The sequence below is a fragment of the Pseudophryne corroboree genome, chromosome 1, assembly GCF_028390025.1.
Source record: "Pseudophryne corroboree isolate aPseCor3 chromosome 1, aPseCor3.hap2, whole genome shotgun sequence".
NCBI classification, from domain to species: domain Eukaryota; kingdom Metazoa; phylum Chordata; class Amphibia; order Anura; family Myobatrachidae; genus Pseudophryne; species Pseudophryne corroboree.
The window spans coordinates 910,222,972-910,295,060 of NC_086444.1; positions in this window are offsets into that span (position 1 = coordinate 910,222,972).

The following is a 72,089-nucleotide window of genomic DNA, read 5'->3' on the forward strand; positions in this document are numbered from 1 at the left end:
CCAGATTATAGTTAATACCTGGTAGCCCAATTCATAGCCCTCTATGCACGGGGACAGGCTGCTAACGGTGATAGCAGTGGAGAAGTAGTTTTGCCTCGTATTTGGATATGGCACTCTGAACATTTACATATTGAATGTGATACCATTAGTACAGGGAGACTGAGTGGTATACACACATGCATTACTGGAAGTCATATCAGGAGTAAGAGGACTAAGTCATTTATGAGCTGCAGCCTAAATATACAGATGTTAATAAGTTATTGAGTACTCAGAGTAGAAAGAGAGCATTACTCCCTCTCGACTGTTCACAGGTCGATAGGAAAAGGGAGTATGATGGACATTAATGCTCAGTGTCAGTGAAACCAACCCCTCAGGGTACAAGGATCTCCTCTCCCCCTGCCAGAAATTGTATGGATGGACAAGGGGTGTGCCACTTTAGCAAAACCACTCTCCGAGCCGCGTGAGGTAGAAACACAACGCACCTATATTGATACCCCCTTCTAGCAAATAGATGCCACTGTACCCCTGACCCACCAAGTAGTCATTGGACTAAGACAATTTGAACTATGTGACCTTGGAAGCCCAGTGGTGAAGTACTCCCTGAAAGAGTGTCCTTAATTGGCCTTAGCGACAAAGTAATCACTTACATCATCAGTCTGCTGACTACAAGAGGTGATCGTTTTGCTTCTTATACCCCTTTTCCACTAGCTCAAAAAACACGGGTAAATGCACGGGGGCGCGCATTTACCCGTGTTTTTGGCAAGTGGAAAAGGGTAAACCCGGATCAAGTGACCCGTGAATCCTACCCGGCTATTTACCTGGGTAGGACACGGGAATGATCCGGGTAGGGTGTAGTGTAAACGGGAGCCGTGTCGATGCGACACGGCTCCCGTTTACACTGTATGGATGGGCGGCGCTGGGAGATCATGTGATCTCCCTGCGCCGCCCCTGCCGTGTAGCTAGAAGCGTCACCAACCCGGCATATGCCGGGTTGTGACTGCTAATGGGAAAGGGACCGAGCACGGGTCGCAGCAGGGGGCAGCTCCCGTGTCAGGCTCCCGGCTGCGACCCGTGCTCGTAGGTGTAAAAGGGGTACTAGTGTACCGCAGAGGAAATATCACAGCTATACTACTGGAGATCGGTAAGTTAAGCAGAAGACTGATGGATAATACAAATAAACCGAGACTACCAGGTAAACCAGAACACTGTTAGAGTGTGAACTAATTTACCAGGGCCCCAACAGTGCACTAAATAACTCTGAGTAACCGGGTCACTCATATATATGGTATTATTATTATTATTTTGTTTTTTTTGTATTGCATGCAAATCTGTTTGTATAGGCCCATAGAGAGGGATTAGCGGGGAAAACCCTACTGCATGTTATTGAGTGTTTCATAAGAGTTATTGGTCATATGCTATTCATTTGCAACATAATAAAACCTGTTATACTTACCATCACTGAGCCGAAGTGAAAGAAGGATCCAAAGAACCTAGAGGGAAAAGGAGAGAAAGGTATAAGGTATGCTAGTGTATATAAATAGCACAACATACTGATCATACATACATACATACTCTAGCTAACGGCAGGGCTTACCCAAACAAGCCCGGGTTTACAAATTGGTTTGGGTGGAGGCACAAGATATTCATAGTTATTTTCACTTAACGGTAACCCCCAGATAACTATCAGCTTAGAGAGAAGGGGTTACATGAATTTGCTATTTTATTTTGTAAACTAATTTTTTAACTAATAAGCAAGCACGGGATATTATACTTATCTAGCTAGCAGTGCAATTGATTGAGATATTGCAAACTTTTCACTGTAACTACAGTAATTTAAATGTTTAATTTTTTTTCAATTATGACTTTAGATTTTTTTTGCTAAAGCAGGATTCTTTACATTACAAGATGTTATTGTTTTATATGGTTTTACATGCCTCTACTATTTTAGTTTACATCTTTGCCTATTTGCATGTACTCCATGCAGCGATACATGAAGATACTGTACACTCTGTGTTGACTACTTCACAAATACTTGGAATGTTCTAGTTTTTTAGTTATACCAGGCTGTTAATACGTGATAACAGTTTAATGTTTCCTGTACAAAACATCAAATCTTATCACCTGTGTATGGCAAACATTTATATCAATATATCAACATTTTGTGTTATACTCAACATCCACCTGCTTGATTTACCATTTCTTTATAACACCTTTATAAGGATGTCTAAAGTGAGGTTAAATAGGGTCCTTTAACATAAATGTTAACTTGTGAAATTTATGCTGTAGATGGAATTAAATTTTTATGCTGTAGATGTAATTCCATCTGTCTTAGTCTACACAACACAGTTAACTTTATAGCAGAGAAAAAGATGAGCCGATTTTTAACACAATAACATACAAATAAAAACAGGATGTGGTCAGGATCCCAGCAGTTGGAATCCTGACAGTCAGAATACTTACAGTGGAATCCCGACGGATCCTGGCGTTAAGGACTGGTTAGGATTAGGCACTAGGGGAGAGTTAGGATTTGGCTGCAGGGGTAGGGGAGGTTAGGGTTAGGCTCCTGGAGTGGACAGTTAGGGTTATGCCGTGGGTGGGAACAATTAGGATTGTTAGGGTTAGGCTGCGGGAGAGGTGGGTTAGGGTTAGGGCTAGGGGTCAGTGTAAGTTAAATACTTACTGGGATCCTTCAGGATTTTGATGCCACTGTTGGCATCCTGACCCTAGGGATTGTGAGTGCCAGGATTTCAATACCCAACTCATAAAAACATATGCAACTTTTCACAATACAAATGTATTTTCCATACCCGAGACATGGCAAATTAAAACTACACATGGATTTGAAATTGTTCAAGAAGCTTTAACACATCATTGGCATACAGTGTGTTTAAACAAGATGTTTTGCATATGCAGGGCCGTCTTAACAGCAGTGTAGGCCCCTGGGCACAACAATGCACTGTGGCCCCTACCCATCCTCCAGCACTAGGGGTGGGGGGTGCTATCAGCGGCAGCTTTGATGACCCGTGGGCGGTAGTGGGTGTTCTATCTTCCACTCAGCATGTAGGACCTGGAGCAGTAATTTCTTCTAATTACTCCTTTACTGCACAGATCGTGGGAGATGCGGTGAGAGGGAGAACACTAAACTGTAGAAGGGGGCATTGCACTGAATGAAAGGGCCCCAGTACTTGACTTCCAGAGCGGTAGGGGGTGTTTAATACGCAGGGGAGGGGTAGATAGCGGAGTGGGCTAAATATTCATCATTTTCTGGTGAGAGGGCAGCTTGCTTGATTGCAGATATCTCAAATTGCTGGAAATAGATTTCTTAGCTTTCAATGGGATATAGAAGTAGAGAGTCCCACCTTTCAGGAAGTACTGGGGACTTGGGGATCAGAGATCAGGAGCCAGAGCAATCCACCAACGAAATTATAAAACTGCATACCAGGCATGTGGAGCTGGAGCAGGGACCAGCTGCTGGAAGGATGATATCTCTGGTTCTGGGCATAGTAGAGACAAGCTGCCAGTGTCCAGTGAAAGAGGAGAGACTCAGCTTTTGGAATATACCTTCAGAACTACTCTAAGTCAGACCCTGAGATATCTGGGGGGAAGAGCAATTAACAGGCTCGGATGGGGACCACTGCTTTGAAGTTGGATATCTCTGGTTCCCCAGGGCTGATTTCCAAAAATCCAGTACCCATGAAAAGAGTGGACCCCCAGCTATCAGCATAGGGCCCTTATACTACTGGGGCCCTTGGGCAAGTGCCCATTGAGCCCATACAAAAAGACGGCCCTGTGCATATGCTTTAAACAAAGTTACCTGTTTATTTGGTATACAGCAGACACAATATATATAAAGCAGACACAAATTTGTTTTTGCACTGTCCACATAGGTCTGAACTTTTCTCATATTTAAAAATTTTGAGAAACAAATCCATAAATGAAATAAATTAAATAGTGGCATCATTTATTGAACAAGAATATATTTTTGTAGTCATTTATACAGACAAAACTGAAAAGTGTTTGAGTCACATTTATAAAAGAACATACAGTATTTGGTTGATTTCACTTGATTTATTTGCTTGGTGGCGCAGTGGTCAATATTACTGCTTCACAGAGATACTGTATCCTGATCTAAATTAAACTGAATACACTAGGTGTGTCTATCTATCTATCTATCTATCTATCTATCTATCTATCTATCTATCTATCTATCTATCTATCTATCTATCTATCTTTTCATCACCTGTAATGGTAGGTGGAACTAGTTCCACCTCCTCCATGGCCCCGCACAGTGATTCCAGCAGAAAAGCCCACCCCACAACCCACGTCAATAGATGATGCAGGTGGCGCTAGTGTCACTGACGAGCTGCAGCCACCTCCCCCTGTCTCAGGTCCTGGACACTTCATGTCCTCCTCCACTTGCAGCCTGCCCCTCCTGATACTCCCACACTGTATATCAGATGGTGTCTGTCCCCACCTCAAGTCCCACTGGTTTCCTTTTCCAGCACTGGGGGTAATTCCAAGTTGATCGCAGCAGGAAATTTTTTAGCAGTTGGGCAAAACCATGTGCACTGCAGGGGAGGCAGATTTAACATGTGCAGAGAGAGTTAGATTTGGGTGGGTTATTTTGTTTCTGTGCAGGGTAAATACTGGCTGTTTTATTTTTACACTGCAATTTAGATTGCAGATTGAACACACCACACCCAAATCTAACTCTCTCTGCACATGTTAAATCGGCCTCCCCTGCAGTGCACATGGTTTTGCCCAACTGCTAAAAAATTTCCTGCTGCGATCAACTTGGAATTACCCCCACTGTGTATGTGATGTCATACTGTCACTGCTGCTGAAGTTAAGAGCCACGAAGAGGAGTAGGCTCTGAGCATGCATGAAGAAGTTGAGAGGGGGCTGGAGGGACACAAAGAGGTGGGGAAGCTAGAGGGACAACGGGCATGAAGTTGCCGGAGGGACATGGGCGGTGAGCTGCTGGAGTGACAGAGGCAGAGATGTATATAACAGGAATTACTGTGGGCTTTATGTGTACTAGGGGCACTACTACTGTGTGCATTATGTGTATAAGGGGCACTTCTGTGGGCATTGTATATAAGAGGCACTACTATGTGCACAACATGTATAAGAGGTACCACTGTGTAGCATAACGTGAACAAGGGGCATTACTGAGTGACGTAACGTGAATAAGGGACACTACTGAGCAATGTAGCATGAATAAGGGGCACTACTGTGTGGCATAACATGTATTTGGGGTACCACTGTGTATCATAACTGGAATAAGCGGCACTACTATGTGGCATAACATGTATTTGGGGTACCACTGTGTAGCATAAGGGGATTAAGCGGCAGTACTATGTGTTGTAATATGAATCAGGGGCACTATAATGTGAATACATTGTGCTACTGTGTGGCGTAATTTAAATTGGTAGTACTATTGAGTGTCCACACCACTTCCAGTGAGATCACTGTGTGACACTCTGAACTGGACCCCCTTAATTTGTACTACAAAGGGTATGCATTGCAGGCAACTGTCGAACTGGATAAGACATGAGTAAGGTCCCCTTCGATTACTACCCATCCTGTTAATGCTGAAGAGGTTGAAACTCCCTTTTGCTGTTGCCTGGGAGACGCCAGCAGGACCAGTGAGCAGATCGGCACTAGGACCCTTGGACTTACCTATAATGGAGGAGTGAGTGAGAAGGCTGACGGAGTTTAGATTGGCTGTGGCAGAGTGGGAAAAGAGGAGGCGGGGTTCACACCTGTGTGTGTGAGAGGAGACACGCTTTAGAGAGTGGAGCCGCCACTGAGGAGACCACTGTGAGGAGACATGCTGTGGAGAGTGGAGCCGCTGCTGAGGAGACCACTGTGAGAGCCACCGCCCGCTGCAGTGCCAGAAGCCAGGGCTTGAACACCGCTGCCAGCCCATGTTACGCTGAGAGAAGGCACTGGGAGAACAGAGCTGCTGCTGCCATGCGCTGAGGGGAGAGCATCCCAATTACCCACCAGGACAGCCAGCGGGAGTTTGCAGATGTACATGAGAGACTGCAAGACGAGCTCTTAAGCTGGGGACCCGCTGATTACAGCAGTTATCAGGTACTGGCCACCCATCATTTACCTCACATCTACAAGGAATCACTCAGCAGTCCCAGGGAAAGCAAAACTTGTTCAAGCTTAGTTCCCTGTTACTAGATAGTAAGCCATATCAGAGACTGTCAGAGTCCCAGTGGGAAATAAAGACACTTAGTGGGTAAGGAAGGCCCTTGTTTGGCTAACTGAGTGTGAAGTCTCTAAGACTGTGTGCAATGTTAACGAGTAGCTGAGGGAGAGACATTACCCTGCTGTCTTGATTGAAAACTGAACTAGGAGCTAAATGCTAGTTTCTATTCTTTTACCCCCGCTGCATGAACTTTGCTTTGCCATTCTGTCCGCCTAAAACTATTTCTCCTGCATTTGACTGGAACTCTATTGCATGTATGTATATTGACCTTGGTTAGGATTGTCAGCTTTAGCATGCTATTTTTATTGACGGAACTGTGAGAAAACCTTGCATGCTATCATTCGCTCTCACTGAACTGCTTTCCTTACAATTGTACAGCTGCTGCAGACACCCTGCTTTTATGAACTGTGCTAAATTCTGCTATTGACTTTCAATACTAGCTGCAATGGCTACCCCTGAGACTGCAATGTGTAAAGCGTGCATATCATAAAGAGACTAGAGGGACTCCTTAGCTACTTAGAGTAGCCAGAAACTGAGAACTTGCTTAGAGTTTACGTAGATTAATAAAAATAGCAGAGACTAGACTGACATTGTGTGCTCAAGTTTGGGTATAACAAGTGACCAGTGCAACTTGCAAAGTATAAGGAAGTGATCTACCAGTATATCGTAATGTTACATTTATGATTTCCCATTTTATGTTTTATCATTGATAGTACTACTTTTTTTTTTTTTTTTTTACAAATGTGACACTGTATTTGCCTTTTAATTCATAAATTCCATAGTGGTGACCTGTTGTTCCCGAATAATAAATCCTTCTGTCACCATCCTAACGTGTGGTGACTTATGTGTTGGGTCCTCTGGGGTTAGGGTTTCTCACCTTTCCGCCTAGGGTTCTGAGAGTGAGATCCGCTTGAAGAGGTGATTCTGGGCTGAAAAACCCAGGTACGTCCACTGACACCTGCACTGACATTCCCACCTATACTTACCTGTTACAACTGTACCTTTCTAAAGTATGGGAGGTAGGGCACAATTATACAGTTAGCAGGGGGGTGCCGAAAACCCTAGCACTGGCTCTGCCTAATGAGGGGGGGATGATTGGTGGTGGGGGAAATGAGTTCCACCACCTCTCCAGGACCACTTTAAGCCCTGGCACCAATCATTTACAAGGCAAACCAACCTTGTAACTAACATTTATCCCCTTATATGTGAGTAAGGCAGATTTGTACTTCAGTGGTAGATAGTGGAGCAAGAAGTAGAACAATCAGGAATGTAGCCAGTTGCCAGAAAACACATTATTAGTAGGACAGTGCCGAGGGATTAGAGCCAAAGGAAAAATCACAGAAAGCCAAAGTTAGATACTAAAGTCAACAGCTGACAATGTAATGTTGGTTTAAGACACAAAACTCAATAAACTGGTTACTTGATGGTGACTGAGTGTTGGTTACTTCCACTTCACATATGCAGAAAGCTGGCTTATTGCACGTGTGCATAAAGAACTTTCTTCATGCACACCAGTCTTGGCTTGGATTCATCCTGTTGCACATGCTGCAGCTGGTTACAGGAAGCCTCCAGGTTATGTCCCCACCGGGTCTTCAATCTACAGTTGCTTCTGTGGGGTGAAGTACTGATCACCTCTGCCAACAACTACCCAACATGTGTTTACGGGATCTGGGATTTATTTATCTAAATGTATATATCTTTACCTTAAGGACAGCATAGTGCACAGTACAGCGCTGTAGTAGGTCACTGATGCTCCCTTAGCCAGCCTCCCAGACATATGTCTTGACAGCACTGGGTCTGCTCTCTAGGCTGCAGGATGCCATTCAAGGTACCATGCAAGCCAAATACATGTACCATTGGGGCAACAACTATGCCTCGCTGCACCCTTGTGTGTTGGGCGGTGACACACATAGTTATACCCTGCACCAGTGGTTAGCATTGTTACCTCATAGCAATGGGGTGTTGGATTCAACCATAGTGCTCTGTGCAGAATATGAACATTCTTCCCGCTATTGCATGCATTTCATCCTGGTGCTCTTGTTTTCGCCCACATTCCAAAAACATAGTAGTAGGTTAATTGGCTTTTGACTAAATTAACTCTAACATGTTTGGGGGGTATTCAATTGTTTTAAAAGTCAGTTGGGTGTCTATTTTTTCCTATCTAATAGACAGGAAAAAACAGATACCCAACCAACTTTTCAAACAATTGAATTCCACCCTTTGTGTCCATGTGGAAAGGAATATAGATTTTATGTTCCACTGGGGCAAGGACTGATGTGAATGATGAAATATTCTCTGTGTAGTGCTTCGGAATATGTAGGAACAATACAAATACATTTCTACTATTTTTCTTGTGCACAATGTTCCCATTGGCTCCAAGATCTCTCAGACTCTGTGCTTAATGCATAGGAAAAATCATGGCCATAAGGAGCCCTTACTTGGGATCCATGATGTAATGTATGCTGGTCAGTTTGTTGTCATCCGGGAGGAACAAGCGGTGCCCTGCAATCTGTAATGCACTCTTCTCATTCCAGATGGCTTGGGGGCATTGGCGTATCTATAATGGGTGCAGTGTGTGCGAGGCACACGGGCCCCGGAGTCCATGGGGCCCCACCCCACACACACTGCACCCAGTTGTTTAATACTACTTACCTATCTGGAGTCCCCCGTTGGAGCCATCCCTTCTGAACACTAGGGGGAACAAACTCTATTGTGCCTGCTGAAAACTCAACAAACATGGCACGGTGGCCATTTTTCCTGAATTTTGCACATGCGCATTAGAAAAACCTTTGGGGAAAATGGCTGCTGCTCAGACTCTATTGCCACTGTGGAGAAGGATGGCACCGCCGGGGGACTCCGGAGAGGTAAATATTAAAACCTTATGCCTCGGTCAGAAAGGAGGGGGGCCCTGATGCAGAAGGCTGCACACGGGCCTCCTCCTCTCTTAAAATGCCCCTGCTTGGGGGTATATGTACTAAAAATCGCAGAAGTGCTGCAGTTTTTCTCTTTGTACACCTAAGTATGGATATTTTTTTTACATGATTATCCTAGCTATGTACTAACATGCAGGGACAGTAATAGTGATAACTGCTGTCCCTACGAGTTATATCCTGGGAGTATCAGATGAGTCTTTGACATTTTAATTTACAGTGTTCATGTACACAGTGTTTCTGGAGGCTGTGGGAGAGAATTGTAAGATCCATCTCCTTCAAATATGCCTTCATATACATAAAGCAGGTACATGGGTGTGGACCATAATCCCCCTAGGTGAAGCAGTAGGAGGGTGGTATTCATGTGACTGGCGGTCGGGAGACCGACAGTCACATGAACTCCTCCAGCATCCCGACCCCTCACTATCCCGATGGTCGGCATGCCGACCAACAGGGACTATTTCCACTCCTGGGTGTCCACGACACCCATAGAGCCCGTAAGGGGCTTGCTGCACTCACCCCTCCCCGCCGGGATCCCGGGGTCGGTATGCTGACCGGCGGTCTCCTGACCGCCGGTCAGCCATACTACACCCCAGTAGGAAGCCTTTTGCAGGAGATTTCTGTAAAATTTCCTGCATTAGACTGATGATACATAGTCATGGGCAGTACGGAGGGCGTAATGGTTAGCATTACTGCCTCACAGCACTGAGGGCATGGGTTCAATTCCCACCATAGCCTTTTGTGGAGTTTGTATATTTCCCTGTGCTTGCGTGGGTTTACTCACACAATCCAAAAATATACTGGTAGGTTAATTGGCTCCCTGCAAAATTAACCCTAGCGTGAATGTGTGTGCGTGTACATAGATTGCAAGCTCCACTGGGGCAGAGACTGATGTGAATGGCCGAATATTCTCTGTAAAACACTGCAGAATATGTGTGCGCTATATAAATAACTGGTAATAAATAAAAAAATAAAATAATAGTTAAGATGATGCATAAAAATATGCAGAAACTGTAGTTTCTGAATAATTTTATGAAAAACTGGCTTGTCTTTTTCCAAACAGGCAAATTATTTACCACACACGTTGGAAAATCAATCAGATTGTGTGAACTTTGGACCTCAGGTCTTCCTGATGATTTGCCAACCAAAACTTACATTTAAATTCTGTGAGAACAATCTAAAATATTCTTATCCTAAATCTATGCTCATGAATTTTGACAGTAGTTCTGCATCTACCCTTCCATTAAATTTTGTTAAACAGCTTGTGATTACCGATTTGCTATTTCAGGAGAGCTCTATGAACCAACCCTCAGTTGCTTTTCAAACAAGCTGTGTAGAGAAAATGACATTTATGTACATGTAAGGATTCTTCCTCTATCCTTTAACCCTCGATGTGATAGTCTCTTAGACGTCCGTGAGTGTAAACCTTTTGCTACAAGTAACATGCAAAACACAAGCAGTAAAGATTCACACTGTTTATTGTTTGTTTAACAAAAGTATATAAAAGAAAGGATTTAGGGCGTGTATGTCCCAAGTCAATAACTAATTGGACAGAACACAAAAGGGGGTCAACATAACATGATTGGCTAGAAACTGCCGCAGCGGAAGGATATACATATATGGGCAAATTTGTACTCAAATAGAAAAGTTATTCACACGGTATAAAAAGATAACAGACAAAGACAGTAGCAAAAAATGTGCTGGAACAAACAGTTCTGTAACACAAACAATTCTATGACATGTGAAGCAGAGACGAGCTTTAACCCTTTCATTCCCCTCTTAGAATCATTAATCTATATAATATGATTCTCATTTAATTGTTTCCTTCTAGACCTCCATCTTCTCCTTGTTGGAGGTCAGGGCTGTCTGCCCCCATTAGTACCTCGCGGGAATCACTTGCTTCTTCTTCAAGGTCTGGTCTGGGAACTTTCTTTACTCGGGATGCATGAATCCAAGTGGGCCCCTCGTCAGTCAGGACTGCTGTTCTGGTCACTGCTACGACTTCTGTCTCGGGACCATAGGTGAAGTCTCCTGGGCTCTTGTTCCTGGGGAGCACCTTTACCACGACTCTGTCTCCAACCTTGAAAGGGTGTGTTGGTTCCTGTGGATTCAGAGGGTTTTTACAAGCGACATCATGTTCAATCTCATCAAGTTTGGTTATGAGGGCCCTGACATACTCTTCCCTTATAAGTTCTAGATCTCCTTCCTGTATTATCAACGGTTTCTTAGCCCAGGGTGTGGGGAAGGGTCTACCCATTAGTATTTCAAAGGGTGAGTATCCTAGAGTTTTCTGTGGGGTCATTCTGATTTCTGCTAGGATAATGGGAAGGACCTGCTTCCATTTGTGGAAGGTACCTCCTGTGGCCTTCCTTAGTTTGTCTTTGAGGGTCCTATTCATTCTTTCTACGACCCCTAAGCTATGCAGGTGGTAGAGCTTTTACTAAGGCCTGTGTGATTTTGGCTGTAAAGGCTGAGCCTTTATCACTATTTATTTGCAGGGGGCACCCCCATCTAGGGATGATTTTCTGTGTTAGGATTCTTGCTACTGTCTTGGCATCCTCTGACTTAGTTAGGAATACTTCTGGCCAGCGAGAGAACATATCTACAATGACCAGGGCATATTCTTGTTTACCTGTACCAGGGATATGGGTAAAATCAATTTGTAAGTGTGTAAAAGGGGTAGTGGGGTATTCAAGATGCTGGTGTTTCGCTTTATTAGGGTTGTTAGGGTTGTTCCTGAGGCAGGTGATGCATCTGCTAACATATTGGTCCACAAGTGTTTTGGCCTCAGTAACATAAAAATCCTTGGTTAGTAGGAGGAGTGTTGTGGCTTTACTATGGTGACCAACACCATGGTAATGGGCAATGAGCAAAGGGGCACTGGACTGGGGTATACAGGGTTTCCCCTCTTTGCAGATTAATCCTGATTTAGGATTTTTCTGCAGAATTGGGTAAGTCCAATCGGAGAGATCAGTATTAGTCGCAGCAGCTTGAAGTTGAGTGAGCAGATGGACGTTGTCAAGGGAGGGAGGGGCCATGACTGCCATGTGAGAATGGGCAGTAGGCTGTAGGGCCGCTTGTTTAGCAGTAGTGTCTGCAAGGGCGTTGCCAAGGGAGATATTATCCTTGCCGCCAGTATGTGCCTTGCAGTGGATAATGGCAATGTCAGAAGGGAGGGTAATGGCATGTAACAGATCAGAGATGAGCTGCGCATGCGAGATACCCTTACCATCTGCCCCGAGAAAGCCACGGCGTTGCCAAATGACCCCATGGTCATGAACAACGCCGTGGGCGTATCTGGAGTCAGTGTAGATGGTAACAGGCTTGTTCTGGTAGAGCTGACATGCTCTAGTGAGTGCAATGAGTTCTGCAGCTTGCGCGGACTGATAAGGTATTGGTAGGGCTTCCAACACAGTGTCAGGGAGGGTGACAATGGCATAGCCAGCTTGGTATGTATTGTCATTGGGCCTACTACAGGAGCCGTCAACAAAAACTATGTCTGCGCCTGGTATGGGAACGGGAGACATGTCAAGTCTGGGAGAAGTTTCAGCTTCAATGGAAGCAGCACAGTCATGTAGGTCGGGTGGTTCATCCTCGGGACCTTTCAAGCCTAAAAGGGCATTGAGAATGGGTGCTGGGCCAGAAGAACTAGCAGTGTACTTGATGGTAAGGGTAGGGTTACTCAAAAGGAGTACTTCATATCCACTAAGGCGTTGAGCAGACATGTGCTGTGTGTGTAAGCCTTTAAGTATTGCCAGGACATCATGTGTGGTGTGGAGTACTGTGGTGTGGCCTAAAGTGAGGGTAGTGGCCATTTCTGCAACCATTGCACAGGCTGCCAAAGCCCTGAGGCAGGCAGGCATACCTTGCACAGACACTGGCATGACTTTGGAAAAAAATGCCACGGGGCGCAACTTCCCTCCATGAAACTGTGTGAGCACCCCCGCCATGGTTTTACAATTGTCCCTTGCATATAGATGGAAAGGTAGTACATAATTGGGGAGGCCAAGTGCCGGACTTTTCATCAACATACATTTTAAACTTTCATATGCAGTTAACATTTCTTGTGACCATTGTACAGTTTTAGGTTTGTCCTTCAGTGTGGCTTGTCTCAAAATGTTATCATAATAGGAGCAATCAGATATCCACTGTCTGCAGTAATTTACCATACCCAGGAAGGACAGTAGTTCCTTCTGGGTAGTTGGGGTGACCAGGCCCAATACAGACTGTATGCGTTGTGGACTGATTTTCCTCTCTCCCTGAGTGAGCACAAAACCTAAGTAATCAACATGCTTTTTACACCATTGCATTTTTGTTTTGGACACCTTGTGTCCACATTCACAAAGCCAGTTTAGTAATGAAACACCATCCTCTCGGCAGGCCTCCTCAGTTTGACTACAGAGCAGCAGATCATCTGCATACTGTAGCAGGACTGAACCATGGTGAGGTTGCCAGGGCCTCAATGTGGCCTGGAGTACAATGCTATAGACAACGGGTGAGTCAATATAGCCCATAGGTAATCTGCACCAGGTAAGTTGTTTACCCTCAAAAGAAAAGGCAAAAAGTAATTGTGTCTGTGAATCTACAGGTATGCTGAAAAAGGCATTCTTCAAATCAATTACAGAGAAGAACGCAGCATCTGCAGGGATTGCAGAAATGAGTGAGTTTACGTCTGGGACAATTGGTGCAATTGGGACAATTAGCTGATTGATCGCTCTGAGATCCTGTACAAATCTTATGCTGCCATCAGCCTTGGCAACAGGGTTCACAGGAGTACAGTATGGTGATACAATATGTCTGAGAATACCCTGTTGTAAGAATTGCTGTATCATGGGGCGGAGACCTTCTATCTTTTCTGGTGAGAGGGGATACTGCTTTTGATAAACAGGTTGTGAGTCGGGTTTGAGATTGGCCTTATATGGTGTGCATGAGATTAGGCCAGTGTCATATGGACCTTCTGACCAAAGAGCGGGGTTTACTTGGGCGAGGTCAGGCATGTTGGTAGTCATTTCCCAAATTGGAAAAAGAGGGGATTCAATATCCAACCCAGTACCAGTAGGTGAGGGCAGGATAGAGATGGAAAGTTTGCTAAGCAGGTCCCTACCTAGTAGGTTAATGGGGCACTCAGGTATGACTGTGAACCTATGTTTGCCCATGCGCAACCCCTTTGTTGTGGAGACAGAGAGGGCCTTGGTTAGGTAGGCATCGGTGGGTATCCCATTGATTCCCATTGAAGGAGCAGTCTTTTCCAAATCACCATCATATAGGTCAGAACACAAAACACTGGTTGTTGCACCGCTGTCCACTAAAAAGGGAATTTTACTTCCATTTATAATAAGTGGCAGCAGAGGTGAATCTTTCCAATGACGGGTGAGTTGAATAAAGGCTGGGATACCCTCCTCCGGGCCCCGTCAGTGCGCGGGGTCTTGCCAGTCAACTCTGAAACGTACATGATCAGAGAGAGGGTTGTCATGGCGTGGGCGGGGGTGTTGTTGGGGGGCAGGATTCAGAGCAGGCTGTCGAGGTGTCTGAGGGGGCTGGGGGCAATCTCTTGCCCAGTGACCATCCTGGCCACAGTTGTAACAGGAGGTGTGCCGTTTGCCGGCCATGTCTCCTGTAGGTGATTTATGTTGGGGTCTTTGGAATCTTCCCTGACTGCGGGGTTGGTTCTGTCTGTCAAAGCGTCTGGAGTTCTGATAGTTATGAGTGGGTGCAGGTTTCTTTACATCAAAACACCCTGCAGCCTCTTTCTCATATAAATGTTTTTCAAAATCTTTCGTACTATCAGAAGTCCAGGAAGAGACGCTTTGCTTAACAGAAACTATGACAGAAGGTAGAAGGTTGTTAATGAAGGTGGAAATGAGTAAGCTTTCTGAGTTAAGCAAAGGTAAGCCAGCGTCATCTGTCCAGCAGTCCTTAAACCTTTTCCAAAACTCAGTAACAGACTCTGAAGGCTTCTGTTTACAAGCTACAGCGACAGGCAAAGAAGCACGGGTTTTAAAGACTTCCTTCATATGTGTATCAATTTCCTTCCACATATCCTCGATACCTGTCAGTGTGTTGAGGGGGTAAGCAGCGGCACTATTTTGTGCAGCGGGTGTGTGGATGGTAGGGACCTTTGTCCAATCCCATCCATTATAGTGGTCGGTTACACCATCTATAATCAGCCTCATGTCTTCTTGTGTATAGCTGCGTCCTTTGCAAGCTTTGCGCAAATAAGATATACAGCCAGCGGGGGTAACGGTAGGCTTGGGACAGTGTTTTACTATCCTGTCTAAATCTTCTATTTCAATGGGTTTTATTAACATTTGGTCTCCCACTGTCATAAAGGGTAAGTGGAGGGCAACGGTGGTGGAAGAAGCTTCACCGCCGTCAGAGAATTCAGTTCCTCTTCGAGTGACATGGGGGGAGAAGGAGCCCTCAGCAGCGATAGTGGAATCGGCTGTGCGGCGGGTGGCTGATTGTTTAAGGGATGTGGGCTGGGAGGTTATTACACTATTATCTAAACTCTGGGTTACTGGTGCGTTAGGGATAGAGCTAGTGGACGCATTTTCTAGCAGTGGAGTTGGAGGCGATCCCATCTGCTGTGAAAGGGTTACTGCTGCTAAGAGATCTGTGTCTTTAAGAGCAGGATATACTGGAATGTAAGGGGGAGGCGAGAGGGTTTTCAAAGATTTACAGGTTCTCACTTCCTCCCTTCTGTGCTGTTGGGAACTGATATTTTTAATCCTCCTTTGTTTCTTATTGATGGATTTATCATACCAATAGGGCGCTATGGTCAGCCACTGCTCACCCCCGGCCCGCATATATGTCATATCCCATTGTGGATCGTGATCATACCACGGCCAGGCTTCCCTGTCCCCTAAACAAAGACCTTTAACCATATCCATATAGAAAGGGTAATTACTGCCTTCCCGTGGGAATGGGTCCTATCCTGCTTTCTCTGTCCACCCTGCTAAATTATCCACCCAGGGATCAATCAAATAATAATCAGAGGTAGAACTACGGGCCACGTATTCTTTACATGTCTCCTCGGGTAGGGGAGGGGGGTATACAGTTTTCTTACTCTGACCAGAGCCCATAGTAAAAACACAATTTCCAACAACTTTCTATGCATGCATCAGCTAACCAGTTAATTAGTTATTGACAATATCACAATATCATCTGCATAGTATTTTAACAAAACAATTGATAGTAATAATCTGTACGTTTACTCACCACTCGTACAGGGACTTGGAAATGCAGCGTATTGTGATAGGAAGCAAGAAAGTTATAAGGGTATTCAACAGACGTGCACTTACCACCCGTCAAGCTGAATACATGAAACTTATACTCTAATATCTGTTATGGCCATAACATAATAAGTAGACAATCAAATCGAGGTAAAATCTACGTTATGTATAGACTCCCAGGTCTATTTTAAGTATCCCAGATACTAACGTCTTTGGAGAATTGCGCTTGGACCCCTGGTCACTTCTCAGACGTATCTTTAAGTCCCAGACATTAAAGATGTTTGGTCACGTGTTCCCAGAACACTGACACGGATTCAGCTTCAGTGTATGACCGCAATCCCGTATGGCAAAGACAGACAATAAATTCTCTATCTTACCGTCCGGGGACGATCAACTGAATTCCGGCAAGAGCCCCCACTTGTAAGGATTCTTCCTCTATCCTTTAACCCTCGATGTGATAGTCTCTTAGACGTCCGTGAGTGTAAACCTTTTGCTACAAGTAACATGCAAAACACAAGCAGTAAAGATTCACACTGTTTATTGTTTGTTTAACAAAAGTATATAAAAGAAAGGATTTAGGGCGTGTATGTCCCAAGTCAATAACTAATTGGACAGAACACAAAAGGGGGTCAACATAACATGATTGGCTAGAAACTGCCGCAGCGGAAGGATATACATATATGGGCAAATTTGTACTCAAATAGAAAAGTTATTCACACGGTATAAAAAGATAACAGACAAAGACAGTAGCAAAAAATGTGCTGGAACAAACAGTTCTGTAACACAAACAATTCTATGACATGTGAAGCAGAGACGAGCTTTAACCCTTTCAGTACACATGGTTATTTTATGTGGTTTATTCCTTTAAAGTTCAGAGAATTAAGCTACATATAAGTCAGTAATGTAAAATCAATACAATATTGTTTCCTATTGTGTTCTTCTATGTGTTGATATATTCTCCAGATAAATGACTTCCCTTTTCTAGGTTATCTTATGTAATGCACACTTGCTGGAAGTTGCTGCTCAAATAAGGGAGGTTCCTTGGAAATAACTGAGCACATATTTATGGTAATGGACCTTGACCATTTCTGTTATTTATTCAACTGTTTAAGAATAATATAAATCCCCATCAACAGCTCATTAAGAGTACATTTTATTTAGATCCATGAACTTTATTAATTATGTATATAATGCTAGTTTGGCATAATTTCCTTTTCTTTTCTTTTTTTTACATTACAGTGCAGAAAGATCCTGATTCATATTTGCAAGTAAAGCAAAAAAAAAAAAAAAAAAAAAAAAAAAAAAGGAAGTAACTTGTTATCTGCGACAAACCATGTTGCCATGCAAGGGGAAATCAAATCTATTTATATTTTTTCTGTGCAGGGTAAATTCGGGCTGTTTTTGCATATAGCCCACAAATGTTAGACGGGTTTATTTTTACACTGCAATTTAGATTTCAGGTTGAACACACCCCACCCAATTCTAAATCTCTCTGCACATGTTATATCTGCCCCACTTGCAGCGCAACATGGTTTTGCCCAGTTGCTTGCTTTTTTGCTTTACTTACGAACATGAATCAGACCAAATATTCAGTTTTTTCCATGTATTTTGTTATATTTTATATTGTAAAGACTTTTTGGAAATATCTTAAAGTAGTGGTCCTCAAGTCACCCTAAAAGTACAGATTAAAAGATATCCATGGTTCAGCACAGATAGTTGAATCAAATTAACTGAGGAACTAATTAAGTCACCTGTGGCCAAGCATGGATATACTTAAAACCTGCACTGTTAGGGTGCCTTTAGGACCCAGTTTGGGGAAACTCTGTTTTAAAGTGTTTACATAAAATTCACTATTTTGGCATACAAGTAATAATAAAAAAATAATTAAATTAATATATATATATATTTTTAGGAAAAACCACTCAGGAAGTGTTTGTTCAGAACACTATGGATTACATAATTGAAGTAAATAGACTGTTATTGGACACCACATTTTATTGTAGATTTCTTCGTGACCCTAAGAACAATTTTCATAAAGAATTGGATTTATGCCTTAGATCTGCCTTAGCTAACCCCAACTTATCACTTTCCTAAAATAAAAAAAACCCACTTCACTATCCACTGGGGGGCATCCAATTAATTCTGGTATTAGGTCTCTTTCTGCCCACCTCCCTCATTATGTGGATCAATTTCTCCAACCTTGAGCTGCAGCCTTGAGGTCCCATATTAAGGATACCACACATTTTCTACAGATAAATGCAGATATTATTATTCTTGACATGCAATGTTTTCGAGCTATAATCAAATATTCCACAAATTATTGGCATTAAAGCAGTTGAGAAATCGTTATTGAGAGGTCCTGGGAATAGCAGCATGCATCTATACTATCTATTATTAAATTTATCCTCATTCACAGTTAGTTTTTATTTAATCCAATTTTCTATCTTCAAAATGTTGTTACTGCAGTGGGTTCCACATTTGCCCCCAGTAATGTCAACATATGTTAGCTGGAACAACAGCTCATCTGATCTGGGATGATGGCTATGGTGCAAACCTGGTCCTTTGGACAATATACTGACGACATATATTTTATTTTGAAAGGGGACTGACTGCTTTAAGTTTTGTTGATCACCTAAATAACAATAGTTTCAATCTTTCATTCACGAGCACATTTCACACTAGAAAAATATTTTTTCTTGGACATAACACTTGAGGTAATTGACTAATTTTACTTACACTTATCGAAATGATATTGATTGTTATAATCATTTGCAATTCAATAGTAATCACTACAGAAAATGGTTACAAAATATAACCAAGGGACAGTTGTACAGGGTTAGACACGGATTACGGTCATTAGGTCGACAGCACTCAGGTCAACAGTCATTAGGTTGACCACTATTGGTCAACATGCATTAGGTCGACATGGTCAATAGGTTGATGTGTACTAGGTCAACATGGAAAAATGTCGACATGAGTTTAAAAAAAAAAAAAATGGCACTAATTGACACAGGGTATTCAATTTTGGGCATTTTCGTCTGTTTTTTAATCCATTTTCCCCGAATCGGCATGTGTGAAAATAGCGTCAAAAACATGCACAAACGCCTGCAAATTTGACAAAACACGCATATAGGCTGCGAATTCGCCGATAAACGTGGTTTTTGCCATTGCCAGATTTTTCAACCTGTCAAAGAAACGGCACCGGCATTGAATAGGTCAAATGTGAATTCAACCTAAAAATGGTCAAAAAGTGCAGTTTTTTTCGACTGGTCGAAACAAAAAACATGACACTAATTGAATACCCCCCTAATACTCTGTTAGATTCTTACAAAGAAATTTACTACCCCACCTCATATAGGATAAATAACTTTTAGAAACTCTAAAACTGGATAGGGGCCTGGTTACTTCGTCAACATAAAAACAAAAACAAAATGATTACAAATAATTAAAAAAATTGATGGTTCTTTAGCTTTTGTATCAAGGTATAGCAATGTTTATGTGAAAATAAGGAATATTCTAAAAAAGATAAACCCATAGTTATTTCCAAAGAGGCCAACAATCTTCAGAGTAAATTTGCTACCAGTTTTATTGATCCAAAGGATGTACAGACTACCAAACGCCTCTAACAAAATACCTGGTTGCCCAAAACTGGACACTTGTTAGAGATGCAACCACAGTAAATACACTACTGGCAATTATATTCTGAATCATATCGCACATTTGCACTTATCAATTTTGGATACAATACCAAATAAAAAGTTTTGTCAATTGTGAAACTGATTTTATAATTTATGTATTGTCTTGTCCATGTAACAGACAATATGTAGGGCGAAACCACCTGCAAATTTGACAAAACACGCATATAGGCTGCGAATTCGCCGATAAACGGTGGTTCTCAAATGTTTTTGAATCATGGCGTTTTAGAATCATGGCGCCGATAAACGGTGGTTCTCAAATGTTCTCAAATGTTTTTTAATCATGGCGCCCTAGAGTATCAGAATTTTTTTCGCGGCACCCCTAGGCCAAATATTTGTTATTGAGAAATTTAGCAAGAAATATTAAATAAAGAAAATTGTGTTTATATGTTATCCAGAGGTTCAATTGTGTGGTGGGGCACACAATTTGCTTCTGTTTGTTCACATATTTTATGATTGGCAGCCACCAGCACTGGTTTTTCCTATTACATTGACCATAAATAATTTGAATTGGTCCTGGACCACCAACCCAGGGCACCCCTGCAATTGCCCCAAGGCACCCCAGGGTGCCACGGCACACAGTTTGAGAACCACTGCACTAGACAATTTAGATTGAGGTTTCTGGAACATCAGAGAAATAGCCTAAAAAAAGTCACAACACATAGCCTCTCACCACATTTTCTTTAAGAACATTCCAGTGATCCTGAGCTGCTTAGGGCAGTTGTAATTGAACATATACAACCAATTCAGTGAGGTGTGGATAAGTTTCACAGGCTCAGTATCAGAGAGGCCTTTTTGATACATGGCCTAAAAACCTTATATCCAGAGGGCCATAATGAAACCACTGAGCTTGATTTTTAAGGTGTCAATTTTTTGATATCATATACAGTACAGGGGGAATTCAAGTACCACGGGAAAGTACTGTGGGTGAAAAATGGAGGTAGCCTTGAGCTTTAACACCCATGGCTATTCTATTGCACTTCCTTTTTCGCCTGAGGCCCTGTTTAACGCCCTTTAAACCCCTAGTTATCCCTTGTTCAGACGCAAAAAAAAGGTGCTGCAGACTAATTGAATAATACCGGGGGATCACTTAGCCCAAGGTAAATTACTGCGGCTAACTGAATTCCCTGAATAAACTTTTCCTTTTTTTAGTAATATTTTTTTGAGCATTATATACTACATAATAACAACAACAATAATAATAATAATAATAATAATAATAATAATAATATGCTGATTCTGATAACTTGATTTCATTTTTATAATCCTTTACTATCTATAATTAGTAAATAAGTATGTGTAATTTCTATTAGTGGGATTAAGCCCTTTGTAAATGTTTTCACTTGTTCCAAGTCTTTATTCCACCTCATTTTCCGGCAAAAGGATTGCTACATTTTTACTTGCTATACCTTTGGTTAAAAATTTGCCTATAATTGTTTGCGGGTAAAAACAGCTAACTATGGGATATATAAGTAATTAAATAACATACACCAAAAAAATACTGGGCGCAAGAATTATAAGTCTGAATGATAAATATATAATTAACTAAAATATAAATATAAAAGAACAGTTAATAATTGTTGATTGATAATAACTGTACAATTATAGTTATTGTTTGAAATTTTAATTATGGTAGGAGTCAGTATCCAATTGATTGCATTTTTACAATTGGTTTATGACTAAAATCAGTTGGAACTCAGAATACAATACACACCGCAAAAATTCGACTCCCACTTGTCTTCTGATGAAACCAAGAGAAATACACAAGACCTTGTGGATCTCTGGTAAACAAAGTTTCATATTTGAAGCAAACAAAATTGTCATCCCAGAACTTAAACTCTGACCATTGCTCTTCAGTGCCCTACTGAGGATTATCTGTGCTCCTGGACAAAAAATCTTAGGTTTCCAGTGGAGCCATCTGCCACTGACGGTGCATTCCTTCATGAATCAAGTACAACTGGAAGGTAAATAACAGGGGTTATTCACAAGCCAAGGCTCCTAGCACTGTTCTCTAGCCACCTGTTGAAACTGCTCATTTGGTAACTTGGTCATTATTCTACGGGTTGCGGCTCAGTTACTAATCATGACTGTTCATTGCCGGGTCCAGGAACGTTCCTCTAGAGCGCACACTTAATGGGTGTCGCTATTTATTGCCACCATATTGGAGCCAGGTCCCTGATACAGCTGTGTGTCCTGCCTCTTAGCAGTGCCTGTGACGACGATGGGGAAGTGTTGAGGGTAGGCCAAGGCTAGATTATGTGTGCACAGTGTGGCACCTGGGAGTGACAGGACATACACATAGCCGGGTGTGACTGGACACACTGGTGGGGGTGCGGGACACGTGTTGGGGCAGATGGTGGGGGGAGAGCTGCCCTCCTGCTGCGCCATTATCCCAGAGTCTGGCCCCCAATGTACTGTTACTAGCTCCTATTTCCCTGTCATCCTTATCACTGTTATAGATAGGGCTGATAATAATCCTGGCCAGCTAATATGTCATAATTTCTGATTTTCTATTACAGTACACGTTTATTGAAGATCTCAATCCCATTACCTTGTAAGCAGTCTGCTGGCGGTATAATGTGTATCTGGCACCTCTGGGGGCATTATGTGTATTTGGCACTGCTGGGGGTATAGTGCATATCTGGCACCTCTGGGTGCCAGATACATGTGTATCTGGCACTGCTGGGGGGTATAATGTGTATCTTGCATTACGTGTAACTGGCACCTCTGGGGATATTATGTGTATCTGGCACTACTGGGGGCATTACATGTATCTGGCACTGCTGAAGGTATAATGTGTATCTTGAATTACATGTAACTGACACCTCTAGGGGTATTATGTATATCTGGCACTGCTGGGGGCATTATGGTTTTTACTCAAGCCTCATTTCTGAGGGCAGTATGTGTAAGCAGCTATCACTGTGGACATTATGTGTAAGGCTGCCAATTATGTGCTATATATATATATATATATATATATACATACAAACAAAGAACCCATCACTCACCAAAGTAAACTCACTTATCCTCAACAATTCAATAAATAAATGATGGGGGTTTAGTTAGTGAATTGGCCAATGCACGGAAGCCTGCATACCGATTTTCAAGGTACCTCACCTTCATGCAGGTCCTACACTATCACAGAGTCTTAAAACCTGACTACTTCACTGCTGTTACACACATCATCTGCCTGCTAGATTTAATGTGTACCTGCCACACCTTTATGGCTTTTAAAGGTACACTAGTCACCTTTTGCACTGGCTCAAAGGTGATTGCTAAGGAACAGCTGAGACAGATTCAGGATAATAAAGTCCACAAAGGGGTGCGTGAGAAAGCTAGTGGCCACGGTTAATAAGAGCTAACCATAGATTAACCCCATCGTATACACACAGAAAAAAACCACAGCACTCACCACACCAGAAGCGGGGCACAGCTATGCACTTACCACTCACAGGGTGGCATGTAACACAGCACTCTCCACCACAAAAGCGGGGTACACAGCTGTACTTACCACTCACAGGGCGGGATGCATGTAGCTTATGACCACATATATATGTTTGATAACGTTTACTTTCTGTTTGATAGTTGTGAGGTGCGTGAGTTTGAGGAGGGGGGGGGGGTTGGCACTTCAAAAATTCTCACTCACCAAGGTATTTCATTCTACAACGGCAAGTAACGTTGGAGCTCAGGTAGAAGTCTACTGTTCCATAGTATGTCACTGGGGAATTGGCACACAACTGAAAGGGGGTAATCCTGGATGATATCAAAGTCTAATGTTCACAGTTCTATGCAAAGAGGATGTAACTAGCGAAGGGATGATAGTGTCTCTTCAACAGATATTTAATTAGCAAATGAAGGTATCTCCAATGCAGCAAATGCTGGGCCTAGTTCAAGGTTAAACGCAAATGTATTAGCAAAAGCAAAGTTGTAAACATTTGCAAAGTAAATGCAAATCTGCACACAAAAAAAACATGCCCACAGTGCAGAGGTGTCACTTACTTTTAAAACACCCGATGCAGTCGCGGGTGAAAAGGGGGCGTGGCTTCACGGAAGGGGCGTGGCTTCACGGAAGGGGCGTGGCTTCGCGTCCCGACCCCGTTTTCGGCACATTGTGGGTCCGGGGAATGCGGGATGCGGGCTTCACCCGGAGACTGCTGAATCTGCGGTACTGGCTTCTGCACTGTGACAGGAGCCGGGTTGCAGCATCCAGCTCCTGCCACTGAGCAGGAGCCGGCAGTTTGGTGTCACCCCTCAGAGGGGAATATCCGGGTGCGGGCCGCACCTCCCACATCCACGTTGTGACGCCACTGCCACAGTGCAAACTAACAAAAAAACAACAACACAATAGAGGAGTCACCCTGAATGCTGCACTTACCAACATAAGCTAAACAAAGGAATAAACCTAAAATTCAGAATGGGTGTACCTGGGTCCTGGGCGGTGCATATGCATATCTGGAGATAGCCAAGTAAAAAGTAAAGAAAAATAAGATTTTACTTACCGATAAATCTATTTCTCATAGTCCGTAGTGGATGCTGGGGACTCCGTCAGGACCATGGGGAATAGCGGCTCCGCAGAAGACAGGGCACAAAAGCAAGCTTTTAGGATCACATGGTGTGTACTGGCTCCTCCCCCTATGACCCTCCTCCAAGCCTCAGTTAGGTACTGTGCCCGGACGAGCGTACACAATAAGGAAGGATCTTGAATCCCGGGTAAGACTCATACCAGCCACACCAATCACACCGTACAACTTGTGATTTGAACCCAGTTAACAGTATGATAACAATGAAGTAGCCTCTAAAAAAGATGGCTCACAACAATAATAACCCGATTTTTTTGTAACAATAACTATGTACAAGTAATGCAGACAATCCGCACTTGGGATGGGCGCCCAGCATCCACTACGGACTATGAGAAATAGATTTATCGGTAAGTAAAATCTTATTTTCTCTAACGTCCTAGTGGATGCTGGGGACTCCGTCAGGACCATGGGGATTATACCAAAGCTCCCAAACGGGCGGGAGAGTGCGGATGACTCTGCAGCACCGAATGAGAGAACTCCAGGTCCTCCTCAGCCAGGGTATCAAATTTGTAGAATTTAGCAAACGTGTTTGCCCCTGACCCAGTAGCTGCTCGGCACAGTTGTAAAGCCGAGACCCCTCGGGCAGCCGCCCAAGATGAGCCCACCTTCCTTGTGGAATGGGCATTTACAGATTTTGGCTGTGGCAGGCCTGCCACAGAATGTGCAAGCTGAATTGTACTACAAATCCAACGAGCAATAGTCTGCTTAGAAGCAGGAGCACCCAGCTTTTTGGGTGCCTACAATATAAACAGCAAGTCAGACTTTCTGACTCCAGCCGTCCTGGAATTATATACATATATATATTTTCAGGGCCCTGACAACGTCTAGCAACTTGGAGTCCTCCAAGTCCCTAGTAGCCGCAGGCACCACAATAGGTTGTTTCAGGTGAAACGCTGACACCACCTTAGGAAGAAACTGGGGACGAGTCCGCAGTTCTGCCCTGTCCGAATGGAAAATCAAATATGGGCTTTTGTAAGACAAAGCCGCCAATTTTGACAATCGCCTGGCCGAGGCCAGGGCCAACAGCATGGTCACTTTCCATGTGAGATATTTCAAATCCACAGATTTGAGTGGTTCAAACCAATATGATTTGAGGAATCCCAACACTACGTTGAGATCCCACGGTGCCACTGGAGGCACACAAGGGCTGTATATGCAATACTCCCTTGACAAACGTCTGGACTTCAGGAACTGAAGCCAATTCTTTCTGGAAGAAAATCTATAGGGCCGAAACTTGAACCTTAATGGACCCCAATTTGAGGCTCATAGACACTCCTGTTTGCAGGAAGTGCAGAAATCGACCTAGTTGAAATTTTTTCGTGGGGCCTTCCTGGCCTCACCCACGCAACATATTTTTACCACATGTGGTGATAACGTTGTGCGGTCACCTCCTTCCTGGCTTTGACCAGGGTAGGTAGGTATGACCTCTTCCGGAATGCCTTTTCCCTTAGGATCTGGCTTTCAAACCGCCATGCCGTCAAACGCAGTCGCGGTAAGTCTTGGAACAGACAAGGTCCCTGCTGGAGCAGGTCCTTTCTTAAAGGCCAATGCCACGGTTCCTCTTGGAACAGACATGGTACTTGCTGAAAGCAAATCCCTTCTTAGCTCCCGAGGCCATTAGTCCTCTGTGAGCATCTCTTGAAGTTCCGGTTACCAAGTCCCTCTTGGCCAATCCGGAGCCACGAGTATAGTTCTTACTCCTCTATGTCTTATAATTCTCAATACCTTGGTTATGAGAAGCAGAGAAGGGAACACATACACCGACTGTTACACCCATGGTGTTACCAGGACGTCCACAGCTATCGCCTGAAGGTCTCGTGACCTGGCGCAATACCTGTCCCATTTTTTTGTTCGGGCGGGACGCCATCATGTCCACCTTTGGTCTTTCCCAACGGTTCACAATCATGCGGAAAACTTCCCGATGAAGTTCCCACTCTCCCGGGTGGAGGTCGTGCCTGCTGAGGAAGTCTGCTTCCCAGTCGTCCACTCCCGGAATGAACACTGCTGACAGTGCTATCACATGATTTTCCGCCTAGCGAAAAATCCTTGCAGTTTTGCCACTGCCCTCCTGCTTCTTGTGCCGCCCTTTCTGTTTACGTGGGCGACTGCCGTGATGTTATCCCACTGGATCAATACCGGCTGACCTTGAAGCAGAGGTCTTGCTAAGCTTAGAGCATTATAAATTTGCTCTTAGCTCCAGTATATTTATGTGGAGAGAATTCTCCAGACTTGATCACACTCCTTGTGTGACTGCTCCCCAGCCTCTCAGGCTGGCCTCCGTGGTCACGAGCATCCAATCCTGAATGCCGAATCTGCGGCCCTCTAGAAGATGAGCACTCTGTAATCACCACAGGAGAGACACCCTTGTCCTTGGATATAGGGTTATCCGCTGATGCATCTGAAGATGCGATCCGGACCATTTGTCCAGCAGATCCCACTGAAGAGTTCTTGCGTGAAATCTGCCGAATGGAAGCGCTTCGTAATAAGCCACCATTTTTACCAGGACTCTTGTGCAATGATGCACTGACACTTTTCCTGGTTTTAGGAGGATCCCGATTAGCTCGGATAACTCCCTGGCTTTCTCCTCTGGGAGAAACACCTTTTTCTGGACTGTGTCCAGAATCATCCCTAGGACCAGCAGACGTGTCGTCGGAACAACTGCGGTTTTGGAATATTTAGAATCCACCCGTGCTGTCGTAGAACTACTTGAGATAGTGCTACTCCGACCTCCAACTGTTCTCTGGACCTTGTTCTTATCAGGAGGTCGTCCATTTTCTTTGAAGACGAATCCTCCTTTCGGTCATTACCTTGGTAAGGACCCGGGGTGCCTTGGACAATCCAACGGCATCGTCTTGAAACTGATAGTGACAGTTCTGTACCACGAACCTGAGGTACCCTTGGTGAGAAAAGGCAAATTTTGGGACATGGAGGTAAGCATCCCTGATGTCCCGGGACATATAGTCCCCTTGTTCTTTGCTATCACTGCTCTGAGTGACTCCATCTGGATTTGAACCCTTGTAAGTGTTCAAATTTTTCAGATTTAGAATAGGTCTCACCTAGCCTTCAGTACCACCATATAGTGTGGAGTAATACCCCTTTCCTTGTTGTCGGAGGGGTAAATTTATTATCACCTGCTGGGAATACAGCTTGTGAATTGTTTTCAATACTGCCTCCCTGTCGGAGGGAGACATTGGTACAGCAGACTACAGGAACCTGCGAGGGGGGAAACCTCTCGACATTCCAATCTGTACCCCTTGGATACTACTTGTAGGATCCAGGGGTCCTGTACGGTCCCAGCGTCATGCTGAGAACTTGGTAGAAGCGGTGGAGGGCTTCTGTTCCTGGGAATGGGCTGCCTGCTGCAGTCTTCTTCCCTTTCCTCTATCCCTGGGCAGATATGACTCTTATAGGGACGAAAGGACTGAGGCTGAAAAGACGGTGTCTTTTTCTGCAGAGATGTGACTTAGGGTAAAAAACGGTGGATTTTCCAGCAGTTGCCCTGGCCACCAGGTCCCATGGACCGACCCCAAATAACTCCTCCCCTTTATACGGCAATACATCTTTGTGCCGTTTGGAATCTGCATCACCTGACCACTGTCGTGTCCATAAACATCTTCTTGCAGATATGGACATCGCATTTACTCTTGATGCCAGAGTGCAAATATCCCTCTGCGCATCTCGCATATATAGAAATGCATCCTTTAAATGCTCTATAGTCAATAAAATACTGTCCCTGTCAAAGGTATCAATATTTCTCTGACGTCCTAGTGGATGCTGGGGACTCCGTCAGGACCATGGGGATATAGCGGCTCCGCAGGAGACAGGGCACAATAATAAAAGCTTTAGGATCAGGTGGTGTGCACTGGCTCCTCCCCCTATGACCCTCCTCCAAGCCTCAGTTAGATTTTTGTGCCCGACGAGAAGGGTGCAATCTAGGTGGCTCTCCTGAGCTGCTTAGAATAAAAGTTTAAGTTAGGTTTTTTATTTTCAGTGAGTCCTGCTGGCAACAGGCTCACTGCTACAAGGGACTTAGGGGAGAGAAGAAAACTCACCTGCGTGCAGGATGGATTTGCTTCTTAGGCTACTGGACACCATTAGCTCCAGAGGGAGTCGGAACACAGGTCTCACCCTGGGGTTCGTCCCGGAGCCGTGCCGCCGACCCCCCTTGCAGATGCCGAAGTTGAAGAGGTCCAGATGTCCAGAAACAGGCGGCAGAAGACTTTCAGTCTTCATAAGGTAGCGCACAGCACTGCAGCTGTGCGCCATTGTTGTCAGCACACTTCACCAACAGTCACCAACTGTCACTGAGGGTGCAGGGCGCTGGGGGGGGCGCCCTGGGCAGCAATGTATAATACCTTTTTATGGCTAAAATACATCACATATAGCCCTTGAGGCTATATGGATGTATTTAACCCCTGCCAGATCTCATAAAATCCGGGAGAAGAGCCCGCCGAAAAGGGGGCGGGGCCTATTCTCCTCAGCACACGGCGCCATTTTCCTGCTCAGCTCTGCTGTGAGGAAGGCTCCCAGGCTCTCCCCTGCACTGCACTACAGAAACAGGGTTAAAACAGAGAGGGGGGGCACTTATTTGGCGATATGATTACATATATAAAAATGCTATAAGGGAAAACACTTGTATAAGGGGTTGTCCCTGTATAATTATAGCGTTTTTGGTGTGTGCTGGCAAACTCTCCCTCTGTCTCCCCAAAGGGCTAGTGGGGTCCTGTCCTCTGTCAGAGCATTCCCTGTGTGTGTGCTGTGTGTCGGTACGTGTGTGTCGACATGTAGGAGGACGATGTTGGTGAGGAGGCGGAGCAAATTGCCTGTATTGGTGATGTCACTCTCTAGGGAGTCGACACTGGAATGGATGGCTTATTTAGGAATTACGTGATAATGTCAACACGCTGTAAGGTCGGTTGACGACATGAGACGGCCGGCAAACAAATTAGTACCTGTCCAGGCGTCTCAGACACCGTCAGGGGCTTGTAAAAACGCCCATTTACCTCAGTCGGTCGACACAGACACGGACACTGACTCCAGTGTCGACGGTGAAGAAACAAACGTATTTTCCTTTAGGGCCACACGTTTCATGTTAAGGGCAATGAAGGAGGTATTACATATTTCTGATACTACAAGTACCACAAATAAGGGTATTATGTAGGGTGTGAATAAACTACTTGTAGTTTTTCCTGAATCAGATAAATTAAATGAAGTGTGTGATGATACGTGGGTTTCCTCCGATAGAAAATTATTGGCGGTATACCCTTTCCCGCCAGAAGTTAGGGCGAGTTGGGAAACACACCTTAGGGTGAATAAGGCGCTCACACGCTTATAAAAACAAGTGGCGTTACCGTCTCCAGATACGGCAGCCCTCAAGGAGCCAGCTGATAGGAAGCTGAAAAATATCCTAAAAGTATATACACATATACTGGTGTTATACTACGACCAGCAATCGCCTCAGCCTGGATGTGCAGCGCTGAGGGGGCTTGGTCGGATTTCCTGACTGAAAATATTGATACCCTTGACAGGGACAAGATTTTATTGACTATAGAGCATTTTAAGGATGCATTTCTATATATGCGAGATGCGCAGAGGGATATTTGCATTCTGGCATCAAGAGTAAATGTGATGTCCATATCTGCCAGACGACAGTGGTCAGGTGATGCAGATTCCAGACGGCACATGGAAGTATTGCCGTATAAAGGGGCGGTCCATCGGACCTGGTGGCCATGGCAACAGCTGAAAAATCCACCTTTTGTTACCCCAAGTCACATCTCAGCAGAAAAGGACACAGTCTTTTCAGTCTCAGTCCTTTCGTCCCCATAAGGGCAGGCGGGCAAAAGGGCCAGTCATATCTGCCCAGGGGTAGAGGAAAGGGAAGAAGACTGCAGCAGGCAGCCCATTCCCAGGAACAGAAGCCCTCCACAGCTTCTGCCAAGTCCGCAGCATGACGCTGGGGCCGTACAAGCGGACTCAGGTGCGGTAGGGGGTCATCTCAAGAGTTTCAGCACGCAGTGGGCTCACTCACAAGTGGACTCCTGGATCCTACACGTAGTATCCCAGGTGTACATTGGAAATTCGAGACGTCTTCCCCTCACAAGTTCCTGAAGTCTGCTTTACCAACGTCTCCCTCCGACAGGGAGGCAGTATTGGGAACAATTCACAGGCTGTATTCCCAGCAGGTGATAATCAAAGTACCCCTTCTACAACAAGGGAAGGGGTATTATTCCACACTATATTGTGGTACTGAAACCAGACGGCTAGGTGAGATCTGAAATATTTGAACACTTACATACAAGCGTTCAAATCAAGATGGAGTCACTCAGAGCAGTGATAGCGAACCAGGAAGAAGGGGACGATATGGTGTCACTGGATATCAGGGATGCTTACCTACATGTCCAAATTTGCCCTTCTCAACAAGGGTACCTCAGGTTCGTGGTACAGAACTGTCACTATCAGTTCAGACGCTGCCGTTTGGATTGTCCACGGCACCCCGGGTCTTTACCAAGGTAATGGCCGAAATGATGATTCTTCTTAAAAGAAATATGGACGCTTTCCTGATAAGGGCAAGGTCCAGAGAACAGTTGGAGGTCGGAGTAGCACTATCTTAAGTAGTTCTACGACAGCACGAGTGGATTCTAAATATTCCAAAATCGCAGTTTTTTCCGACGACACGTCTACTGTTCCTAGGGATGATTCTGGACACAGTCCAGAAAAGGATGTTTTCTCCCGGAGAAGAAAGCCAGGGAGTTATCCGAGCTAGTCAGGAACCTCCTAAAACCAGGAAAAGTATCAGTGCATCATTGCACAAGGATCCTGTGAAAAATGGTGGTTTCTTACAAAGCGATCCCATTCGGTAGATTTCACGCAAGAACCTTTACGTGGGATCTGCTGGAAAAATGGTCCGGATCGCATCTTCAGATGCATCAGCGGATAACCCTGTCTCCAAAGACAAGGGTGTTTCTTCTGCGGTGGCTGCAGAGTGCTCATCTATGAAAGGGCCGCAGATTCGGCATTCAGGACTGGGTCCTGGTGACCACGGATGCCAGCCTGAGTGGCTGGGGAGCAGTCACACAAGGAAAAAATTTCCAGAGAGTGTGATCGAGTCTGGAGACTTCTCTCCACATAAATATACTGGAGCTAAGGGCAATTTACAATGCTCTAAGCTTAGCAAGACCTCTGCTTCAAGGTCAGCCGGTATTGATCCAGTGGGACAACATCACGGCAGTCGCCCACGTAAACAGACAGGGCGGCACAAGAAGCAGGAGGGAAATGGCAGAAACTGCAAGGATTCTTTGCTGGGCGAAAAATCATGTGATAACACTCTCAGCAGTGTTCATTCCGGGAGTGGAAAACTGGGAAGCAGACTTCCTCAGCAGACATGACCTCCACCCGGGAGAGTGGGGACTTCATCGGGAAGTCTTCCACATGATTGTAAACCGTTGTGAAAAACCAAAGGTGGACATGATGGCGTCCCGCCTGAACAAAAAACTAGATATTGCGCCAGGTCAAGGGACCCTCAGGCAATAGCGGTGGACGCTCTGGTAACACTGTGGATGTACCAGTCAGAGTATGTGTTCCCTCCTATGCCTCTCATACAAAAAGTACTGAGAATCATAAGAGGGAGATGAGTAAGAATGATACTCGTGGTTCCGGATTGGCCAAGAAGGACTTGGTACCCGAAACTTCAAGAGATGTTCACGGAAGACCCGTGGCCTCTACCTTTAAGAAAGGACCTGCTCCAGCAGGGGCCTTGTCTGTTACAAGACTTACCGCGGCCGCGTTTGACGGCATGGCGGTTGAACGCCGGATCCTGAAAGGGCATTCCAGATGAAGTCATCCCTACCCTGGTCGAAGACAGGAAGGATGTAACCGCAAAACATTTTCACCGCATTTGGCGAAGATATGTTGCGTGGTGTGAGGCCAAGAAGGCCCCTACAGAGGAATTCCAACTGGGTCGTTTCCTACATTTCCTGAAAACAGGACTGTCTATGGGCCTAAAATTAGGGTCCATTAAGGTTCAAATTTCGGCCCTGTCGAATTTCTTCCAGAAAGAACTGGCTTTAGTGCCTGAAGTTCAGATGTTTGTAAAAGGGGTACTGCATATACAGCCTCCTTTTGTGCCCCAGTGGCACCTTGGGATCTCAATGTTGTTTTGAGTTTCCTAAAGTCACATTGGTTTGAACCACTCACCACTGTGGACTTAAAATATCTCACATGGAAGGTGACGATGCTATTAGCCCTGGCTTCAGCCAGGCGTGTGTCAGAATTGGCGGCTTTATCATATATAAAGCCCTTACTTAATTTTTCATTCTGACAGGGCAGAATTGAGGACTCGTCCTCAATTTCTCCTTAAGGTGTTTTCTGTTTTTCACATGAACCAACCTATTGTGGTACCTGCGGGTACTAGGGACTTGGAGGACTCCAAGTTACTTGACGTTGTCAGGGCCCTGAAAAATATGTTTCCAGGAAGGCTGGAGTCAGAAAATCTGACTCGCTGTTTAGCCTGTATGCACCCAACAAGATGGGTGCTCCTGCTTCTAAGCAGACGATTGCTCGCTGGATTTGTAATACAATTCAGTTTACACATTCTGTGGCAGGCCTGCCACAGCCAAAATCGGTAAAAGCCCATTCCAAAAGGAAGGGGGCTTATCTTGGGCGACTGCCCGAGGGGTCTCGGCTTTACAACTTTGCCGAGCAGTTACTTGGTCAGGGGAAAACACGTTTGCTAAATTCTACAAATTTGATACCCTGGCTGAGGAGGACATGGAGTTCTCTCATTCGGTGCTGCAGGGTCATCCGCACTCTCCCGCCCGTTTGGGAGCTTTGGTATAATCCCCATGGTCCTGACGGAGTCCCCAGCATCCACTAGGACGTCAGAGAAAATAAGATTTTACTTACCGATAAATCTATTTCTCGTAGTCCGTAGTGGATGCTGGGCGCCCATCCCAAGTGCGGATTGTCTGCAATACTTGTACATAGTTATTGTTACAAAAATCGGGTTATTCTTGTTGTGAGCCATCTTTTCAGAGGCTCCTTCGTTGTTATCATACTGTTAACTGGGTTCAGATCACAGGTTGTACGGTGTGATTGGTGTGGCTGGTATGAGTCTTACCCGGGATTCAATATCCTTCCTTATTATGCACGCTCGTCCGGGCACAGTATCCTAACTGAGGCTTGGAGGAGGGTCATAGGGGGAGGAGCCAGTGCACACCACCTGATCCTAAAGCTTTTATTATTATGCCCTGTCTCCTGCGGAGCCGCTATATCCCCATGGTCCTGACGGAGTCCCCAGCATCCACTACGGACTACGAGAAATAGATTTATCGGTAAGTAAAATCTTATTTTTTAGTCAGGGAATCCGACCAAGCCACCTCAGCTCTGCACATCCAGGCTGAGTCGATCGCTGGTCGCAGTATAACACCAGCATGTGTGTGTATACTTTTTAGGATATTTTTCAGCCTCCTATCAGCTGGCTCCTTAAGTACGGCCCTATCCGTAGATGGTACCGCCACTTGTTCTGATAAGCGTGTGAGCGCCTTATCCACCCTGAGGGGTGTTTCCCACCGCGCCTTAACTTCTGGCAGGAAAGGGTATACCGCCAATAATTTTCTATCGGGGGAAACCCACGCATCATCACACACTTCATTTAATTTATCTGATTCAGGAAAAACTACAGGTAGTTTTTTCACCTCACACATAATACCCTTTTTTGTGGTACTTGGAGTATCAGAAATATGTAACACCTCCTTCATTGCCCTTAACGTGTGGCCCTAAAAGAAAATACGTTTGTTTCTTCACCGTCGACACTGAAATCAGTGTCCGTGTCTGGGTCTGTGTCGACCGACTGAGGTAAATGGGCATTTTACAGCCCCTGACGGTGTTTGAGACGCCTGGACAGATACTAATTTGTTCGCCGGCCCTCTTATGTCGTCAACCGGCTTGAAGCGTGTTGACATTGTCACGTAATTTCCATAAATAAGCCATCCATTCCGGTGTCGACTCCCTAGAGAGTGACATCACCATTACAGGCAATTTGCTCCGCCTCCTCACCAATATTTTCCTCATACATGTCGACACACGTACCGACATACAGCACACACATAGGGAATGCTCTGATAGAGGACAGGACCCACTAGCCCTTTGGGGAGACAGAGGGAGAGTTTGCCAGCACACACCAAAACGCTATAATTATCCAGGGACAACCTTTATATAAGTGTTCCTCCCTTATAGCATTTTAATATATATACATATCGCCAAATCAGTGCCCCCCCTCTCTGTTTTAACCCTGTTTCTGTAGTGCAGTGCAGGGGAGAGCATGGGAGCCTTCCCACCAGCCTTTCTGTGAGGGAAAATGGCGCTGTGTGCTGAGGAGAATAGGCCCCGCCCCCTTTTCGACGGGCTTCTTCTCCGGAGTTTTAGATATCTGGCAGGGGTTAAATACATCCATATAGCCTCAAGGGCTATATGTGATGTATTTTTCGCCATACAGGTATTATACATTGCTGCCCAGGGCGCCCCCCCCCCAGCGCCCTGCACCCTCCGTGACCGCTGTGTGAAGTGTGCTGACAACAATGGCGCACAGCTGCAGTGCTGTGCGCTACCTGATGAAGACTGAGAGTCTTCTGCCGCCTGGTTCCGGACCTCTTCATCTTCAGCGTCTGCAAGGGGGGTCGGCGGCGCGGCTCCGGGACGAACCCCAGGGAGAGCCCTGTGTTCCGACTCCCTCTGGAGCTATGTCCAGTAGCCTAAGAATCCAATCCATCCTGCACGCAGGTGAGTTGAAAATCTCTCCCCTAAGTCCCTCGATGCAGTGAGCCTGTTGCCAGCAGGACTCACTGAAAATAAAGAACCTAAAAACTTTTTCTAAGTAACTCTTTAAGAGAGCCACCTAGATTGCACCCTTCTCGGCCGGGCACAAAAACCTAACAGAGGCTTGGAGGAGGGTCATAGGGGGAGGAGCCAGTACACACCATGTGATCCTAAAAGCTTGCTTTTGTGCCCTGTCTCCTGCGGAGCCGCTATTCCCCATGGTCCTGACGGAGTCCCCAGCATCCACTAGGACGTTAGAGAAAAGTCAATGCAGATTCTGGGCAGTTATTGAGCCACGCAGAATCTGCATTGACTTTTTCTGTACTATTTGCTTGGCTATCTGCAGGCTCTCTTCTCCCAGGCTGCCCCTGTCCCGTCGGTGGTTTGCATCACGACCATGTGATCGTACCAGGGTCACGGCTTTAACTACTGCTATGCCGCGCTCTCCCCGTGCTACTGCGGTCCTGTGACTTACTTTAAAGGAACACAAACTTTCTGGGCTGCCACACTGACACTTACCTCTTCAGTTGCTGGTACAGCCTCCTGTACTCCTGTACAGTGCAGTGACTGCCCCATCAGAGCAGCATGCTTGGCAAGCAGGTCACTGCGGAAGTCAGTCATATGCACTTCTGTGTATGTGTTATGCAGTCTAGCCAATCAGAGAAAGGAGGGGTGGAGTCAATGGCCGGGACAGAAGAAAGGAAACAGAGGTGGTGACGGGCCGTTGATATGCTGCTATGTAATAATGTAATATAATATGGTCGCGTGCTGCCTAATTACGACAGTAGTGCTATATTGCTATACTGCGCAATTCAGTGGCCAGCGGCTGGGCCAAGGAGCTGAAAGTAGCAGCGGTCCAGGGGGCATTTGGCACTCTGCCCCTTGGCCCAGTACGCTACGTAATATAGGTGTGATGTTATATATGTTTTTTAATAAACATTTATATAGCGGACACATATTCCGCAGCGCTTTACAGAGAAGAATCGACATAAGCACAGGGAGAACTACACACAGTTAGACCCTGGTGGTGCTATAAGACAGTAATGCTCACCATTTCACCAGCCATGTTGCTCTAGAGTTGTATGGATCTTTTGGCATGCACACCCAATACACATGGCCTCAGAAGAAATAAAGGCAATTTCACTTCATGATACAGTATGTTCTATAACAAATGTCTATACTGTATGCAGTCAGTGTTAGACTGGGGCATGAAGGGCCCAGTAGTAGGGGTCCATGTGCAGTGGAGTGGCCAATCTCCACAGAGGTTTGGATAACCATTATCAAGTGCATAGTCTGGGCCCCTTTATATTAGTGATGAGCGGGTTCGGTTCCTCGGAATCCGAACCCCACCGAACTTCACACATTTTACACGGTTCCGAGGCGGACTCGAATCTTCCCGCCTTGCTCGGTTAACCCAAGCGCGCCCGAACGTCATCATCCCGCTGTCGGATTCTCGCGAGATTCGGATTCTATATAAGGAGCCGCGCGTCGCCGCCTTTTTCACTCGTGCATTGGAGATGATAAGGAGAGGACGTGTGCAGCATTCTCTCAGTTGTGTTCAGTGTGCTACAAATATCTGTACTCAGTGTGCTTGCAAATATTTGTGCTCAGTGTGCTGAAAATATCTACGTTCTCTGCCTGAAAAACGCTCCATATCTGTGCTGCATTGTAGTATATAGTAGGAGGACAGTGCAGAATTTTGCTGACCAGTGACCACCAGTATTATATCAGTAAGGTACAGTAGTCCACTGCTCTACCTACCTCTGTGTCGTCAAGTATACTATCCATCCATACCTGTGGTGCATTTAAGTTTTGCGCAGTACATATATAGTAGGAGGACAGTGCATAATTTTGCTGATCACCAGTATATAATATATAGCAGTACGGTACAGTAGTCCACTGCTCTACCTACCTCTGTGTCGTCAAGTATACTATCCATCCATATTCCATACCTGTGGTGCATTTAAGTTTTGCGCAGTATATATAGTAGGAGGACAGTGCATAATTTTGCTGACCACCAGTATATAATATATAGCAGTACGGTACAGTAGTCCACTGCTCTACCTACCTCTGTGTCGTCAAGTATACTATCCATCCATACCTGTGGTGCATTTTAGTTGTTGTGCACAGTATATATAGTAGGAGGACAGTGCATAATTTTGCTGACCACCAGTATATAATATATAACAGTACGGTACAGTAGTCCACTGCTCTACCTACCTCTGTGTCGTCAAGTATACTATCCATCCATACCTGTGGTGCATTTAAGTTTTGCGCAGTATATAGTAGGACAGTGCATAATTTTGCTGACCACCAGTATATAATATATAGCAGTACAGTACAGTAGTCCACTGCTCTACCTACCTCTGTGTCGTCAAGCATACTATCCATCCATACCTGTGGTGCATTTAAGTTTTGCGCAGTATATATATAGTAGGAGGACAGTGCATAATTTTGCTGACCACCAGTATATAATATATAGCAGTACGGTACAGTAGTCCACTGCTCTACCTACCTCTGTGTCGTCAAGTATACTATCCATCCATATTCCATACCTGTGGTGCATTTAAGTTTTGCACAGTATATATAGTAGGAGGACAGTGCATAATTTTGCTGACCACCAGTATATAATATATAGCAGTACGGTACAGTAGTCCACTGCTCTACCTACCTCTGTGTCGTCAAGTATACTATCCATCCATACCTGTGGTGCATTTTAGTTGTTGTGCGCAGTATATATAGTAGGAGGACAGTGCATAATTTTGCTGACCACCAGTATATAATATATAGCAGTACGGTACAGTAGTCCACTGCTCTACCTACCTCTGTGTCATCAAGTATACTATCCATCCATACCTGTGGTGCATTTTAGTTGTTGTGCACAGTATATATAGTAGGAGGAGAGTGCATAATTTTGCTGACCACCAGTATATAATATATAGCAGTACAGTACAGTAGTCCACTGCTCTACCTACCTCTGTGTCATCAAGTATACTATCCATCCATACCTGTGGTGCATTTAAGTTTTGCGCAGTATATATAGTAGGAGGACAGTGCATAATTTTTCTGACCACCAGTATATAATATATAGCAGTACGGTACAGTAGTCCACTGCTCTACCTACCTCTGTCGTCAAGTATACTATCCATCCATACCTGTGGTGCATTTAAGTTTTGCGCAGTATATATAGTAGGAGGACAGTGCATAATTTTGCTGACCACCAGTATATAATATATAGCAGTACGGTACAGTAGGCCATTGCTATTGATATATTACTGGCATATAATTCCACACATTAAAAAATGGAGAACAAAAATGTGGAGGGTAAAATAGGGAAAGATCAAGATCCACTTCCACCTCGTGCTGAAGCTGCTGCCACTAGTCATGGCCGAGACGTTGAAATGCCATCAACGTCGTCTGCCAAGGCCGATGCCCAATGTCATAGTAGAGAGCATGTAAAATCCAAAAAACAAAAGCTCAGTAAAATGACCCAAAAATTAAAAGCGTCTGATGAGAAGCGTAAACTTGCCAATATGCCATTTACGACACAGAGTGGCAAGGAACGGCTGAGGCCCTGGCCTATGTTCATGGCTAGTGGTTCAGATTCACATGAGGATGGAAGCACTCATCTTCTCGTTAGAAAACTGCAGTGCCACTCCTAGATGGGCCAGGTGTTTGTGTCGACCACTTGGGTCGCTTAGCTTAGCCACACAGCTACCTTATTGCACCTTTTTTTTTCTTTGCATCATGTGCTGTTTGCGGACTATTTTTTGAAGTGCCATTCTGTCTGACACTGCAGTGCCAATCCTAGATGGGCCAGGTGTTTGTGTTGGCCACTTGGGTCGCTTAGCTTAGCCATCCAGCGACCTTGGTGCACCTCTTTTTTTCTTTGCATCATGTGCTGTTTGGGGACTATTTTTTGAAGTGCCATCCTGTCTGACACTGCAGTGCCACTCCTAGATGGGCCAGGTGTTTAAGCTAAGCGACCCAAGTGGCCGACACAGTCATACAGCGACCTCGGTGCAAATTTTAGGACTAAAAATAATATTGTGAGGTGTGAGGTGTTCAGAATAGACTGGAAATGAGTGGAAATTATGGTTATTGAGGTTAATAATACTATGGGATCAAAATGACCCCCAAATTCTATGATTTAAGCTGTTTTTGAGGGTTTTTTGTAAAAAAACACCCGAATCCAAAACACACCCGAATCCGCCAAAAAATTTTCAGGGAGGTTTTGCCAAAACGCATCCGAATCCAAAACACGGCCGCGGAACCGAATCCAAAACACAAAACCCGAAAAATGTCCGGTACATATCACTACTTTATATATAGTAAGTACTGATAGTGCACGCAATGTACCAGATTAATAACACCAATGCACTGTAGAAAATATACCATAGTTCTCTGCAGTATAACGGCAACATATTTATTATGCGTAATTCAAGTACACAGCATGGAACCTGATCTTTAGAGGAGGAGGTGGGCACCCAGATAGTGGTAGGATTTCCCCCTGTACCCCTGTGGGCTAGTCGAACCCTGTGTGTAGTACAGAGGAATTGTGAAACAATGAGTTACAGGAAGCCTAGTTATTAGCACCGATCTCATAAGGTGCTCTAGAAACTGCAATACTGTAAACCAGTTGGATGTGACCATATAATCTTCCCTGTTCTTTCTCTTCCCTCTGTCTCTGGTATTTTCTTCACTTGTCATTGTTGAGTGATAATGATTATTTACATGGGAATTGTGTTGATTATCCATAGCAGCAACCTACCTCCCTCTTATACCAGACTTATCATTAGCAAACCTCTCATCATGGATTTTCCTATGGTAATCTGACTGATAAAAGCTGTGCTTTGAAGCATCTTATACTTTCATGTGCGAAGATAACTACATAGTAGGAGGATATTGGCAGAGCTGGATATTACTATTATTTAGGAAAAGAAAACAAAAAGATATGGTGTTGCTCCAGCTTCTTATTTGGTATCCATTCATTATTAGCATGTGAATAATGTATTATACATATTAGTACATGTTCTAGGATTACATAATAAGTGTGTGTCCCTGCAGTGTGCATTCATGTATGCATTTTATCCTATTGGTAATTAGAGAAAAACATACACATTATTTTAGATGTTCAATGCATAACACAGACCTGTCTTGTCTTACCTGTGAGTGCTTGCTGTGTAATCTTTCTAGTATAGTGTACTGTGGGCCTAATTCAGTAAGGATTGCAAATAGAGATGAGCGCCTGAAATTTTTCGGGTTTTGTGTTTTGGTTTTGGGTTCGGTTCCGCGGCCGTGTTTTGGGTTCGAACGCGTTTTGGCAAAACCTCACCGAATTTTTTTTGTCGGATTCGGGTGTGTTTTGGATTCGGGTGTTTTTTTCAAAAAACACTAAAAAACAGCTTAAATCATAGAATTTGGGGGTCATTTTGATCCCAAAGTATTATTAACCTCAAAAACCATAATTTACACTCATTTTCAGTCTATTCTGAATACCTCACACCTCACAATATTATTTTTAGTCCTAAAATTTGCACCGAGGTCGCTGTGTGAGTAAGATAAGCGACCCTAGTGGCCGACACAAACACCGGGCCCATCTAGGAGTGGCACTGCAGTGTCACGCAGGATGTCCCTTCCAAAAAACCCTCCCCAAACAGCACATGACGCAAAGAAAAAAAGAGGCGCAATGAGGTAGCTGTGTGAGTAAGATTAGCGACCCTAGTGGCCGACACAAACACCGGGCCCATCTGGGAGTGGCACTGCAGTGTCACGCAGGATGGCCCTTCCAAAAAACCCTCCCCAAACAGCACATGACGCAAAGAAAAAAAGAGGCGCAATGAGGTAGCTGTGTGAGTAAGATTAGCGACCCTAGTGGCCGACACAAACACCGGGCCCATCTAGGAGTGGCACTGCAGTGTCACGCAGGATGTCCCTTCCAAAAAACCCTCCCCAAACAGCACATGACGCAAAGAAAAAAAGAGGCGCAATGAGGTAGCTGTGTGAGTAAGATTAGCGACCCTAGTGGCCGACACAAACACCGGGCCCATCTAGGAGTGGCACTGCAGTGTCACGCAGGATGTCCCTTCCAAAAAACCCTCCCCAAACAGCACATGACGCAAAGAAAAAAAGAGGCGCAATGAGGTAGCTGACTGTGTGAGTAAGATTAGCGACCCTAGTGGCCGACACAAACACCGGGCCCATCTAGGAGTGGCACTGCAGTGTCACGCAGGATGTCCCTTCCAAAAAACCCTCCCCAATCAGCACATGATGCAAAGAAAAAGAAAAGAAAAAAGAGGTGCAAGATGGAATTGTCCTTGGGCCCTCCCACCCACCCTTATGTTGTATAAACAAAACAGGACATGCACACTTTAACCAACCCATCATTTCAGTGACAGGGTCTGCCACACGACTGTGACTGATATGACGGGTTGGTTTGGACCCCCCCCAAAAAAGAAGCAATTAATCTCTCCTTGCACAAACTGGCTCTACAGAGGCAAGATGTCCACCTCATCTTCACCCTCCAATATATCACCGTGTACATCCCCCTCCTCACAGATTATCAATTCGTCCCCACTGGAATCCACCATCTCAGCTCCCTGTGTACTTTGTGGAGGCAATTGCTGCTGGTCAATGTCTCCGCGGAGGAATTGATTATAATTCATTTTAATGAACATCATCTTCTCCACATTTTCTGGATGTAACCTCGTACGCCGATTGCTGACAAGGTGAGCGGCGGCACTAAACACTCTTTCGGAGTACACACTTGTGGGAGGGCAACTTAGGTAGAATAAAGCCAGTTTGTGCAAGGGCCTCCAAATTGCCTCTTTTTCCTGCCAGTATAAGTACGGACTGTGTGACGTGCCTACTTGGATGCGGTCACTCATATAATCCTCCACCATTCTATCAATGTTGAGAGAATCATATGCAGTGACAGTAGACGACATGTCCGTAATCGTTGTCAGGTCCTTCAGTCCGGACCAGATGTCAGCATCAGCAGTCGCTCCAGACTGCCCTGCATCACCGCCAGCGGGTGGGCTCGGAATTCTGAGCCTTTTCCTCGCACCCCCAGTTGCGGGAGAATGTGAAGGAGGAGATGTTGACAGGTCGCGTTCCGCTTGACTTGACAATTTTGTCACCAGCAGGTCTTTCAACCCCAGCAGACCTGTGTCTGCCGGAAAGAGAGATCCAAGGTAGGCTTTAAATCTAGGATCGAGCACGGTGGCCAAAATGTAGTGCTCTGATTTCAACAGATTGACCACCCGTGAATCCTTGTTAAGTGAATTAAGGGCTGCATCCACAAGTCCCACATGCCTAGCGGAATCGCTCCCTTTTAGCTCCTTCTTCAATGCCTCCAGCTTCTTCTGCAAAAGCCTGATGAGGGGAATGACCTGACTCAGGCTGGCAGTGTCTGAACTGACTTCACGTGTGGCAAGTTCAAAGGGCATCAGAACCTTGCACAACGTTGAAATCATTCTCCACTGCACTTGAGACAGGTGCATTCCACCTACTATATCGTGCTCAATTGTATAGGCTTGAATGGCCTTTTGCTGCTCCTCCAACCTCTGAAGCATATAGAGGGTTGAATTCCACCTCGTTACCACTTCTTGCTTCAGATGATGGCAGGGCAGGTTCAGTAGTTTTTGGTGGTGCTCCAGTCTTCTGTACGTGGTGCCTGTACGCCGAAAGTGTCCCGCAATTTTTCTGGCCACCGACAGCATCTCTTGCACGCCCCTGTCGTTTTTTAAAAAATTCTGCACCACCAAATTCAAGGTATGTGCAAAACATGGGACGTGCTGGAATTTGCCCATATTTAATGCACACACAATATTGCTGGCGTTGTCCGATGCCACAAATCCACAGGAGAGTCCAATTGGGGTAAGCCATTCCGCGATGATCTTCCTCAGTTGCCGTAAGAGGTTTTCAGCTGTGTGCGTATTCTGGAAAGCGGTGATACAAAGCGTAGCCTGCCTAGGAAAGAGTTGGCGTTTGCGAGATGCTGCTACTGGTGCCGCCGCTGCTGTTCTTGCGGCGGGAGTCCATACATCTACCCAGTGGGCTGTCACAGTCATATAGTCCTGACCCTGCCCTGCTCCACTTGTCCACATGTCCGTGGTTAAGTGGACATTGGGTACAACTGCATTTTTTAGGACACAGGTGAGTCTTTTTCTGACGTCCTTGTACATTCTCGGTATCGCCTGCCTAGAGAAGTGGAACCTAGATGGTATTTGGTAACGGGGGCACACTGCCTCAATAAATTGTCTAGTTCCCTGTGAACTAACGGCGGATACCGGACGCACGTCTAACACCAACATAGTTGTCAAGGACTCAGTTATCCGCTTTGCAGTAGGATGACTGCTGTGATATTTCATCTTCCTCGCAAAGGACTGTTGAACAGTCAATTGCTTACTGGAAGTAGTACAAGTGGGCTTACGACTTCCCCTCTGGGATGACCATCGACTCCCAGCGGCAACAACAGCAGCGCCAGCAGCAGTAGGCGTTACACGCAAGGATGCATCGGAGGAATCCCAGGCAGGAGAGGACTCGTCAGAATTGCCAGTGACATGGCCTGCAGGACTATTGGCATTCCTGGGGAAGGAGGAAATTGACACTGAGGGAGTTGGTGGGGTGGTTTGCGTGAGCTTGGTTACAAGAGGAAGGGATTTACTGGTCAGTGGACTGCTTCCGCTGTCACCCAAAGTTTTTGAACTTGTCACTGACTTATTATGAATGCGCTGCAGGTGACGTATAAGGGAGGATGTTCCGAGGTGGTTAACGTCCTTACCCCTACTTATTACAGCTTGACAAAGGGAACACACGGCTTGACACCTGTTGTCCGCATTTCTGGTGAAATACCTCCACACCGAAGAGCTGATTTTTTTGGTATTTTCACCTGGCATGTCAACGGCCATATTCCTCCCACGGACAACAGGTGTCTCCCCGGGTGCCTGACTTAAACAAACCACCTCACCATCAGAATCCTCCTGGTCAATTTCCTCCCCAGCGCCAGCAACACCCATATCCTCCTCATCCTGGTGTACTTCAACACTGACATCTTCAATCTGACTATCAGGAACTGGACTGCGGGTGCTCCTTCCAGCACTTGCAGGGGGCGTGCAAATGGTGGAAGGCGCATGCTCTTCACGTCCAGTGTTGGGAAGGTCAGGCATCGCAACCGACACAATTGGACTCTCCTTGTGGATTTGGGATTTCGAAGAATGCACAGTTCTTTGCTGTGCTGCTTTTGCCAGCTTGAGTCTTTTCAGTTTTCTAGCGAGAGGCTGAGTGCTTCCATCCTCATGTGAAGCTGAACCACTAGCCATGAACATAGGCCAGGGCCTCAGCCGTTCCTTGCCACTCCGTGTGGTAAATGGCATATTGGCAAGTTTACGCTTCTCCTCCGACAATTTTATTTTAGGTTTTGGAGTCCTTTTTTTACTGATATTTGGTGTTTTGGATTTGACATGCTCTGTACTATGACATTGGGCATCGGCCTTGGCAGACGACGTTGCTGGCATTTCATCGTCTCGGCCATGACTAGTGGCAGCAGCTTCAGCACGAGGTGGAAGTGGATCTTGATCTTTCCCTAATTTTGGAACCTCAACATTTTTGTTCTCCATATTTTAATAGGCACAACTAAAAGGCACCTCAGGTAAACAATGGAGATGGATGGATTGGATACTAGTATACAATTATGGACGGGCTGCCGAGTGCCGACACAGAGGTAGCCACAGCCATGAACTACCGCACTGTACTGTGTCTGCTGCTAATATATAGACTGGTTGATAAAGAGATAGTATACTCGTAACTAGTATGTATGTATAAAGAAAGAAAAAAAAACCACGGTTAGGTGGTATATACAATTATGGACGGGCTGCCGAGTGCCGACACAGAGGTAGCCACAGCCGTGAACTACCGCACTGTACTGTGTCTGCTGCTAATATATAGACTGGTTGATAAAGAGATAGTATACTCGTAACTAGTATGTATGTATAAAGAAAGAAAAAAAAACCACGGTTAGGTGGTATATACAATTATGGACGGGCTGCCGAGTGCCGACACAGAGGTAGCCACAGCCGTGAACTACCGCACTGTACTGTGTCTGCTGCTAATATAGACTGGTTGATAAAGAGATAGTATACTCGTAACTAGTATGTATGTATAAAGAAAGAAAAAAAAACCACGGTTAGGTGGTATATACAATTATGGACGGGCTGCCGAGTGCCGACACAGAGGTAGCCACAGCCGTGAACTACCGCACTGTACTGTGTCTGCTGCTAATATATAGACTGGTTGATAAAGAGATAGTATACTCGTAACTAGTATGTATGTATAAAGAAAGAAAAAAAAACCACGGTTAGGTGGTATATACAATTATGGACGGGCTGCCGAGTGCCGACACAGAGGTAGCCACAGCCGTGAACTACCGCACTGTACTGTGTCTGCTGCTAATATATAGACTGGTTGATAAAGAGATAGTATACTCGTAACTAGTATGTATGTATAAAGAAAGAAAAAAAAACCACGGTTAGGTGGTATATACAATTATGGACGGGCTGCCGAGTGCCGACACAGAGGTAGCCACAGCCGTGAACTACCGCACTGTACTGTGTCTGCTGCTAATATATAGACTGGTTGATAAAGAGATAGTATACTCGTAACTAGTATGTATGTATAAAGAAAGAAAAAAAAACCACGGTTAGGTGGTATATACAATTATGGACGGGCTGCCGAGTGCCGACACAGAGGTAGCCACAGCCGTGAACTACCGCACTGTACTGTGTCTGCTGCTAATATAGACTGGTTGATAAAGAGATAGTATACTCGTAACTAGTATGTATGTATAAAGAAAGAAAAAAAAACCACGGTTAGGTGGTATATACAATTATGGACGGGCTGCCGAGTGCCGACACAGAGGTAGCCACAGCCGTGAACTACCGCACTGTACTGTGTCTGCTGCTAATATATAGACTGGTTGATAAAGAGATAGTATACTCGTAACTAGTATGTATGTATAAAGAAAGAAAAAAAAACCACGGTTAGGTGGTATATACAATTATGGACGGGCTGCCGAGTGCCGACACAGAGGTAGCCACAGCCGTGAACTACCGCACTGTACTGTGTCTGCTGCTAATATATAGACTGGTTGATAAAGAGATAGTATACTCGTAACTAGTATGTATGTATAAAGAAAGAAAAAAAAACCACGGTTAGGTGGTATATACAATTATGGACGGGCTGCCGAGTGCCGACACAGAGGTAGCCACAGCCGTGAACTACCGCACTGTACTGTGTCTGCTGCTAATATATAGACTGGTTGATAAAGAGATAGTATACTCGTAACTAGTATGTATGTATAAAGAAAGAAAAAAAAACCACGGTTAGGTGGGGGTTCACTACGGCTGGCCGGCGGTCGGGCTCCCGGCGACCAGCATCCCGGCGCCGGGAGCCCGACCGCCGGCTTACCGACAGCTTGGCGAGCGCAAATGAGCCCCTTGCGGGCTCGCTGCGCTCGCCACGCTACGGGCACGGTGGCGCGCTACGCGCGCCACACTATTTTATTCTCCCTCTATGGGGGTCGTGGACCCCCACGAGGGAAAATAAGTGTCGGTATGCCGGCTGTCGGGCTCCCGGCGCCGGTATACTGAGCGCCGGGAGCCCGACCGCCGGCAAACAGAAGACCACCCGTTAGGTGGTATATACAATTATGGACGGGCTGCCGAGTGCCGACACAGAGGTAGCCACAGCCGTGAACTACCGCACTGTACTGTGTCTGCTGCTAATATAGACTGGTTGATAAAGAGATAGTATACTACTAATATTATATATACTGGTGGTCAGGTCACTGGTCACTAGTCACACTGGCAGTGGCACTCCTGCAGCAAAAGTGTGCACTGTTTAATTTTAATATAATATTATGTACTCCTGGCTCCTGCTATAACCTATAACTGGCACTGCAGTAGTGCTCCCCAGTCTCCCCCACAATTATAAGCTGTGTGAGCTGAGCAGTCAGACAGATATATAATATATATAGATGATGCAGCACACTGGCCTGAGCCTGAGCAGTGCACACAGATATGGTATGTGACTGACTGAGTCACTGTGTGTATCGCTTTTTTCAGGCAGAGAACGGATATATTAAATAAACTGCACTGTGTGTCTGGTGGTCACTCACTATATAATATATTATGTACTCCTGGCTCCTGCTATAACCTATAACTGGCACTGCAGTAGTGCTCCCCAGTCTCCCCCACAATTATAAGCTGTGTGAGCTGAGCAGTCAGACAGATATATATAATATTATATATAGATAATAGATGATGCAGCACACTGGCCTGAGCCTGAGCAGTGCACACAGATATGGTATGTGACTGAGTCACTGTGTGCTGTGTATCGCTTTTTTCAGGCAGAGAACGGATTATAAATAAAACTGGTGGTCACTGGTCACTATCAGCAAAACTCTGCACTGTACTGAGTACTCCTAATGCTCCCCAAAATTAGTAAATCAAGTGTCTCTCTAATCTATTCTAAACGGAGAGGACGCCAGCCACGTCCTCTCCCTATCAATCTCAATGCACGTGTGAAAATGGCGGCGACGCGCGGCTCCTTATATAGAATCCGAGTCTCGCGAGAATCCGACAGCGTCATGATGACGTTCGGGCGCGCTCGGGTTAACCGAGCAAGGCGGGAAGATCCGAGTCGCTCGGACCCGTGAAAAAAAACATGAAGTTCTGGCGGGTTCGGATTCAGAGAAACCGAACCCGCTCATCTCTAATTGCAAATTCTGCTAATTAGTAGAATTTGCAATCCTTTGGATCGCATGCTGGGGGCCGCATGCTGACCGGCGCCTCCCCCGTTCAACAAGCGGAAATTGTGAACCCATCAGAAACTAAGGATGGCTCCTGCTGGCACAGCTAAGCTGCGTCCGCAGGAGTCCCGCCACCGTGTTCTCAATCGCGGCTGCTGCGTGTGACGCCACGCAGCTGCCGTGATGACGCTCCTGACACGCCCCCATTTGCGCCGCACCGCCCCCGCAACACTCCATCTCCTCCCTGGAATTGGAGCGTTGCCAGCCCCCCCACCCTGCGACCGCCTCTACCTGATTGACAGGCAGAGGCGATTGCATTTCCTGCGCCCACCCCCTCAGAAAGTGCAGGCGCATGAGTAGGCTGGGCGCTGCGCATGCGCCTGCATCTATTTTTCAAATTTTGCAGTTGGATCGCACACTGCGATCCAACGTGAATTAGGCCCAGTATGCAGCACTTACCGCTCCTGCATCTCCTGACATCTTTGGTTGGGCACCCCGGCCTAGGCCAGTCCAAACCACCCAATCATATTGTCCACATCAATAGCTTTGAACAGAGAAGCATACTGTAGGAAAGCAACTTATATAATAATGGTTCTTGATATGCATCTAAATAGTGTGAAAAAGAATGTGAGGTGGAAAATTAGAAGTTCACAGCTGAAATCCAATCGATTACATGTTTTTTATTTGGAATAAATTACTTGATGAATTACAACTATTGGTCGATTTAATTGATGGAACAAAATACTGTTGAGAAGTTATTCCCACTGCTAGTATAAAACATCTAAAGTTACAGACGTGCACTGTGCAATAAGTCTGTGTTCCTATGCGCCTGATGCATGTCCACTCTAGCCCAGTTGCCAGAGTCACAGCTGCGATAATGTACAAATGCTAATTTCAGCTTCCCCCTTGTGTACTTGCGTGTGCTAGAAAGTGCAAGCCATGAGTCCTCCATTTTCTGTGCCCCAGCAAGCAGTAGCACCACTAGCTGTTCCAGACGGTCCACCATCAGTACACCATCACATCCAGCATCACACGTGCACCTGCCAATGGCCTCTGTCTAAATATGGCCTAAGCGGAAGCTGCTAGCATCTGAAACGCAGCCCGCTTGTAGTGACACGCCTGCAACACTCACTGTACCATGCTCAGTGATGGATTTTTGGGCTTTCCGTTCAGGCCACCTCCCAGATTCCGCTCGTTTTGTTGCCTCTCCTGTACGCAATTGTGTCTTTGTGTGTAACACTTGCACCCTAGGGGTTTTCATGGTATTTTGCTCATTTGAAGTAGCAAAATAATTGCTCAACTGCGTAAACATTGGTATTTCTTGTAGTTTGCATGCACCTCTGAATAGGGCCGCTTTATAAACCATAAACTCCCTCTTATTATTTTATTTTGTAAGTGTCTATAATCTGTTCTGCATAATGTGTTGTCAATTGGGCCTGATTTAGAGATGTGCGCACAATTTTTCGCAATTCAGTGATTATCAGCGGTTCACGCATGCAGGGCTGGTAAGAGAAATCCTGGGCCCCGATACAACAACTTACTGGGCCTCCACCTCCGCCCTGGTGGGGGTGTGACGGCAGCATGCTGGGGGCATAGCCACACCTCTTATGGGGCGTGTCTAGCACATGAGAAGCACCCACTCACAAGAGCAAGGCATGCCTCCCAGCCTGGCCAGTAGAGAGCCTGGCAGGGCCCAGGTACTTTTCAGAGGGCATGGCCTAATCACAGGAGGGACGGCCATGAACCCTTAGAAAAAAATACAGATTTATTTTTAAAGCACTTCCCTGGCAACACTACAGCCCAGCACACAGCAGCGTGTGCTGGGCTGATAAGAAAAGCGGCAACTGCTGCATCCAGGTAAGGGGGGACGGGACCGGGGCCCTCACTGGGCCCCTTCATTAGACCTGGGCCCAGGTAATTTTTACCCTCTCCCCCTCTCTCTGCGCCACTGCACGCATGCACGTAAACACACTGCATATGTGTTGTGAAGGTCTTGCCACAGCGGTCACAGAGAGGATTTATTCACAAAGGGATATGCAGTCAGGGACCGTGTGGGGTGGTATTCATGTGACCGCCGGTCAGCTGACCGACAGTCACATGACCTCCTCCACCAGCCCGACGGGTCACTGTCCCGATGGTCGGCATGCCGACCAACAGGGACTATTTCCACTCGTGGGTGTCCACGACACCCATAGAGTGGGAATAGAACCCGTGGTGACCGCAGGTCGCCACCGAGCCCGCAAGGGGCTTGCTGCACTCGCCCCTCCCCGCCGGGATCCCGGCGTCGGTAAGCTGACCGGCGGTCAGCTGTACTACAACATGGGTGGTATTCATGTGACCGCCGGTCAGCTGACCGACAGTCACATGACCTCCTCCACCAGCCCGACGGGTCACTGTCCCGATGGTCGGCATGCTGACCAACAGGGACTATTTCCACTCGTGGGTGTCCACGACACCCATAGAGTGGGAATAGAACCCGTGGTGACCGCAGGTCGCCACCGAGCCCGCAAGGGGCTTGCTGCACTCGCCCCTCCCCGCCGGGATCCCGGCGTCGGTAAGCTGACCGGCGGTCAGCTGTACTACAACATGGGTGGTATTCATGTGACCGCCGGTCAGCTGACCGACAGTCACATGACCTCCTCCACCAGCCCGACGGGTCACTGTCCCGATGGTCGGCATGCCGACCAACAGGGACTATTTTCACTCGTGGGTGTCCACGACACCCATAGAGTGGGAATAGAACCCGTGGCGACCGCAGATCACCACCGAGCCCGCAGCGTGGCGAGCGCAGCGAGCCCGCAAGGGGCTTGCTGCACTCGCCCCTCCCCGCCGGGGAGTATTCATCCAGATAGGGTGGCAATTTCCCAAACTCCCATCCATAGATGTTCAATGCAGTGGGAAAACAAAAATATACAAACCACAATGTGTAGACGGTTCATTAACAGCAAATTAATATCACGTGGGGATGGAATTATTAGTATCTCCTCCACCTGATTGAAAAGGCTCTCTTTAAGGGTCACCACATATGTGTCAAAATAGATTCTGGCTCACATGAAAAAAACCTTTATGTGAATTGTGAACATCTACATTCAGCATAAAGTAAGCCACGTGTAAGCTGACACTATCCTACCATTTGGGCTTTATTTGAGAAGTATTTGGGGAAGAGGATTTTTAGAAGTAAAAGATACCGTTATGTGCCTGAAATCATCTGTTTGATGTAAGCTATAAAGTAAGCACATCGCAGATCACGTCAACCTGGGTGATCCTCTAATATATACTGACACACGAAATGGGAGTATAGTCGATAGGACCCCTTCTTTTCCCGATTTGATCTACTCTTATTGTTTGCTGAATAAGACTACACTACACATTGGACTCTATTTGTGTTTTGTCTTTTTGCATTACCTTCTCCACCATCCACGATACCTATTTTGGGGAAGAAAATATTCAAGTTTTCCAACCGAAAGGAAGGACGTAGGAATATCGTCATTTGGACCCCCTACATCAGAACTCTGATATATATAAGTATTTGGTATTTTCTATCCAATGTTGGGCACACGAGATATCTAATTTATTTCTGTATTGTTGCCTTTCCAGTTTTTGATAACACTGGTCGATATTGTTTGTGCTGCCTACATTATCCAGCGCAGGAGTATACTTATTTGTTTTTTTACGAGGCCCCTACCTTGTGCCTGGCGGCTGACTTGCAATAGATTGACACTGTTACATGTATACACATCATTTGGTTTTTATCATTTAGGTTCTGTACAAATGCAAATTGTTTTTATGAATTCCATTCATACTTTTAGAGCATACTGTACTAAACACGCTGTAATTCAGAATGTACAAATAGTGTAAGGTTAGGGCCACACATAGCGGCCAAGTGGGTCCCGCTGAACAGATCCCGCTTGGCCGGAGGGGGGGTTTTGTGTGCACACGGATCCTGTTCTGCGGGATGCCTCAGAACAGGATCTGGACAGTGACACACAGGATTTCAATGGAACACATGGCACAGCCACACTGTGTGAACAGAACACATACATTGAAATGTATGTGTTCACATTGAAATCCCGTCGTCCTGTCATCCGGCCCAACTGCGATCTGGTGGCAGCGGGACTGTCGCATATGTGATGAACGGGACCCGCTTGCCCGTTATGTGTGGCCCCAGCCTAAGTACAAACACACAAACTTTCTAACAAGCTTCAGCTTTGCGATGCCTGCGGACCACTGTTCAGACGCATTAATGTCCTATAAAATATAATTCAGGGCCTGATTCAGGGGCAGATGTGTCTTTATATGCAGTGCAACTGTGAATTTTTGCTAATGCTGCAACCAAATGAGCTTCCTACCGAGAAGCCCACCAGCTGTGTCTCTAATCAGCCACTTGCGTAGAAAGACATGCCATCAAATGCACATAGGTCGCACAGCAGACATTAGATCAGCCCTATGGTTGCTCAGAATGTCTGTAGAAATATGAACATCTGCGCCAGTGCAACCACATGACATGCCCGCGTCTGGATAGCCCCCCCCCCCTCCCCCCCCCCCCTTCCCTATTACTTGCCAGGAACACCCACTGAAATTCCTCCTCTCTGCTTTCAAATTTGTTCAGCAAATGTGCGTCATTGGGACCCAGGCACAGTGCAACTACAATGCATGCCTAGATATAAAACATTGGGGGTAATTCAGACCTGATCGTAGCAGCAAATCTAACTCTCTCTGCACATGTTATATCTGCCACACCTGCAGTGCACATGGGCCCTCATTCCGAGTTGGTCGCTCGCTAGCTGCTTTTAGCAGCATTGCACACGCTAGGCCGCCGCTCTCTGGGAGTGTATCTTAGCTTAGCAGAATAGCGAACGAAAGATTAGCAGACCTGCTACTAAATAATTCTTTGCAGTTTCTGAGTAGCTCCAGACCTACTCACAGATTGCGATCACCTCAGTCCGTTTAGTTCCTGGTTTGACGTCACAAACACGCCCTGCGTTTGGCCAGCCACTCCCCCGTTTCTCCAGACACTCCCGCGTTTTTCTCTGACACGCCTGCGTTTTTTAGCACACTCCCGGAAAACACTCAGTTACCACCCAGAAACGCCCCTTTCCTGTCAAGCATTCACCGATCAGCAGTGCGACTGAAAAGCGCAGCAGGATCCACAGTAAAACTGCAAAGTTTTTTGTTAAATAACTAAGCGCATGCGCCCTGGGTGCCTTGCGCATGCGCAATTAGCAACAAACCGCAGCATAGCGAAAATCGGCAACGAGCTAACAACTCGGAATGACCCCCAACTGCTAACAAATTTGTTGCTACAATCAGGTCTGAATTACCCCCATTGGCCACTGGCTTCTGCCATAGAGGGTGGGTTAGGTGTAGGGATTGGGGTTAGGGATAATTAATGCCTTTTAAACGTGCTGTTAAAGGTTGGATGCAGTACAAGGATTTCTTTACTTTGAACTAATGTTGGTTCTCCGCAACCATGGGTAGGAGCACTAAGGGAGAACTCCAGCATCCTTACCATATGTAAGATCCCCATCACTAGTAAAAGCTCACTCAGTAGAAAGCACTTTTTACTAAATCCACTTCTTATCTAAGGGGTCATTCCGAGTTGATCGCTCGCTAGCAGTTTTTAGCAGCCGTGCAAACGCACTGTCGCCGCCCACTGGGGAGTGTATGTTCGCTTTGCAGAAGTGCGAACGCTTGTGCAGCACAGCGCCTGCAAAATCTTTTTGTGCAACACAAGACCAGCCCTGTAGTTACTCTTCGTGTGCATTGATTCTAACGACGGAGGGACGGCTTTTGACGTCACACACCCGCCCAGCGTTCGCCCAGCCACGCCTGCGATTTCCCCGACATGCCTGCATTTTTCTAAGCACTCCCTAAAAATGGTCGGTTGACACCCAGAAACACCCACTTCATGTCACTCTTCCTGTGTTGTGCCGTGCGACTGAAAGCTTCGCGAGAACCTGTGCAAAACCACAAAGGACTTTGTACCCGTACGTTGCGTGTGCGCATTGCGGTGCATACACACGTGCAGATTAGCCGTTTTTTTCACTGATCGCTGCGCTGCGAACAACGGCAGCTAGCGATCAACTCGGAATGACCCCCTTATGCTCTGTGTTCTGGCTCCACAGGCTACCTCCATACCTCACAGAAGAATAGCTGTAATGTATAGCAAAAACTGGACTGGGAGGAACATAGGCTAGAATTCATGTTTTATGCACTTGCTTAATCATCGGAAGTGAAGCTACCGCCCAGAGAAGAAGATAGACGGCAACGCCCACTGGAGCCATCACAAACTCATTTGCCACTGCTTACACATGCACAGACTATGGTGGTCATTCTGAGTTGATCGCTAGCTGCATTCGTTCGCTGTGCAGCGATGAGGCAAAAAAAACGGCACTTCTGCGCATGCGTATGCGGCGCATTGCGCACACGCGACGTACTATTACAACGACAGATGTAGTTTCGCACAAGGTCTAGCGAAGATTTTCAGTCGCACTGCTGGCTGCAGAGTGATTGACATGAAGTGGGTGTTTCTGGGTGTCAACTGACCGTTTTCAGGGAGTGTTCGAAAAAACGCAGGCATGCCAGGAAAAACGCAGGCGTGGCTGGGCGGGTTTGTGACGTCAAATCCGGAAGTGAATAGTCTGAAGTCATCGCAAGCACTGAGTAGGTATTGAGCTACTCTAAAAGTGCACAAAAAAAATTTGCCCCCGCTCTGCGATCCTTTCGTTCGCACTTCTGCTAAGCTAAGATACACTCCCAGTGGGAGGCGGCATAGCATTTGCACGGCTGCTAAAAACTGCTAGCTAGCGATCAACTCGGAATGACCACCTATATGCAGTAATGAGGAACACTGACTGCTAGGGTAGCCTATTGGCTATGCAGACTGGACACGGCAGTAGCCATGTTTTAGTACATACATAATGTACAAGCCCCGAAAAACGGCCATGGCACGCCTGTGTTTGTGCTACCACTCCCATTACCCCCCTTAAACGGTCCCTTCCCGTCAATCACTCTGCGATAAAAATCGGTGATCACATCGGCACCTTGGCACACGCGCAATCTACCGATAATCGCTCCATTGCGTAAACATTTGCATTGTGTACAAACATGAATTAGGCCCATAGTGTATGCTCACTGCACAAAACCAAAGCCACACTATTGGGGTCAATCAGATCTGATCACTGGGCTGCGATTTTTGCTGTCCTGCGTTTAGATAGTCGCCGCCTCCAGGGGGAGTGTATTTTCGTCTTGCAAGTGTACAATCCTATGTGTACGCCGAACTGCTAAAATTCAGTGTGTGCAGCCTCTGCGCAGCCCAGGACTTACTCCTCCAGTGCGATCACATCAGGCTGATCGGGGCCGGAGCTGACGTCAGACACCCTCCCTGAAAACGCTTGGTCACGCCTGCGTTTTTCAGAACCACCCACAAACGGCTTCCTCCTGTTAATCACCTTGCGAATGCCTGTGCGAACGGATTTTTCGCACCATCCTGCCACTGACCAGCGATGCCCTTTGTTGTTGTCCAACGCTTGTGCGTACACATGCACGTTTAGTACCTGATGGCCCGCTGTGCAAAAACGCACAGCAGCGATCAGATCTGAATGACCCCTATATCCCATGCTCTCAGCCAGGGCCTCTGTTAAAAACAAATTTAGAACTCAATGACAGGTCACAGCAAATTACATAATTGGTGCAGTCTTATTTTACATTTGTTTTTAGAAGGGAAGGTTCCATTAAAGCTTTGTAGTTTATATTCCTCACAGGCACCTCCAGTTTTGTCCCCTCAAACAATATGTCTGTTAATCAGCTTTGAGAATGGTTTCCAGTGGCAGAGGGTAAAAAAGGCCACGTAAGGTGTTGCTGAGAACATAGCTTAATTTGCATGTCAATTAATCTGCTTGTTGATTCAGTCTGGCATTTCAGAAGCACCCACCAGAAACTGCATTTCTTGGTATTAACTATGGTCAAGCATACTTGCCACAACAGGAGAGTCAAGTCCATTTAATTTAGCTAGCCAGGCAGAACATGCTGTAGGAAGGAAGGATTCTCTCTTCAGGGATTGTCTGGGTAGCAGCATTTAACCCATTCCTTGATCCACATGAATATTTTTTTGTGGAATAAATCTTTTTAGTGTTGCTTCACCTGCAAACAATTCTTTATTTTGTATGAGGCAGACAGAATACGTATTTACTCTAGATCTGAAACCTTTATAGCTCATTTAAAAAAAACGAGACTACAGTACAGACAATGGGGACGTCTGTAAAAGTACTATATTTAGAGTGTCTATCAAGTTATCCTTACAGTAGTGACTTCAAAGAATACAGTATATACTGTACCTTGTTTATTGGTCACAATTCTTTAGTCCAAGATGAACATTAAAATATATTATCCTAGCTTATTTTGACAGAACTCTGCCGCTATTGCACTCTCAGGGTGTGTCCGAAACTAAATGAGTATATTCGCCTGTACGCAGGATTGTGTGCGATAACCTTCTTGCCTTTGTTCCTCAAGGTCAGTGATAGGCTGGTAGTGCAAAGGTGCATACACAATGGGCAAAAACGATGTTCATGGAGGGGGTGAAGCACTTTCCATAGTAGGAGACTGTGGAAAGTGCTTCACTCGGCTGTTCAAACAGCCCGACGGACGGCGGCGGTCAGCGATGATGCGGGAGTGCGCATCAGCGCTCACCGCCCGGCTATACATACTGGCAGCATTTGAGCTCAATGTAGCTCAAAACGGCAAAAGTGAACTGCTTTGAGCTCAAAATCGGCTAGTGTGTATGGGCCTTAACACTGTGCTGTAAAGTCACAGCTCAGCGCCATACTTCCAGACTGACAGGTGAAGAGCAGATAAAGACACAGTGGGGCCCTAGACGTCATGCTGCTTTGTGCCCAATACCCACCTCCATTTGTCAAAAATAAAACAACATAAAAACTTATTATTGATTAATGTAGACCTCTTCTTTTTAACTGCACTGTGTTAGGTGGGGTTATAAGCTCGATGAAACTCATGGACAAATGAGGACCACTCTAATATCTAAATCGAATAAAGCATTTTTTGAAAATAGATAAAAATAGACTTATGAGTTATGTATGGTGTTAAATCGGATAATCAATCAGGTAGATATGTTCAAATGCAGCATTCACATTAGCATACAAAGTCTAGGAGACCCCTCTTGTAATGGTTAGAAGCTGGACAGGTCATTCGTCCTGGCACAGTCAGTGTCTCACCCAGGAGTTAGGCTGCCGGACACTTCCTGCTTACAGCTTATATGGCAAGGCTAAACTAGGCGTAGATATGATTGCCTTAAATGGATATAACATAAATGAACCCTTGATTGGTCCTTAACTATTGCATAGCATAAACAGTTGAGCCAACACCCTAAGTGGTGACCACTTTGGGATGTGATGATGGATGTACAATTTCCTAGTACTTTCCAGTAGTATGCTGCGAGACAGAGCTGAGAGCAGTACATGAACAATAAACAATAAAATAGACAACAGCCACTATTGTGCACACTTACGCCTGTCCTCCTGCCTCCACCATCAAGCCGGCCTCCTGTCCTTCACCCTGTCCATCATGCCGCTTGCTTGTTGCAGGGAGTCTGACCGGGATGTGTCACACTCCTCCCTGTCTGATGAACAGAGTACTGGAGCCTCAGCCTGCCTCACACACAGTCCCCACTGGCTCCCGGTTCCAAGCTCCCGGCTCCCAGAATGGTGGGGGGGGGGGGGGGAGAGAAAGGGGGAGGTGACACAGTGATAAGATTAGAAGGGGGTTGACGCGCAAGAGAGTCTTAGAAGTGTGTGGAGGGAATGACACACACAGAGAAACATAGGGGGATATTCAATTGTTAGGAAAAAACAGACACCTGACTGACTTTTCAATCTAATAGACAGGAAAAAACAGACACCCAACTGACTTTTCAAACATTTGAATTCCCCCCATAGATAGAAAGGGGGGGGGGGGGGAGGGTGGAGACACAATGAGAAACATTGTTTTCAGAATTCAATTGATTATTGTGCCCATTCTCCCGTCTGAAGTGATGTAGAGGTGGCTAAACTTGGGCAGGTGCTGGCAGCCATCACACCCGAATGAAGCTACAATCGAATAGCTCCATTTGGGCACCATCTAGTGGCTGTCAGCGGGATAAGATTTGAATCTCGCCCACAGAATGAAGTGTGTGTGGGGGGGGGAGACACAGAATGAAGTTGGGGAAGCTGTTTGACACAGAAGGAAAAGGGGATGGGAAGAGACACTGGTGGAACATGAGAAGATGCAGGGTAGGTGATGGTGTACAGAGATACGACGCAGGGTGGGAGATTATGGTGTGCAGAGGGGTGACGTGTGTGGGGGGGGTGATGATGGGCAGAGAGATGACACAGGGTAGGAGAAGGTGGTGTGCAGAGAGATGACGCAAGGGTAGGTGATGGTGTGCTGAGAGAGAAAGCAGGGGGTAGGTGATGGAATGCTGAGAGATGACGCAGGGGGAGGTGATGTTGTGGCTGAGAGACGCAAGGGGAGGATCTGACAGGGGGCAGGATTGTGTGGTTGAGAGACACAGGCAGAACATGAGAAGACGCAGGGGAGATGATGGTGTGCAGAGAGACGACGCAGGGTGGGACATGATGGTGAGCAGAAATCGACGCAGGATGGGAGATGACGATGTGCAGTGAAACAACGCAGGAGGAGGTGATGGTGTGCTGAGAGACGACGCCAGGGGAGGTCATGGTCTGCAGGGGTTAGGTGATGTCGTGACTGAGAGACAACGCAGGGGGGAGATGGTGTGGCTGAGAGACGCATTTGACAGGATGTGACAGGGGGCAGGATGTGAGTCTGGTTGAACCACTGTTGTATGATGCTGACCTTGTTAATATTAGTGATGTGCACCGGACATTTTTCGGGTTTTGTGTTTTGGTTTTGGATTCGGTTCCGCGGCCGTGTTTTGGATTCGGACGCGTTTTGGCAAAACCTCACCGAATTTTTTTTGTCGGATTCGGGTGTGTTTTGGATTCGAGTATTTTTTACAAAAAACCCTAATAAACAGCTTAAATCATAGAATTTGGGGGTCATTTTGATCCCATAGTTTTATTAACCTCAATAACCATAATTTCCACTCATTTCCAGTCTATTCTGAACACCTCACACCTCACAATATTATTTTTAGTCCTAAAATTTGCACCGAGGCCGCTGGATGGCTAAGCTAAGCGACACAAGTGACCGACACAAACACCTGGCCCATCTAGGAGTGGCACTGCAGTGTCAGGCAGGATGGCACTTCAAAAAAATAGTCCCCAAACAGCACATGATGCAAAGAAAAAAAGAGGCGCACCAAGGTCGCTGTGTGACTAAGCTAAGCGACACAAGTGGCCGACACAAACACCTGGCCCATCTAGGAGTGGCACTGCAGTGTCAGGCAGGATGGCACTTCAAAAAAATAGTCCCCAAACAGCACATGATGCAAAGAAGAAAAAAAGAGGCGCACCAAGGTCGCTGTGTGACTCAGCTAAGCGACACAAGTGGCCGACACAAACACCTGGCCCATCTAGGAGTGGCACTGCAGTGTCAGGCAGGATGGCACTTCAAAAAAATTGTCCCCAAACAGCACATGATGCAAAGAAAAATGAAAGAAAAAAGAGGTGCAAGATGGAATTGTCCTTGGGCCCTCCCACCCACCCTTATGTTGTATAAACAGGACATGCACACTTTAACGAACCCATCATTTCAGTGACAGGGTCTGCCACACGACTGTGACTGAAATGACTGGTTGGTTTGGGCCCCCACCAAAAAAAGAAGCAATCAATCTCTCCTTGCACAAACTGGCTCTACAGAGGCAAGATGTCCACCTCATCATCATCCTCCGATTCCTCACCCCTTTCACTGTGTACATCCCCCTCCTCACAGATTATTAATTCGTCCCCACTGGAATCCACCATCTCAGGTCCCTGTGTACTTTGTGGAGGCAATTGCTGCTGGTGAATGTCTCCACGGAGGAATTGATTATAATTCATTTTGATGAACATCATCTTCTCCACATTTTCTGGAAGTAACCTCGTACGCCGATTGCTGACAAGGTGAGCGGCTGCACTAAACACTCTTTCGGAGTACACACTGGAGGGAGGGCAACTTAGGTAGAATAAAGCCAGTTTGTGCAAGGGCCTCCAAATTGCCTTTTTTTCCTGCCAGTATACGTACGGACTGTCTGACGTGCCTACTTGGATGCGGTCACTCATATAATCCTCCACCATTCTTTCACTGGTGAGAGAATCATATGAAGTGACAGTAGACGACATGTCAGTAATCGTTGGCAGATCCTTCAGTCCGGACCAGATGTCAGCACTCGCTCCAGACTGACCTGCATCACCGCCAGCGGATGGGCTCGGAATTCTTAGCCTTTTGCCTCGCACCCCCAGTTGCGGGAGAATGTGAAGGAGGAGATGTTGACGGGTCACATTCCGCTTGACTTGACAATTTTCTCACCAGCAGGTCTTTGAACCTCTGCAGACTTGTGTCTGCCGGAAAGAGAGATACAACGTAGGTTTTAAATCTAGGATCGAGCACGGTGGCCAAAATGTAGTGCTCTGATTTCAACAGATTGACCACCCGTGAATCCTGGTTAAGCGAATTAAGGGCTCCATCCACAAGTCCCACATGCCTAGCGGAATCGCTCTGTTTTAGCTCCTCCTTCAATGTCTCCAGTTTCTTCTGCAAAAGCCTGATGAGGGGAATGACCTGACTCAGGCTGGCAGTGTCTGAACTGACTTCACGTGTGGCAAGTTCAAAGGGTTGCAGAACCTTGCACAACGTTGAAATCATTCTCCACTGCGCTTGAGTCAGGTGCATTCCCCCTCCTTTGCCTATATCGTGGCCAGATGTATAGGCTTGAATGGATTTTTGCTGCTCCTCCATCCTCTGAAGCATATAGAGGGTTGAATTCCACCTCGTTACCACCTCTTGCTTCAGATGATGGCAGGGCAGGTTCAGGATTGTTTGCTGGTGCTCCAGTCTTCTGTACGCAGTGGCTGAATGCCAAAAGTGGCCCGCAATTCTTCGGGCCACCAACAGCATCTCTTGCACGCCTCTGTCGTTTTTTAAATAATTCTGCACCACCAAATTCAATGTATGTGCAAAACATGGGACGTGCTGGAATTTGCCCAGACGTAATGCACGCACAATATTGCTGGCGTTGTCCGATGTCACAAATCCCCAGGAGAGTCCAATTGGGGTAAGCCATTCTGCGATGATCTTCCTCAGTTTCCGTAAGAGGTTGTCAGCTGTGTGCCTCTTCTGGAAAGCGGTGATACAAAGCGTAGCCTGCCTAGGAACGAGTTGGCGTTTGAGAGATGCTGCTACTGGTGCCGCCGCTGCTGTTCTTGCTGCGGGAGGCAATACATCTACCCAGTGGGCTGTCACAGTCATATAGTCCTGAGTCTGCCCTGCTCCACTTGTCCACATGTCCGTGGTTAAGTGGACATTGGGTACAACTGCATTTTTTAGGACACTGGTGAGTCTTTTTCTGAGGTCTGTGTACATTTTCGGTATCGCCTGCCTAGAGAAATGGAACCTAGATGGTATTTGGTACCGGGGACACAGTACCTCAATCAAGTCTCTAGTTGCCTCTGAATTAACGGTGGATACCGGAACCACGTTTCTCACCGCCCAGGCTGCCAAGGCCTGAGTTATCTGCTTTGCAGCAGGATGACTGCTGTGATATTTCATCTTCCTCGCAAAGGACTGTTGGACAGTCAATTGCTTACTGGAAGTAGTACAAGTGGTCTTCCGACTTCCCCTCTGGGATGACGATCGACTCCCAGCAGCTACAACAGCAGCGCCAGCAGCAGTAGGCGTTACACTCAAGGATGCATCGGAGGAATCCCAGGCAGGAGAGGACTCGTCAGACTTGCCAGTGACATGGCCTGCAGGACTATTGGCTTTCTTGGGTAAGGAGGAAATTGACACTGAGGGAGTTGGTGGTGTGGTTTGCAGGAGCTTGGTTATAAGAGGAAGGGATTTAGTGGTCAGTGGACTGCTTCCGCTGTCACCCAAAGTTTTTGAACTTGTCACTGACTTATGATGAATGCGCTGCAGGTGACGTATAAGGGAGGATGTTCCGAGGTGGTTAACGTCATTACCCCTACTTATTACAGCTTGACAAAGGCAACACACGGCTTGACACCTGTTGTCCGCATTTGTGTTGAAATAATTAAACACCGAAGAGCTGATTTTTTTTGTATTTTGACCAGGCATGTCAATGGCCATATTCGTCCCACGGACAACAGGTGTCTCCCCGGGTGCCTGACTTAAACAAACCACCTCACCATCAGAATCCTCCTTGTCAATTTCCTCCCCAGTGCCAGCAACACCCATATCCTCATCCTGGTGTGCTTCAACAGTGACATCTTCAATTTGACTATCAGGAACTGGACTGCGGGTGCTCCTTCCAGCACTTGCAGGGGGCGTGCAAATGGTGGAAGGCGCAAGCTCTTCCCGTCCAGTGTTGGGAAGGTCAGGCATCGCAACCGACACAATTGGACTCTCCTTTGGGATTTGTGATTTCGAAGAACGCACAGTTCTTTGCTGTGCTTTTGCCAGCTTAAGTCTTTTTTTTTTTCTAGCGAGAGGATGAGTGCTTCCATCCTCATGTGAAGCTGAACCACTAGCCATGAACATAGGCCAGGGCCTCAGCCGTTCCTTGCCACTCCGTGTCGTAAATGGCATATTGGCAAGTTTACGCTTCTCCTCAGACGCTTTTAATTTTGATTTTTGGGTCATTTTACTGAACTTTTGTTTTTTGGATTTTACATGCTCTCTACTATGACATTGGGCATCGGCCTTGGCAGACGACGTTGATGGCATTTCATCGTCTCGGCCATGACTAGTGGCAGCAGCTTCAGCACGAGGTGGAAGTGGATCTTGATCTTTCCCTATTTTAACCTCCACATTTTTGTTCTCCATTTTTTAATGTGTGGAATTATATGCCAGTAACTATCAATAGCAATGGCCTACTACTATATATACTGCGCACAACTGAAATGCACCACAGGTATGGATGGATAGTATAGTTGACGACACAGAGGTAGGTAGAGCAGTGGCCTTCCATACCGTACTACTATATATACTGGTGGTCACTGTCAGCAATCTGCAAAACTAAAATGCACCACAGGTATAGAATGTAGATGGATAGTATACTTAATGACGACACAGAGGTAGGTACAGCAGTGGCCTTCCGTACCGTACTGCTATATATAGTATACTGGTGGTCACTGTGTCAGCAAACTGCAAAACTAAAATGCACCACAGGTATAGAATGTAGATGGATAGTATACTTAATGACGACACAGAGGTAGGTACAGCAGTGGCCTTCCATACCGTACTGCTATATATAGTATACTGGTGGTCACTGTGTCAGCAAACTGCAAAACTAAAATGCACCACAGGTATAGAATGTAGATGGATAGTATGCTAAATGACGACACAGAGGTAGGTACAGCAGTGGCCTTCCGTACTGTTTTATATAGTATACTGGTGGTCACTGTGTCAGCAAACTGCAAAACTAAAATGCACCACAGGTATAGAATGTAGATGGATAGTATACTTAATGACGACACAGAGGTAGGTACAGCAGTGGCCTTCCGTACCGTACTGCTATATATAGTATACTGGTGGTCACTGTGTCAGCAAACTGCAAAACTAAAATGCACCACAGGTATAGAATGTAGATGGATAGTATACTTAATGACGACACAGAGGTAGGTACAGCAGTGGCCTTCCGTACCGTACTGCTATATATAGTATACTGGTGGTCACTGTGTCAGCAAACTGCAAAACTAAAATGCACCACAGGTATAGAATGTAGATGGATAGTATACTTAATGACGACACAGAGGTAGGTACAGCAGTGGCCTTCCGTACCGTACTGCTATATATAGTATACTGGTGGTCACTGTGTCAGCAAACTGCAAAACTAAAATGCACCACAGGTATAGAATGTAGATGGATAGTATACTTAATGACGACACAGAGGTAGGTACAGCAGTGGCCTACTGTACCGTAATGCTATATATTATATACTGGTGGTCACTGGTCAGCAAAACTCTGCACTGTACTCCTCCTATATAATATTATACTGGTGGTCCCCAGTCCCCACAATAAAGCAGCACACTGAGCACAGATATGGAGTGTTTTTCAGGCAGACAACGTATACTGGTGGTCACTGTCAGCAAAACTCTGCACTGTACTCCTGCTATATAATACAGCTGCTCCCCAGTCCCCACAATTAAGCAGTGTGAGCACAGATATATGCAGCACACTGAGCATAGATGTGGAGCGTTTTTTTCAGGTAGAGAACGGATAAAACTGGTGGTCACTGATCAGCAAAACTCTGCACTGTACTCCTCCTATATTATACAGCTGCTCCCCAGGCCTCCCCACAATTAAGCAATAGTGCACAATCAAGTTCAACAATAACGGAGAGGACGCCAGCCACGTCCTCTCCCTAACATTTCCAATGCACGAGTGAAAATGGCGGCGACGCGCGGCTGCTTATATAGAATCCGAATCTCGCGAGAATCCGACAGCGGGATGATGACGTTCGGGCGCGCTCGGGTTAACCGAGCCGTACGGGAGAATCCGAGTATGCCTCGGACCCATGTAAAAAGGGTGAAGTTCGGGGGGGTTAGGTTTCCGAGACACCGAACCCGCTCATCACTAGTTAATATATATGCAGAAGATGCCTGTTTGTGTAGAAATAAGTATATTCACACTTTTGCCTGGAGGAGGAGGAGCGAGGAGGAACGATGGAGCAGAGCTGATTACTGGAGTCTGTGACACGGAAACGGAAGTGGACGCGCGGGTGTGAGTAGAGTAGTGGTGTGTGAGTAGTGCAGGTGAAGGGGGCCGAAGCAGGGCCGGGTGCCAGAGGTGGCAGTAACAGGTGTGGGAGCCGGAGAGTGGTAGCAGGTGCCAGAGAGGGGGGACAGAGCCAGTGAGGGACGGAGCGGAGCGTGTAGCAAGGGTAAGAGCTGCCGCTTCCACTCTGTTTATATTACATTGTATTAAACTTTGTGTGTGCATGTGTGTGTGTGAGTGTTTTCCAGGGCTGCCGGGTGTCGCTGCTGCGGCCAGGCCGAGGGTTGCTGCCGACACAGCCTGACGGCTAACATTACTACTGCTGCTGCTGCTAGAGGAGCCTGCTAAGCTTCCAGGGACTGCTACTGCATAAGAAAAAAGGATCAGAGGGCGCACAAGGGAGATAAGTATAAGACTAACTTCATTACTGTTTAAGTGACTGTATTGTATTATTCCATATATATATAGTCCCTTTTTTTGTTACATTCTTTTAATTACATTTATTTATTTATTCTCTCTATTTTCGTTTTTCTAAAGGTAACAGGGAGTTAGCACTTAGCAGAAATGGGTGGGGCCGCGATTGAAAATCTCACTCAGTGTGTGTCGTGCATGATGTATGCGCACCTGGAACAACAGTCCGAGTGCAGGTACATCTGTGCGAGGTGTGTGGGAACAGCCGCCCTGGAAGCCCACATAACTGATCTAGAGCGGACTGTTACATGACTGAGGGACATTCACAATCTCGAGCAAAGTTTAGATAGAACAGTGGAGGAGTTGCAGGGGAGGGGCACTGGTAGAGGAGGAGGATCAGGTAACCAGCTGGGTCACGGTTAGAAGGAAGAAGTAGAGGGGGAGGGGGAGACAGGACATATCGCTAAACTGCCAAACCCCAATAAATTTGCCCGACTGGACGAGGATTCTGGGGATGGCAATGAGGAAATGACGGAGCCTGTTCCCTCTAGCAACTGGAGGAGTGGACCCCCCAGTAAAGATAGGAAAAAAGATAGTGAAGTACCTACTCAGATAGTGGTGGTAGGGGATTCTATTATCAGGAACACAGACAGGGAAGTCTGCTACAGGGACCGCGATCGCCGTACGGGCTGTTGTCTCCCGGGTGCTTGGGTACGGCACATTGCGGACCGGGTAGACAGATTATTGGGAGGAGCTGGTAAAGACCCAGCGGTCTGGTGCATGTCGGCACCAACGACAAAGTTAGTGGTAGGTGGGATGTCTCCGAAATATTACCAGTGCCACGCACTAGTCCAGGGAGACAGAGGGAGATTAGGGAGGTAAATGTGTGGCTTTGAGACTGGAGTAGGAAGGAGGGGTTTGCATTTCTGGAACACTGGGCGGACTTCTCAGTCAGACGCCATCTTTTTTGTCGCAATGGATTGCACCTGAATGAGGAGGGGGCTGGTGTGCTGGAGGGCAGGATGGTTGGAGGATCTTTTAAACTAGGAGCCTGGGGGGAGGATTTAGCTAGAAGCTGCGGGTCAAACAGTGAGAGCAGTAAGGATGGGTGTAGTGAACAAAATGGGGGTGGTGAAGGGGGGAGGGAAAGTTTAGCCGGCAAAGGTAATTGCAGGGGTATTGACACAGTATCCCTAAGTTATTAATTTATGACGATTATGGTTCAACAGTATGGAATATAGAAAAAGATGTCCATAGCATTAGGGGGAACACCTTAATCAGGGTGGGGGGTTTAGAAAGGGCTAATAGATCAAATGGGGATAGTAGTAAAATAGGCTGTATTAAGTGTGATGGGGTGCTAAGTAGAGATGAGCGCCTGAAATTTTTCGGGTTTTGTGTTTTGGTTTTGGGTTCGGTTCCGCGGCCGTGTTTTGGGTTCGAACGCGTTTTGGCAAAACCTCACCGAATTTTTTTTGTCGGATTCGGGTGTGTTTTGGATTCGGGTGTTTTTTTCAAAAAACCCTAAAAAACAGCTTAAATCATAGAATTTGGGGGTCATTTTGATCCCATATTATTATTAACCTCAAAAACCATAATTTACACTCATTTTCAGTCTATTCTGAATACCTCACACCTCACAATATTATTTTTAGTCCTAAAATTTGCACCGAGGTCGCTGTGTGAGTAAGATAAGCGACCCTAGTGGCCGACACAAACACCGGGCCCATCTAGGAGTGGCACTGCAGTGTCACGCAGGATGTCCCTTCCAAAAAACCCTCCCCAAACAGCACATGACGCAAAGAAAAAAAGAGGCGCAATGAGGTAGCTGTGTGAGTAAGATTAGCGACCCTAGTGGCCGACACAAACACCGGGCCCATCTAGGAGTGGCACTGCAGTGTCACGCAGGATGTCCCTTCCAAAAAACCCTCCCCAAACAGCACATGACGCAAAGAAAAAAAGAGGCGCAATGAGGTAGCTGTGTGAGTAAGATTAGCGACCCTAGTGGCCGACACAAACACCGGGCCCATCTAGGAGTGGCACTGCAGTGTCACGCAGGATGGCCCTTCCAAAAAACCCTCCCCAAACAGCACATGACGTAAAGAAAAAAAGAGGCGCAATGAGGTAGCTGTGTGAGTAAGATTAGCGACCCTAGTGGCCGACACAAACACCGGGCCCATCTAGGAGTGGCACTGCAGTGTCACGCAGGATGTCCCTTCCAAAAAACCCTCCCCAAACAGCACATGACGCAAAGAAAAAAAGAGGCGCAATGAGGTAGCTGTGTGAGTAAGATTAGCGACCCTAGTGGCCGACACAAACACCGGGCCCATCTAGGAGTGGCACTGCAGTGTCACGCAGGATGGCCCTTCCAAAAAACCCTCCCCAAACAGCACATGACGCAAAGAAAAAAAGAGGCGCAATGAGGTAGCTGTGTGAGTAAGATTAGCGACCCTAGTGGCCGACACAAACACCGGGCCCATCTAGGAGTGGCACTGCAGTGTCACGCAGGATGTCCCTTCCAAAAAACCCTCCCCAAACAGCACATGACGCAAAGAAAAAAAGAGGCGCAATGAGGTAGCTGTGTGAGTAAGATTAGCGACCCTAGTGGCCGACACAAACACCGGGCCCATCTAGGAGTGGCACTGCAGTGTCACGCAGGATGTCCCTTCCAAAAAAACCCTCCCCAATCAGCACATGATGCAAAGAAAAAGAAAAGAAAAAAGAGGTGCAAGATGGAATTGTCCTTGGGCCCTCCCACCCACCCTTATGTTGTATAAACAAAACAGGACATGCACACTTTAACCAACCCATCATTTCAGTGACAGGGTCTGCCACACGACTGTGACTGATATGACGGGTTGGTTTGGACCCCCCCAAAAAAAGAAGCAATTAATCTCTCCTTGCACAAACTGGCTCTACAGAGGCAAGATGTCCACCTCATCTTCACCCTCCGATATATCACCGTGTACATCCCCCTCCTCACAGATTATCAATTCGTCCCCACTGGAATCCACCATCTCAGCTCCCTGTGTACTTTGTGGAGGCAATTGCTGCTGGTCAATGTCTCCGCGGAGGAATTGATTATAATTCATTTTAATGAACATCATCTTCTCCACATTTTCTGGATGTAACCTCGTACGCCGATTGCTGACAAGGTGAGCGGCGGCACTAAACACTCTTTCGGAGTACACACTTGTGGGAGGGCAACTTAGGTAGAATAAAGCCAGTTTGTGCAAGGGCCTCCAAATTGCGTCTTTTTCCTGCCAGTATAAGTACGGACTGTGTGACGTGCCTACTTGGATGCGGTCACTCATATAATCCTCCACCATTCTATCAATGTTGAGAGAATCATATGCAGTGACAGTAGACGACATGTCCGTAATCGTTGTCAGGTCCTTCAGTCCGGACCAGATGTCAGCATCAGCAGTCGCTCCAGACTGCCCTGCATCACCGCCAGCGGGTGGGCTCGGAATTCTGAGCCTTTTCCTCGCACCCCCAGTTGCGGGAGAATGTGAAGGAGGAGATGTTGACAGGTCGCGTTCCGCTTGACTTGACAATTTTGTCACCAGCAGGTCTTTCAACCCCAGCAGACCTGTGTCTGCCGGAAAGAGAGATCCAAGGTAGGCTTTAAATCTAGGATCGAGCACGGTGGCCAAAATGTAGTGCTCTGATTTCAACAGATTGACCACCCGTGAATCCTTGTTAAGCGAATTAAGGGCTGCATCCACAAGTCCCACATGCCTAGCGGAATCGCTCCCTTTTAGCTCCTTCTTCAATGCCTCCAGCTTCTTCTGCAAAAGCCTGATGAGGGGAATGACCTGACTCAGGCTGGCAGTGTCTGAACTGACTTCACGTGTGGCAAGTTCAAAGGGCATCAGAACCTTGCACAACGTTGAAATCATTCTCCACTGCACTTGAGACAGGTGCATTCCATCTCCTATATCGTGCTCAATTGTATAGGCTTGAATGGCCTTTTGCTGCTCCTCCAACCTCTGAAGCATATAGAGGGTTGAATTCCACCTCGTTACCACTTCTTGCTTCAGATGATGGCAGGGCAGGTTCAGTAGTTTTTGGTGGTGCTCCAGTCTTCTGTACGTGGTGCCTGTACGCCGAAAGTGTCCCGCAATTTTTCTGGCCACCGACAGCATCTCTTGCACGCCCCTGTCGTTTTTTAAAAAATTCTGCACCACCAAATTCAAGGTATGTGCAAAACATGGGACGTGCTGGAATTTGCCCATATTTAATGCACACACAATATTGCTGGCGTTGTCCGATGCCACAAATCCACAGGAGAGTCCAATTGGGGTAAGCCATTCCGCGATGATCTTCCTCAGTTGCCGTAAGAGGTTTTCAGCTGTGTTCGTATTCTGGAAAGCGGTGATACAAAGCGTAGCCTGCCTAGGAAAGAGTTGGCGTTTGCGAGATGCTGCTACTGGTGCCGCCGCTGCTGTTCTTGCGGCGGGAGTCCATACATCTACCCAGTGGGCTGTCACAGTCATATAGTCCTGACCCTGCCCTGCTCCACTTGTCCACATGTCCGTGGTTAAGTGGACATTGGGTACAACTGCATTTTTTAGGAGACTGGTGAGTCTTTTTCTGACGTCCGTGTACATTCTCGGTATCGCCTGCCTAGAGAAGTGGAACCTAGATGGTATTTGGTAACGGGGGCACACTGCCTCAATAAATTGTCTAGTTCCCTGTGAACTAACGGCGGATACCGGACGCACGTCTAACACCAACATAGTTGTCAAGGACTCAGTTATCCGCTTTGCAGTAGGATGACTGCTGTGATATTTCATCTTCCTCGCAAAGGACTGTTGAACAGTCAATTGCTTACTGGAAGTAGTACAAGTGGGCTTACGACTTCCCCTCTGGGATGACCATCGACTCCCAGCGGCAACAACAGCAGCGCCAGCAGCAGTAGGCGTTACACGCAAGGATGCATCGGAGGAATCCCAGGCAGGAGAGGACTCGTCAGACTTGCCAGTGACATGGCCTGCAGGACTATTGGCATTCCTGGGGAAGGAGGAAATTGACACTGAGGGAGTTGGTGGGGTGGTTTGCGTGAGCTTGGTTACAAGAGGAAGGGATTTACTGGTCAGTGGACTGCTTCCGCTGTCACCCAAAGTTTTTGAACTTGTCACTGACTTATTATGAATGCGCTGCAGGTGACGTATAAGGGAGGATGTTCCGAGGTGGTTAACGTCCTTACCCCTACTTATTACAGCTTGACAAAGGGAACACACGGCTTGACACCTGTTGTCCGCATTTCTGGTGAAATACCTCCACACCGAAGAGCTGATTTTTTTGGTATTTTCACCTGGCATGTCAACGGCCATATTCCTCCCACGGACAACAGGTGTCTCCCCGGGTGCCTGACTTAAACAAACCACCTCACCATCAGAATCCTCCTTGTCAATTTCCTCCCCAGCGCCAGCAACACCCATATCCTCCTCATCCTGGTGTACTTCAACACTGACATCTTCAATCTGACTATCAGGAACTGGACTGCGGGTGCTCCTTCCAGCACTTGCAGGGGGCGTGCAAATGGTGGAAGGCGCATGCTCTTCACGTCCAGTGTTGGGAAGGTCAGGCATCGCAACCGACACAATTGGACTCTCCTTGTGGATTTGGGATTTCAAAGAACGCACAGTTCTTTGCGGTGCTTTTGCCAGCTTGAGTCTTTTCAGTTTTCTAGCGAGAGGCTGAGTGCTTCCATCCTCATGTGAAGCTGAACCACTAGCCATGAACATAGGCCAGGGCCTCAGCCGTTCCTTGCCACTCCGTGTGGTAAATGGCATATTGGCAAGTTTACGCTTCTCCTCCGACAATTTTATTTTAGGTTTTGGAGTCCTTTTTTTACTGATATTTGGTGTTTTGGTTTTGACATGCTCTGTACTATGCCATTGGGCATCGGCCTTGGCAGACGACGTTGCTGGCATTTCATCGTCTCGGCCATGACTAGTGGCAGCAGCTTCAGCACGAGGTGGAAGTGGATCTTGATCTTTCCCTAATTTTGGAACCTCAACATTTTTGTTCTCCATATTTTAATAGGCACAACTAAAAGGCACCTCAGGTAAACAATGGAGATGGATGGATTGGATACTAGTATACAATTATGGACGGGCTGCCGAGTGCCGACACAGAGGTAGCCACAGCCGTGAACTACCGCACTGTACTGTGTCTGCTGCTAATATATAGACTGGTTGATAAAGAGATAGTATACCCGTAACTAGTATGTATGTATAAAGAAAGAAAAAAAAACCACGGTTAGGTGGTATATACAATTATGGACGGGCTGCCGAGTGCCGACACAGAGGTAGCCACAGCCGTGAACTACCGCACTGTACTGTGTCTGCTGCTAATATATAGACTGGTTGATAAAGAGATAGTATACTCGTAACTAGTATGTATGTATAAAGAAAGAAAAAAAAACCACGGTTAGGTGGTATATACAATTATGGACGGGCTGCCGAGTGCCGACACAGAGGTAGCCACAGCCGTGAACTACCGCACTGTACTGTGTCTGCTGCTAATATATAGACTGGTTGAT